This window comes from Podarcis pityusensis (genome assembly GCF_964106645.2).
Source record: "Podarcis pityusensis genome assembly, chromosome: 16".
NCBI lineage: Eukaryota > Metazoa > Chordata > Lepidosauria > Squamata > Lacertidae > Podarcis > Podarcis pityusensis.
Window position 1 is genome coordinate 1,462,810 of NC_138041.1, and position 72,089 is coordinate 1,534,898.

Below are 72,089 nucleotides of genomic sequence, written 5' to 3' on the forward strand. Positions count from 1 at the left end.
TAGTTTCCCTGTTTTTTCTCTCTCTCTTAAGAGACTTATTTCCCTTTTCGTGTGATATTGATGTCTTTTTATTTTCAGGTGTTAGGTACATAAACTAAGGTTACACAGAGCATTTCTGAATCTATACACATCATCAATGAGTTTAGTTTTTATACATGTACACTAGGCAGATCTTCTGAATGTTGGGAATTAGAAAATTAGAAAAAAGAAAGAAAACTCTTCCATTTGATCATGTGATATGAATCTAACAGCCCTTTTATGCACTTGTTGAAGTTCTGTTGAGGCATCCAAGTTTACATCTCCCTTTACAAGTCACTGATGGATTTACCTTTTGTTTTTACCCTGATGAAGCACCTGAACCATAGGCAAACCTCTTGTGTGACTAGCACACAACCATTCAGTTGCATCAAGACACACACACCTCTCCTCTGCTTCATTCCACCCCAATCCCTGAGCAGTGTGCGATTCCAGGGGTTCCAGCTTCCTACCCAGGGTTCAATTTCCTTGGAATGAGGGACAGTGGATACTGTGGAGTTTTCACCCCCCAAAGCTGGCTATCCATCATCTGCATAGAAACTTTTAATGAAGGGGGTTCTACTAGCATGCAAGACCACCTGTCCCCTTATGAAACAACTCACACTATTACAAAGAATTGCTCTCTAAGGTCTCAGAACTTCTCAATTCAGCAGATCTCCCTGATCCCTTCTAGCTGCACCAGCAGGACAGAGAAGGGGAATTTAGGGCAAGCTACAGTGACTCCCAATATCAAATATATGAGGAAGCAGAGCATGCTTGGGATAAAAATGCCAGTGCTACAATTCATCTCCCCCCCCCCCTTAGGACAAAACATTAAATATCAATATGAAAGTAATAATTCTTAGTGATGAATATCCTATGTGAGAAGCCTTTCTTTTTTTTAAAAAAAGAAATGAAAGAATTAATTTTTAATCACTTACAAAAATTAATGCTTTTCCTGCTAATCTAATCTCCTACAAACTGTGCCCCCTGCAGTAATGAATGGACAACCTATGCTATGCACTACTTCTTTGTGGATTTTGGGAACAGGGAGACTATTCCAAACTATGTCCAGATACAGGGAGAGTGGGCTTGTACAGAAGGAGATAACTAGGCTGCTCCTCTACCTGAGGCAATTCCCTAAGCCTGCCTAATAGAAAAGCAAGGCCCCAGCAGAAAAGCATTCAAAACAAAAAGTAGCTGTTTGAAAATGCCAAAACATAACGTGATCCAGCCTAGTAATCAACTTTAGATTTTTCTAGGGAAATATATTCAAATGTTAATTTTTTACCTTCTTTTTAGCTGCTCCTTATTGTTCAGTTCTGGTTTCAAAGATTCTCAGAGTAAGAACCTCAATCTGCCTGGTATCAGGAAAACAAGTAATGAGAGACCCAGATGGTACCAGCAGTGATTTGATGGCTTTTCATGCACTCATCTCTGGCCTTGTTTAGTGTCCTTGTTGAGGACCTAGCAATGGCATCTGAGGCAAGGCGTTAGGGCTGAATAACTGGATCTCAGTTTAAGATGGAAGAGCTGGTATGCCCTGAAGAAAAAGTGTGTGTTGAACAGCTCATGATGGATATATTTCTTGCCTTGGTAGGCAGCAGTCAGGTCGGTATCAAAACTGTAACATTAGTCAACATTTAATAAACAAGCGTATACATTTTGGGATGAAAATTCCAGCCTACTAATCCATTTTAGATTTTGCTAGGGAAATATAATCAAATGTTAAATTTTTACTTTCTTTTTAGCTGCTCCTTATTGTTCAGTTCAGGTCTCAAGATAATTATGTAACATTTAGGGGAAAAGATACAGCTCAGTATCCCAGCACTGGAGGCCAAGATGGAGAAGATCTCCACAGCCACCAGGTTTTCCCCTTTGGTGCTTAGATAGGTTGGAACAAAAGACACCCAAACACTGCAAAACACCAACATGCTGAAAGTGATGAATTTGGCTTCGTTGAAAACGTCCGGCAGCTTCCGAGCAAAGAAAGCCACAATGAAGCTGACAAGAGCCAGCAGCCCCATGTAACCAAGAACATAGTAGAACATGTTGACCGAGCCTTCATTGCATTCCACGATTATTTGGTCCGGCAGAGAGTGCATGTCCCGATCTGGGAAAGGAGGGTCGCTACATAGCCAGACTATACAAATGCTTGTTTGGATAAAGGAGCAGCCAAGAACGATAGAGATGGACAATCTTTTCCCCACCCATTTCCTCATCTTGGATCCTGGCTTGGTGGCCACGAAAGCCAGAACCACAGTGAGGGTTTTGGCCAAGACCGAAGAAACGGCTACTGAGAAGATGATCCCGAAAGCAGTTTGTCTTAGCGTGCAGGTCCATGTCTGAGGCTGGCCAATGAAAAGCAAAGAGCAGAGGAAGCAGAGCAGGAGAGAGACGAGCAGCGTGTAGGTGAGATTCCGGTTGTTGGCTTTGACAATGGGAGTGTTCCGGTTTTTGATGATGATTCCAAGCACCAAGGCTGTGGTTGCAGAAAGAGCCAGAGCCAAAAGACCCAAGCTGATGCCAAAAGTTTCTCCATAAGACAGGAAGTTTTCTCTTTTGGGAAGGCATTGGGTTTTCTCTTTGTTAGGATACAGATGTTCTTGACAGTGGAAGCAATCATTCACATCTTGAAAGGGGTGGGGATGAATAAGAGTAGTTCAGTACTGCAGACAGTGCTTTTTTCTTTTAAAAAAATGTTTAGGGCTACTCTCATTTTCCCACTCATTGAAATACTGCCCCTCAGTGAGACCAGATTCACAAAATGTTTAGGGGTATGCGTACCCCTGCATCCCCCCAGGCCTGGGAGGAATGGAGTAGATGAGAGCATCTGAAGGTGAAAGGAGCCCCAAATGCACTAATAGAGGTGACAGGAAAGTGTTTTTTGTGGACTGGTTAAATTAGCAATTCCCCATCATAAACATGAGTCCAATACACATAGAGAGAATGGAATGCCCAGGATCCTGCCACCATCACCACCCCCAGGACACTGGCCTCGTGAGAGTGTAGGAAAAGTGGCACATTCCTCACAAAAAGAAGCAATTATGAAGGCAGCTAGAGAATCAGCAGATTTGCCATGGAAGGGAAAAGAGACCTAGTTTTTTATTATTTAAGCAGAGACACATTAAAGAAAAGAGGACACCTCTTATTTGTTCATACGCAGACAACTTCATTGTCCAGAAAGTGGGAGAAGCAACAAGAGGAACAGCCATTTTAGATCTGGTCCTAACCAATGTTGATGACCTGGTTAGTGGGGTAGAAGTGGAAGGATCATTAGGCGCGAGTGATCATGCTCTTCTGAAGTTTACTATATAGCGGAAAGGGGCAGCCAAACATACTAGGACTCAATTTCTTGACTTTAAGAAAGCCGACTTCATAAAACTTAGGGAAGTGCTGGGTGAGATCCCATGGACAGTAATACTAAAAGGAAAAGGGGTTCATGATGGCTGGGAGTTTGTTAAGAGGGAGATACTAAAAGCACAACGTCAGGCAATACCAATGAGACGGAAACATGGAAGGTGCCTAAAGAAGCCAGGGTGGCTATCTAAAGAACTTTTAACTGAGTTAAGATTAAAAAAGGATGTGTACAAAAAATGGAAAAGGGGGGAACCACCAAAGAGGAATTCAAACAAATAGCCAGCACATGTAGACACAAAGTCAGAAAAGCTAAAGCACAGAATGAACTCAGGCTTGCTAGAGAGGTTAAAAGCAACAAAAAAGGCTTTTATGGGTATGTTCGTAGCAAAAGGAAGAACAAAGAAACAGTGGGGTCACTCAGAGGAGAAGATGGTGAAATGCAAACAGGGGACACAGAAAGGGCTGAACTCCTCAATGCCTTCTTTGCCTCAGTCTTCTCCGATAAAGAAAACAATGCCCGACCTGAAGAATTTGGAGCAAATGATTCAGCAAAGGAAACACAGCCCAGAATAACTAAGGAGATAGTACAAGAATACTTGGCTAGTTTAGATGTATTCAAGTCTCCAGGGCCAGATGAACTGCATCCAAGAGTATTAAAAGAACTGGCAGATGTGATCTCAGAACCACTGGCAGTCATCTTTGAGAATTCCTGGAGAACAGGCAAAGTCCCGGCAGACTGGAGGAGGGCAAATGTTGTCCCTATTTTCAAAAAGGGGAAAAGAGAGGACCCAAATAATTACCGCCCAGTCAGTCTGACATCAATACCAGGGAAGATTCTGGAGCAGATCATTAAGCAAACAGTCTGTGAGCACCTCGAAAGGAATGCTGTGATCACCAATAGTCAGCATGGATTTCTGAAAAATAAGTCATGTCAGACTGACCTGATCTCGTTTTTTGACAGAATTACAAGCCTGGTAGATGAAGGGAACACAGTGGATGTAGCCTACCTTGATTTCAGCAAGGCATTTGACAAGGTGCCCCATGATATTCTTGTAAAGAAGCTGGTAAAATGCGGTCTTGACTATGCTACCACTCAGTGGATTTGTAACTGGCTGACTGACCGAACCCAAAGGGTGCTCATCAATGGTTCCTCTTCATCCTGGAGAAGAGTGACTAGTGGGGTGCCACAGGGTTCTGTCTTGGGCCCGGTCTTATTCAACATCTTTATCAACGACTTGGATGATGGACTCAAGGGCATCCTGATCAAATCTGCAGATGACACCAAACTGGGAGGGGTGGCTAACACCCCAGAGGACAGGATCACACTTCAAAACGACCTTGACAGATTAGAGAACTGGGCCAAAACAAACAAGATGAACTTTAACAGGGAGAAATGTAAAGTATTGCACTTGGGCAAAAAAAAATGAGAGGCACAAATACAAGATGGGTGACACCTGGCTTGAGAGCAGTACATGTGAAAAGGATCTAGGAGTCTTGGTTGACCACAAACTTGACATGAGCCAACAGTGTGACGCGGCAGCTAAAAAAGCCAATGCAATTCTGGGCCTCATCAATAGGAGTATATCATCTAGATCAAGGGAAGTAATAGTGCCACTGTATTCTGCTCTGGTTAGACCTCACCTGGAGTACTGTGTCCAGTTCTGGGCACCACAGTTCAAGAAGGACACTGACAAACTGGAACGTGTCCAGAGGAGGGCAACCAAAATGGTCAAAGGCCTGGAAACGATGCCTTATGAGGAACGGCTAAGGGAGCTGGTCATGTTTAGCCTGGAGAAGAGGAGGTTAAGGGGTGATATGATAGCCATGTTCAAATATATAAAAGGATGTCACATAGAGGAGGGAGAAAGGTTGTTTTCTGCTGCTCCAGAGAAGCGGACACGGAGCAATGGATCCAAACTACAAGAAAGAAGATTCCACCTAAACATTAGGAAGAACTTCCTGACAGTAAGAGCTGTTCAACAGTGGAAATTGCTGCCAAGGAGTGTGGTGGAGTCTCCTTCTTTGGAGGTCTTTAAGCAGAGGCTTGACAACCATATGTCAGGAGTGCTCTGATGGTGTTTCCTGCTTGGCAGGGGGTTGGACTCGATGGCCCTTGTGGTCTCTTCCAACTCTATGATTCTATGATTCTAGATGCTGAAGTTTAGCCTGTTCTCTCTGTAATGATTTCTGTCAGTTAGATCTGCCTTTCCAAGTGAGACCTTACCTGGAAATGTTGTGGCTCATGACGTCCCCGATATTTTGGAAGCACCATTTCTCCATTTTTTCTTCTGGATACACACATGGCATGCAAAGCATGTGCCACAGCATAGACAGCATTGTAGATGCTGTAGCTTTGGCTGGTCATTTGCATTTCAAAAAAAATCCCAGGAAGACTCTCCAGTTTCTCTTCACCTGTGCAGCTTTGGTCCAAATCCACATCTAGAAACTCACAACCAAATGCTTGTTCCCAGAAGAGCCTGAGAAAGTCATCAGCATCAGAGTGAGGATTGAGGTTCAGGAGAAAATTGTGGAACCCCTCAGCCTCATTGGAATGGATGGCAAAGGATAAGGCACCATGGAAGCTTTGAATATCCAGATCTCTGTGGAATGTTTCTGCAGAGATATCCCAGTCAGCAGTCAAAACCCACACCTTGTTTAAAGGCCTCAAACTGAGCATCACAGTTACCATTAGCAACCACTGCAGACATGTCCTGGTGTGAGTATCCGCACTTACAACAAATACAACCACATTTGTTTCGCTTAGGGACTTGGCCTTATTTTGAAAGTTGTCAATCATCTGAGAAGGATCAAAAAAGCCACTGGGGTTTGGCATTCTTTCAGTGACAGCTACACACACGTCGCTCAGGAACAGCAGGTGGGTCAACTTTTTCACAAAGGTTTCACCTAGCTCATCATCTGTGACAAGGATTCCAACCCACTTCCACTGGAAAAACAGAAGAAGCTGGACAATCCCAGTGTATTGATGTGCTTCACTGGGGGCCATTTGGTATAAGGAATAAATGCGGTCTTTGTCACTCACCACCGGATTAAATGAAGAATAAGTGACCTAGAGAACAAGGAATGGATTTTTAAAATCCTTACCTTTCAAATGAAGTCTCTGTGGTATTCTAGGAGGGTAAGGCGTAAAAGAGAGGTTGTGGGTACTACATTAGCTTGAATCCTGGATTGGCTTTCACTAAAAAATATTTTAAGAACAAGGAAGACCCATCTGTCTTGTTTCTCTTACTGGTCCTTCTCACCCTTTCCTTTTCCCCTACTTAATGCCCCGAGATTATACATTAAGTCTGAATCATGCCATAGTTGTGTAATCTTAATTCCGTCCACACTCTTCTTACCTGGAAAACCTTATAAAGGCCCAAGATGGAGGCCATGTGGAAAGAAGTCTCAGGGTCAAGGCCTCCAATGACAGCAATCAGGTTCTTCTCAACACCACACTTGTAGTTGGGGACAGTCCTCTTCTGGCGAAACAGAAGATTCAAAGTATTCTGATAAGTCATCCTTGCATTGAGGTAGCTGTCATAGATCTGGAACCCCAAAGTGATATTGGGTAAAATCTTGGGGTTCTGATTGACCTCCTTCACAGCAAAGACTAAGGAAAGGACATGCTGGTAGTTTTTGGGTACTGTGCTGAAACAAGAGAAAGATGATGAATGTGATGGACTCACCCGCTGTTGCTGAAGTATCTGGTGCAGCACAATCCGCACTAGACAGGTATACTTAGTCTGGGAGGAGAAAAGTACCCTAAAGGTAGTCAAAAACAAAGAGAACTGAAATTGTTGCAGCAAGACTATGTCAAGGTCGCTATAGGAAACAAATCTCAATTTCCACCAAAAACAGAATGGGAAGCAAAAATGCATAAGGACATAGCTTTATTTATTCCACAAGTTATTTAAGAATGAAGTAAGTCAAGTTTTAGATGGAACTAACGATAGCATATTCCGCATGAAATCCAAAACATTTATGTGAGGCGCAGTTTTCTCAATTTAGTATTTTGTTAACTCTCATTTTGAATAAGTGTGTTGCTTCTTTTATGAAACTCAGTAATATTTCTAACACATATATATGCTTTCCTAAGAAGCCATGCCCCTAAACATTTCAATTGCCACTTTTAAGAATATGCTTCTATTTGAAACTGTGATGAGCATCAGGTAAGAATTCAAAAGTAGAACACAGGATAAATCAAATACATTATTCTCATGGAAAGGTTGGCATTGAAGGTCTTGGAAGGTCTTGAATCTGGCATGGAGAAAGCAGGTGGGGGAATATCCTCTATCTCAACAGACAAGAATTTGGGGACACTTTATGAATCTCAATTTTTGAAGATGTTGGAAATTCAAAAGAAGATGTTTCTTCACACAGCACATACATAAACTATGGAGCTGGTGATGGTAATGGACATGGATGGCTTCAAAAGTGGATTAGAGATATTTATGGCAGGGAAGGTTGTCAGTGGATGCTGAGCACAATGGCATTTCCATTCTCACAAGAAAAATAATAATATGAATTTCAAGGATGCCTGTGTTTCAGAAGGTTTGGATTACATAGGGTTGCCTTTAAAAGGTGATTGAATCCATTTTCTCCCCCTTTCTTCTTACAGCCAGTCCAGGGAGTGGTTCTGCTTGTCATTTACTCTGATTCTATCTACTCCCACCCCCCACTCCCTTCAGCCCCACAAGTCCTATTCGGCACCCTCCACCTCTGTGTAGACAGCTTTCTGAACATCCCGGTTGCCCCTGTTACCTGGTTGTGATGATTATTATAACTTAGGGCTCCCCCTCACTTCAGAGATATATATAAAAAATGTTCTTACACATAATCCTCGACAAACATTTCCCGTGGGTTCTCCTTGAAGTTTAGTGGAGTGAAGGATGGTGCTAGCATTTGTGAAGTGATACAACCGATGATGAAGTGCCCTGGCTGATAATACTGGTGTTGGACGTGAATGGGGTCAGTCAGAGGGAACACTATGAGTAACGGCAACAAGAACAACACTAACATTTTGTGATGAAAATCTTCTTCTCTTAACTCTAAATCACCATGTTCTATCTAGGCTCATTACCATCATCCACTGTCAGATGATTTTAGCACCCATTGCTGCCCCAGCTCTGGTCTCTAGGTAGAACAGTTCTTGTTGGCACTGGGGTTGCATTTAATAAGGATTCTGAATTTTCTTTATGGTCTATGGACTTCAAAATGCCATGTGGATATTGCCAAAGGAAGAGTGAATCACAGTGAACTGAGATAATTGTGTGTTTCACAGTCCCTGGAGCATTGCACTCTTCGTGGCACCATCTGCAGTGAACAAAACATGTTTTCTCACTCTTGACAAGAACCTTCTCTGTTCCATTGTGGATCAGGCAAAACTTTTGGGCTCAGGAAGGTCTGGATGGGTGTAGAAATAGCAATGGGTTAACTGGCCCATAGAGTGGAAGCACTGACCTTCAACAATGTTCCAGAAGAAGCGATTCACTGTACAGAAAAATGTTTTCAATGTGCAAGGGAATGTCATGGAATTCTACTCAACATTGATCCAGAGTAGAACTCCAATGTATAGTTAGCAGAGTAAAAACTTAAACACATTGCAGGATTCCCCAAAAATAGACCAGAGGCAATTAATATTCCATCCAGCAGAGCTTTACTGCTTCTGAAGGCAAATGAGCATAATGGTCACAAATCCAATACATTCAGGATTGGTGCAGTCCATAAGAATTCCAGTTGCAGCAGACTTAATTTAAATTTACAATAAATTATAATAAGACTAAACCTCAACCCTATATACAGAACACTGCACCTGAAGAGATAGAAAGAGAAAGTGTGAAACCCAGGTTCCTTCTGGTCTCTTATTATAGTCAGCATTATGTTGACAGAAGAGATTACTGAACCAGTATCTGAAGAAGTGTGCATGCACACGAAAGCTTATACCTAGAGCAAATGTAGTTGGTCTCTAAGGTGCTACTAGAATATATATGGCTGTATATTTCGACTGCATCAGACCAACACGGCTGAATCTAGAACCAGTCTAAGCCAGCTGTACTCAGCTTCTCTGAAGGAATAACCCAAACATCAGGAACCTTCTGCTTGTTTCTTTCACACGGAGAAGCTCCCAGAAACCTCTTGAATTAATTAGAATAGGAAAGATCTCTACACATCAGATCAATACTTTCTGTACCGAGAAATGCAAACTGACAGTCAGGTCCAGATAAAGTAGTGTCTTGAATAGCAAGGGAGTAAGAGCTCTCTCCCAAATACCTAGGACAGCCAGCCCTAGCACACTACTATCTTAGGGCACAATGCTGAGCATTCTCTTTCCTGCTCCCAAACTCAACTTTGTACACACACAGCCCTCCACCAATTCATAATTAGGAGCAGGTAGGCTACAGCAAAGGTCCGTATAGTAAAAGCTATGGTTTTCCCAGTAGTGATGTATGGAAGTGAAAGCTGGACCATAAAGAAGGCTGATCGCCGAAGAATTGATGCTTTTGAATTATGGTGCTGGAGGAGACTCTCCATTCTGAAGGAAATCAGTCCTGAGTGCTCACTGGAAGGACAGATCCTGAAGCTGAGGCTCCAAGACTTTGGCCACCTCATGAGAAGAGAAGACTCCCTGGAAAAGACCCTGATGTTGGGAAGATGGAGGGCGCAAGGAGAAGGGGACGACAGAGGACAAGATGGTTGGATAGTGTTCTTGATGCTACCAGCATGAGTTTGACCAAACTGTGGGAGGCAGTGGAAGACACGAGTGCCTGGTGTGCTCTGGTCCAGGGGGTCACGAAGAATCGGACACGACTAAACAACTAAACAACAACAACAACAGGCTACTGGAGATAGACAGAAGATGAAAAAAATGAAGTTTTCTTTTTGTATCTTTCTCTAATATTTCTTTTGGTCTTCCCTCTCTCTCTCTCTCTCTCTCTCTCTCTCTCTCTCTCTCTCTCTCTCCCCAAATACCTAGGAGAGCCAGCCCCAGCTAGGGAGCACAATACTGTATTAGGGCACAATGCTGAGAATTCTCTTTCCTACTCCCAAACTCAACTTTGTACATACACAGCCACCCACAAATTCATAATTATTCTCTCTCTCTCTCTCCTATTTACTTATTTTTTCACTCTCTTCTTATTGCCTCTTTCTTTTTCTTTTGTTCTTTCATTGGAGTCCTATGTCTGGTGCCTTTATTAAGGTCCAGAGATTGTAAGCTCATGGAGATGGTAGATGGTTGATGGAGGACCCTGAGAGACAGGGTAATGTTGGTGAAATTTTAAAGGGGGTTCCTAGCCTGGAGGTTACCTTCACAGAAACCCAACAGAAGAGGATGCAGACACCAAGTGAAGATATAGGCCTTTATTGAGCGAGACAGCCTCAAAAATAAGGAGGAGGCTGCAAAGAACCACATCCAAAGCAATGTTTTTTATATACTTTCAAATTACACACATGATTGCTATTCACTAATCGAAGGATCACAGCAATCTTAATAGATGCAACCCAATGTCATCATCCTGAACAAATCAAAACCATTTGGCGCTTCAGATCAACTCTCATCATAATATCATGTGATCACATATAGCCATATTTCCTTACTAAGACTTTGACTAATTTTCCTATTTGTTAAATATCTCCCAATATTCTTTTTTGTCTGGCTACAAAACAATTCAAGGTAAATCGTAATTGCCATAATTGCCATTTTTGCCTTAGTGTTCTGGAATGGACATTTGTTACGTACAGTACCTAAAAGCAGCTAGTACTGTACAGTAAAAGGTGGATAGGTCCAGGTCTTTTCAGTTTAGCTAGGCCATAGATTGAAAAGAAAATGGAACCACAACATGATGCAATATTACATTATTATTTTCTCCATCAGTAATGTTTGTCTCCCAGGGTGAGAGGAGAAAGTAACGGTTCCGGGTGAGAACTCAGGAGAGCTACACTCTGCTGTGGGTGGTAAGGGCTAAGAAGAGTCCACCCACAGAGGACTCTGTATTCTACCCATTCAATTTGTATTTTCTGTAGCCGCTATCACACTGTATTATGCAGAATAATAATAATAATCTCATTCTAAAAATAAGGATTCCTGAGAGTTGAACTCTTTCTGTTGCTCATCTCAACCAAACAAACCTTGAAACATTTAAAAAAGTATCCACATTTGAATATAATGATTTCAGTTGTTAGACTGATACTTATTTTTTTTCCAACTGTTCTTTATTGTTCATTTCATGTCTCAAGATAATTATATAACATTTAGGGGGGAAGATACAGCTCAGCATCCCAACACTGGAGGCCAAGATGGAGAAGATCTCCACAGCCACCAGGTTTTTTCCCCTTTGGTGCTTAGATATGTTGGGACAAAAGATGCCCAAACACTGCAAAACACCAAAACACTTCCTAGCTTCCAAACTGGTCCTTACCGCCTACTGTGAAGGAGGAGCTACCAGGCTTTCAGGTGACATGGTCTGCTGTACTGTTTCTACCACTTCTGACTTCTGTCTCTGTTCAGGATTAGAACATATGCTGGCTTGCTCCTGTTCCTTTCTCCTGTTCCTCCTCCTCCTCCTGTTTGCCATCGCCGCACACCTGGGTCCATGCAATCTTCATCTGCCTCCTGCCTGGAAGCCTCTTGAGATGGAGGCCACCACCATTCCTCCTCCTCATCTGGCCAGTCCCTGACAGATATGCTATATCTGATGTGATATATCTGATGTCAGCTGCGGGACAGATAATGAGTGGCTGGGCTGATGAGGGTTTGTAGATTCCATCAGCTGTCAGGAGCACCTACAAAGCCCTGTGCAAAGTGCTCTACAAGTGCTGGTGATGAGCTGATAGTTCAGGCTTGCAAATCAGCTTTCATGGTGCTATGGAAGCCCCAACAGTCAGCTGATCATGAAGGCTGCCATAGCTCTGTGAGTACCAGCATGCAAGCCCCAATGATCAACTGATTGCAAGGGGTTGCAGAGTGCCATATTTGGAGATTTTCAACCCCAATGATCAGCTGATCATTCATGTGAGATAAATAGGTTATCTGATGTCACTGCGATATCAGATGACTGAGAGATATGCTGCACCTAAAGATCCAGGACACCTTTCAGATCAAGTTCCCCACAAGATCACAAGATCAAACATGTTGTTTACAATATGGTCTCAGGCCTCAGAATTTGGTGGTGGTCAATCTAGTTAGAAAAATACAACCTACAGTTTTTCAGCACCAGAAAATAGAAATAAGAATATTTATGTAGTATTGCCTTACTTCTTTGGACATAACTTGTTCAGAATTGACTGCTATACAGTGGTACCTCAGGTTAAGTACTTAATTCGTTCCAGAGGTCTGTTCTTAACCTGAAACTGTTTTTAACCTGAAGCACCACTTTAGCTAATGGGGCCTCCTGCTGCTGCCGTGCCGCCGGAGCCCAATTTCTGTTCTTATCCTGAAGCAAAGTTCTTAACCTGAAGCACTATTTCTGGGTTAGCAGAGTATGTAACCTGAAGCCTCTGTAACCTGAAGCGTAGGTGACCTGAGGTACCACTGTATTGGAGTCTTGAACATTTTAAACCTCATTGAGAAAGAGCCTAAATCACTGAATTAACAGATTTCTAAATCTAAATTTGATTATTGAATTTTAATTTAAAATTATGGTATGTCCATAATTGTCCATATGGTGTTAGTTAATATAATAGATAATTGATAAGCTTGATAAACTGACTCAATTTAAAGGTTGTGCAAAGTTTTATTCTACCTCTTTAAATTATTGGCTGCAAAGCAGTTATTCTTTTATTATAAATTTTCTTCTTTCACACAGTTTTCTAGGTGACTTTTCTCTCTCATTTTGCTGAATCTCATTAAACTCTTATTCCTCCCTACTGAGGGGGACCAGCTGAGACTTTGGCTATGATGTAATAAACATCTCCCCACTGCACATCACCAAGAAGCAACAACCCAGCAAAGTTGATTAAGTAATTATCAAAGAAATCATGATCATTTCTTTGACTCTTTGGGGAGTTCCAGTAGCTGCATGAAAACGATGAATCAAGACTTGCAGATACTATTAATATCTCCTGTGATGTTCAGAGCTTGGCCTTACACCAAGGGCTCTGTCAGACTGATCATTGATACTTTTTCCTGCAAAAATCTGGCTTTCGTAACCATCCCGGTGAGACTTTGCTGCTCAGTATCACTCAGATGAAAATGGGCAAAGAGATGAATTGTTGCCTAAAAAATTCCTCTTGCTCCTACCATGCTCTGGGCAGGATGGTACTTTCCATGATGTTGGCGTCAGTGCTGCTTCCTCCAGATGAGTGCAAGGCTGCTGTTGCTCCATGTTCCATCAGTGACCCTCTTCCTATTCTTCACAAATATTTCCAGTCTGGAGATGTTGTTATTGCTGGCATTATGTCTCAAATCTATATAACTTCAAGCATAGCCTTCACTGAACTTCCTACACCTGAACTCTTTGATGACATTCTGTAAGGAAATGTGTGTGTGTGTGTGTGTGTGTGTGTGTGTGTGTGTGTGTATCCTTAAAAACCTTATCGTATATCTGTAATGAATATATTTCTGCATTTGACATATGATGAAGGTTATGCTCATTACACTAGTGGCCAAAATTGTGGAAAACTTTAGGAAAAGCTGTATTTCTAAGGTTTGGCAGCTCGTAACAACAGTACTAATGCCATGAAATTAAATATTATTAGAAAGATCGCCTAATGCAGAATATAATGCCACAAACTGTGCTGAATAGCCCTGACCTGAATCCAACTGAAAATCTGTGGAGCTGATTAAGAAACAATTTTAGTCAGAAGCAGCCAAGGAATAAAGCACAACTGATAGACGCAATAATGCAATCTCGGTTTCACATTATAACAACTGACAAACTGAAATCTTTGGTTTACTCCATGGGATGCCATTGTTGGGCTGTAATGGCAGCAAAAGAAATAATGAAAAGCTATGAAATACCTTTTATCATGGTTTTCTGTGTATAACATTTTTATTTGGGTATAACTGTTGATAGAATAAGGATAATTCAACACTGTTGCATTATATTATCATTCTAATGCTATATATATTTATGGTATTGATCTAAAAACTACTGATGTTGTGAGCCAGAGATACAGAAATATTTTCCAAAATGTTTTCATAATATTGGCCACGTGTGTATGAATTCCTACCACCCTTTTCCTTCCACGTAGTTCTGGTGTTTGTGAGACATGGGGGCAGACCTGATAGCTCACACCCAGTTTGTGGTAAACTTTTTCTTCTTATACGGTAGGCTTATACCAATGTTCAGTTTTTTAAAAATAATAATTGCAAGGCAGTAAGAAGATAACATCCCCATTCACTTTGTTAAGGCTTTCTGCTCATTTACCATGGTGAGCTAAGGATTTCTTATTGAATATTTGACTTTAATCCAAGCAAAGTCATAATTCATTCAGACTTAGAAGTGATTTTATTGTAAGCTTTTGGTAACCAGACTTCCTCCTCCTCCTCCTCTGTAGAACAGAACTAGTAGCAATCAGGGGCAGGCTGCCTATGCGGTGGCAGGAGTTAGATATTCAGCGCAGCAAAACATCCAGGTTTCAATATTGTGTTTCAATATATCCACACACTTTCCTTCACTGTGGGAATGAAATCCATTTTTTGTGAATGTGAACTGTTATGCACTATGTCACTCTCCATACAGACCAATGACACAACTCTACCAGCATATCCTGGCTTTGGCATTTGCTGTGAAAGAGATAAATGAAAATCCCCAAATATTGCCCAATATGTCTCTGGGTTTCCACATCTATAACAGCCATTTCAATCCAAGCTGGACCTACCAAGCAGCCATGGAACTTCTCTCTAGCCAAGAAAGACTCCTCCCCAACTACAAGTGTGATGTTCAGGAGACTCCAAAGGTGGTCATTGGGGGGGCAAACTCTGATTTACGTATCCACATGTCAACCATCCTGTCTATGTACAAGATGCCAAGAGTAAGAGTTCTGCATGGAACATGGGTCATCATGAAAGCCATTTACAGTTGCCTTTGACTAAATCTCATTGGGTTGCGTGCTGGTAATTGAATGGCAAAGTGGGCATAGGTTGGTATTTCTCAGCCAAAAATGTAGGTTGTGGAAAATATGTCTGCTTCGGTTCAAGACATCCTTAAAAACTCAGGTGGAATAATTCTTCATTGGACATTTTACTGCTGTTCAGGACTGTAATAAAACATCTGTGGCCTGTGGCACCACAACTGTATGTTTGCTATGCCTGCTGAAAAATCACTTATATCGAAATATTTTCCAAAATAACTTTAACATTTCCAAATCAACAGAGGTAAAGAATACGTGAATCCTTCAGATTAATCAATGTTGATCAAATTGAAATTGAAATCTGGATTTGCATTTAAGTGATATTCGATATCACTTTTTGGTATCACTTTTCCTCTTGTTCAGAAGACATCTGAAGGCAGCCCTGTTTATGGAAGTTTTTTAATGTTTGATGATTTATCGTGTTTTTAATATTCTGTTGGAAGCCGCCCAGAGTGGTTGGGCAACCCAGTCAGATGGATGGCATACAAATAATATTGTTGTTGTTGTTTAAAAAAATATGCATTTAGCTGCTGTATGGGTCTTCCCTTGTAATGAATGAAAGCATCCAAGCTGGTTTTAGCCACCAAATGTTCTCAACTGGTGCTCAGCAACAGCTGCATTTCACATGGATGTGGATTGGCTTGGTTTATCTGATGGGTGATAGTTGAGCATTATTTGTGCAAGGTTTGGGAAATCTGTTTTGATTTTATGGGGGGGGATCCATAAACAAGCTCTTGCTGGTTAGTTCAGTGAAATTGTGGAGAATGGCCCTGAAATAGTTGTGATAGAAAGCACAGCCAAGTGGTGGGAATGTTGAAAATCACACCAGTATGGTAGTGAGAACGTGGCTCAATACTGCAGAAACAGATGATGTACCAATACTAACCATGGCAAAAGTTTGGAATTAGAACAGTCCAGATGGATTTCATATCATAACCTATGCAAAGGTGGTGGGAAATAGCTTTCCTACATGGTTCTCTATCCTTCGCAGTTGACACAAGGAATCATCTAAGGTTCCAGAATTTATTCAGACGAGAAACCTTACATGCAGCAGGGGGAGAAAGCTTTATCAGGCTTTTCTTTGAACAAGCATTTACCAGCTATTTCCTTTACTTTTCTTTAGATGTGAAAAGCAGCCAATTCTTCCATAAACCTAACTGCAAAATTGCTATATTTGATGTGAAGTCATTAATAGCCAAGTATTTCCCAAATCTGTAGATTCTAAATCTATTTCTGTTTAGATTTTTAAACAGAAATAATGAAAAAGGCAAATCCTCCTGGTTAATATACAGTAGTACCTTGGGTTACAAGAACCTTTTAATGAGGGTGAAAGAGGAGAGCGCAAAATATGGTCTGAAGCTCAACATCAAAAAAACGAAGATCATGGCCACTGGTCCCATCACCTCCTGGCAAACAGAAGGGGAAGAAATGGAGGCAGTGAGAGATTTTACTTTCTTGGGCTCCATGATCACTGCAGATGGTGACAGCAGTCACAAAATTAAAAGATGCCTGCTCCTTGGGAGAAAGGCGATGACAAACCTAGACAGCATTTTAAAAAGCAGAGACATCACCTTGCCAACAAAGGTCCATATAGTTAAAACCATGGTTTTCCCAGTAGTGATGTATGGAAATGAGAGCTGGACCATAAAGAAGGCTGGTCGCCGAAGAATTGATGCTTTTGAATTCTGGTGCTGGAGGAGACTCTTGAGAGTCCCATGGACTGCAAGAAGATCAAAGTGATCCATTCTGAAGGAAATCAGCCCTGAGTGCTCACTGGAAAGACAGATCGTGAAGCTGAGGCTCCAATACTTTGGCCACCTCATGAGAAGAGAAGACTCCCTGGAAAAGACCCTGATGTTGGGAAGGATTGAGGGCACAAGAAGAAGGGGACGACAGAGGATGAGATGGTTGGACAGTGTTCTTGAAGCTACAAACGTGAGTCTGACCAAACTGCGGGAGGCAGTGGAAGACAGGAGTGCCTGGCGTGCTCTGGTCCATGGGGTCACGAAGAGTCGGACACAACTAAACGACTAAACAACAGCAACCTCGGGTTACAGATACTTCACGTTACAGATGCTTCAGGTTACAGACGCCGCTAACCCAGAAATAGTACCTTGGGTTAAGAACTTTGTTTCAGGATGAGAACAGAAATCGTGCTCCGGCGGCGTGGCGGCAGCAGGAGGCCCCATTAGCTAAAGTGGTACCTCAGGTTAAGAACAGTTTCAGGTTAAGAACGGACCTCCGGAACGAATTAAGTTCTTAACCCAGGGTACCACTGTATACCAATTAAATAGAGATTGAAATCTGGTTTTGAGTCTAATTGGTGTTTTGATATCATCATTTGTTATCATCTTTCCTCCCTTTATTTTAACAATGACCCTCTTCAGCTCATCTATGGATCTTCTCCTTTGACGACTAATGACTTTCAAGCCCTTTTCACCCACTGGATATTCCCAGATGGGACTCAGCAATACGAGGGAATCCTCCAGTTACTGCTGCATTTCCGTTGGGTGTGGATCGGTGTGCTTTTTGTCCAAGATGACACTGGAGAGCGATTTGTACAAAATATTCTCCCCATGTTTGCCCAGAAGGGTATCTGCTTTGATTTTATAGAAAATTTCCCTAAGGTTACCTCTTCTGGTGAGTTTGATGAAATGGTGGAAGAAGGTTCGAAAACAATCAGCATTATTGTGGGAAGCACTGCCAATGCTGTGGTTGTGCATGGTGAAATTCAAACAATTATGGTAATGAGAATGATACCCAAACTTGCAGAAACAAATGATGTGCCAATACAAGGAAATACAAAAGTCTGGATTATGACAGCCCAGATGGATTTCACCTCATTTCCCATTCAAAGAGGTTGGGACATCACATTCCTCCATGGGGCTCTATCCTTTGCAGTTCACTCTAAGGATCTTCCAGGGTTCCATAAATTTATTCAGATGAGAAAGCCTACCTTGGAAAAAGAAGATGGCTTTCTCAGTGTTTTCTGGGAAGAGGCATTTAATTGTGGTTTCCCTGACCCTGCTTCAGAGAAGAAAGATGGCAAATTCTGCACTGGGGAGGAGAATATTGAGAGCCTTCCTGGGTCTGTTTTTGAAACGAGCATGACAGCCCACAGCTACAGCATCTACAATGCAATCTATATTTTGGCACATGCTTTGCACACCATGCAGTCCACCAAGTTAAATTGCAGAGCAATGGCAGGTGGAGCGAGAGGGAAACTTACAGATCTTCAGCCATGGCAGGTAATGTTGTCTTCCAGTTAATACAGATGTCTGTAATCAACTCTGGAGCTCAGCCAAAGGGGGCACTTTTCTTGAATACCTCTGTCAGTAGGGGAAACTCACTGCGTGTCAAGGCCCTGAGCCCTCGCCCAGTTGTTGAATAATAAAACACATGGACACCAGTATTTTAGATTTGTGGTCTAAGTTCTATGAAATTTAGGCCAAGACTAACTGTAATTCTTAAAAGAACTACATCTTACCTTCACAATGAACATTGCTACAATTGAAATTAGCCTTCACAAAACATTTAAATGAATATTGTGTTCCACAATGTCGAACTTTTGTATATCCTCATGAGCAGGGCTTTTTTCAGCCATAACTCAGGGGAACTCAGTTCTCTCCCCTCTCCAGGGGGCACCATTGCCATTCCAAGGGAACGAGGGAGGTGTCTGTGGTGAGTTCCAGCACCTCTTTTTCTAGAAAATAAAGGTACCCCTGCCCGTACGGGCCAGTCGTGTCCGACTCTAGGGTTGCGTGCTCATCTCGCTCAAGAGGCCGTGAGCCGGCGCCGTCTGAGGACACTTCCGGGTCACGTGGCCAGCGTGACAAAGCTGCTCTGGCGAGCCAGCACCAGCGCAGTGCATGGAAACGCCGTTTACCTTCCCGCTAGAAAGCGGTACCTATTTATCTACTTGCACTTAGGGGTGATTTCGAACTGCTAGGTGGGCAGGAGCTGGGACCGAACGACGGGCGCTCACCCCACCGTGGGGATTCGAACCGCCGACCATACGATCAGCAAGTCCTAGGCACTGAGGTTTTACCCACAGCGCCACCCGCATCCCTTTTCTAGAAAATAGTACAGCTCATTAATTCGTTTTTCCTTTTTAGCTCCATCCATTTTGGATAAGCTTGATAAATTGACTCATTAAAAGAGACGCATTAAAAACACAGAGAGAAAGACACTAACATACATCTTTTAAGGAGACCATGAACTATACCTCTTAAATGTTAAAGATAAACGCTCTGTTTGTACAAATATTATTTATATTTAATTATTTTTGGCATCTTCATTTATTGCTTTTTTTCCTCTTCAAACTTAGGTCCACCACTTTCTGGGAAGAGTTTCATTTAATAATAGTGCCGGGGAAGAAGTTTCCTTTGACCAAAATGGGAAATTAATAGCTGGATTTGATATAGTAAATTGGGTCACATTCCCAAATCAGTCATTTCTGAGAGCCAAAGTTGGAACAATGGACCCACAAGCTCCCCCAGAAAAGAGGTTAACCATTCATGATGATGGTATCATGTGGCCCAACTGGTTCAACCAGGTACGAAGTTGTTCTGGATTTTCTCTAGTTTTTTGCTCAGTCCAAAATCTGCCTCACTGCAACACATTGAATCACCATCAATTATCAGACTAGATATATTAGAGAAAACACCTGTCTGTTCGAAAGAAAGCTATTGTGTTTCCAAGTCTCTTTGCAGAGGTATCTGAGCTGCAGAGTGTCACTAGTCCATTAAATTCAAAGTAGCCCAGTATGTCTTTTAATTAGAATATCCTTCCTTCCTTCCTCCTTTCTTTTTTCTTTCCTTCCTAGTATTTTGCATGCGCGCACACCACCAATCCATTCTGGAGTTATTTGGCCCCAAATCAAGTGGGGATAAGGCAATGTTTGATTAGGGTTCTTAAAACTCCAATTGAACATACTGTCAGAAATGCTCTCCACCTTTCTTTAGACCATACTTCAGACCCCTGCAGTCAGGATTGGACCATTTACTCAGAAGTTGGTGAGCAGAGGGCTCAATCCTCCTCAATTTGATGGCACCCCAGGTCCAGGAGCGGCAGCAAGATTGTGCGCAACCTCGCTGCTGCTCCCGGAGCTTGCGGGGCTGGGTGCTGGGGGCGGGGAAGCCCGAGCTTCCCCCGACCCCAGCCTCCAGAACAGGCAGCTATCCGCAAGCCTGCCGAGCACAGCAGGAACTCCCGCCGCACTCCGAAGGCTTGCGGATGGCTGCCTGAAGCCTGCATTCATTCCATAGGACGCACACACATTTCCCCTTCATTTTTGGAGGGGGAAAAGTGCGTCCTATAGAGTGAAAAATACGGTAAATTGTAGGGCACATGCAGGTGATGAAGAAGGTAACTCTAGAAACAAACGGCACTGAAAGATTGCATCAAGAGCCAATGTTTATGTCAAAAATGCTTGAGCAATTTCTATAATGAGATATTGACCCAATAAGCTTTCACCTGAACATTTTCTAATTTGATAGAGATTAGCACTGCCATGCTAATATCAGTAGAAATTTAAATACTTACTAATATGGCTTTCATAAAGGGAAATGTACTGGAGTTCCAATGCTATAATTAGTGCTGGATTAAAGGTCATCTTTAGAAAAAAGCACAAACCTCTAGCAAGCTATTGCTTTACTGTCGTTTTTATTATTTGACGATAGGTCAATGAGATGCAAACTCCTAAACAATTTCCTTCTTTCATTTATGAACAGGTACAACCCACTTCTCTGTGTAATGAGAATTGTCATGTAGGTTATAGAAAGAACAAGAAGGAAGGAAAGCCATTCTGCTGCTATGATTGTCTTCCGTGTCCAGAAGGGAAGATCTCAAACAAGGAGGGTAAGGAATCCATCACACACTTTAATTTTACCTGTGCATCAGAAGCTCCTTTCTCTAGTGGGAAAACAGTGTGGAAGTAGCAAATATACATTCTGGCATCTCTTAGATGCACTGTGCCAATTTGGGGAAAGAAGACCTTTTAAAAAAATAAGATTTGTTTCTTCCTTTTTCATTTTCAGACATGAATGATTGTTTAGAATGCCCTGGAGATCAATATGCAAACAATGAACAGGATGGCTGTCTCCCCAAAGACAAAACATTCTTGTCTTATGGAGAACCGTTGGGGATCAGTTTGGCCACGTTTGCCCTCTTCTTTTCCTTCATCACAGCTTTGGCACTTCAAATATTCACAAAGCACAGAGATACTCCCATAGTTAAAGCCAACAACCGCAACCTCACTTATATTCTCCTCCTTTTCCTCCTGCTCTCCTTCCTTTGTGCTCTGCTCTTCATTGGCCAGCCTGAGGAAGTGACCTGCCTCCTTCGACAAACTGCTTTTGGCATGATCTTCTCAGTGGCAGTTTCTTGCATATTGGCCAAAACTGCCATTGTGGTTCTAGCTTTCATGGCCACCAAGCCAGGGTCCCGAATGAGGAAGTGGGTAGGGAAGCCACTGGCCAGCTCCATTGTTCTTTCCTGCTCCCTTATTCAAGCCACAATCTGTAGCATATGGCTGGCAACTTCTCCTCCTTTCCCAGACATTGACATGGACTCAATGACTGAAGAAATAATACTAGAATGTAATGAAGGCTCCACTATCATGTTTTATTGTGTCCTGGGATTCATGGGTTGGCTGGCCATGGTGAGCTTCACGGTGGCTTTCCTAGCTAGAAAGTTGCCTGACAGTTTCAATGAAGCCAAATTCATCACCTTCAGCATGTTGGTCTTTTGCAGTGTGTGGTTGTCCTTTGTTCCAACCTACTTGAGCACCAAGGGCAAAGACATGGTGGCTGTGGAGATCTTCTCCATCTTGGCCTCCAGTTGTGGGTTACTGGGCTGCATCTTTACCCCCAAATGCTATGTTATTTTACTGAGGCCTGAGCTGAACAGCAGGGAGCAGCTAATAAGAAGACAGTTTTAAATAATCCAGAAGTCTGAATCATGCTCGTAATTCTGGATGTCTGTTCTTGCTATTTTATTTACATGTATGTCATTAGAAATTAGGAATACCCTTGTCCCTAGAAATTAAAGAATCAACAAAAAAAGAATTAACAGGTAAACAATAGTAAACAATAAAAAGATCTGGAGAAACCCCAAAGAGCTCCTTTAGGAGAAATTATGAGGACACAATCAGGGCAGTAGTGAATTGCTTGATTATTTCCATTACTGCCACTGACGAGGATCAGTACAGTGATGCCTCTGGTTACGTACTTAATTCGTTCCGGAGGTCTGTTCTTAACCTGAAACTGTTCTTAACCTGAAGCATCACTTTAGCTAATGGGGCCTCCCACTGCTGTCGTGCCGCCAGAGCACGATTTCTGTTCTCATCCTGAAGCAAAGTTCTTAACCCAAGGTACTATTTCTGGGATAGCAGAGTCTGTAACCTGAACCGTATGTAACCTGAAGCATATGTAACCCGAGGTACCACTGTACTGATTCTGCGGCAATGCCTTTGAGCACAACTGGCCTGGAACATTACTCTGTTTGCAGCAAAATGGGCAGCAAGACAGGGCATGGTCCTCCCTTGTGATTTGTCCCTTCTCCTATTTCTTTTTCATGCCCCTTTTAAATCTCAGCTCATTGGAAAGTGCCTTATGCAGCCACCTTGGTTTTCTTTTGATGCAGCCCCTTTCCTTTTTTTTTGTTTGAATTGTTTGCACTTGTGTTTTCAACATCTCACCTTTAACAAACCCTCATCAACCTCTCTCTCTCTCTCTCTCTCTCAGTTTTCTGGCCAAGTAATCTTATACAGTGGTTCCTTCAGCTTTTTGAAATCAGCTATGTGTGTCTGACTATGCTCAGATTTTCCTTTCTTCTGTATAATGAATCTCCAGAGGATGTGGTCTCTTCCTCCCAGAGTTCTCACTACTCTCACCTCAGTGACCAGTTCTTCCTTACTGATGAGGAGCAGGCCTGAGATAGTCAATCCCCTTGTTGCTTTTTTCACCTTCTGGGAAATGAAATTGTCAGCAAGGCAACTGAGGAAATTGTTGGCTTTACATTTTTGGCAGTTTTATTTCCAACAGATAACAGAATAGCTGAAGTCTCCCATGACTATTATATCTCTACTTTTTAATGTTTGTCTACTCTAGGAATGGTAATCTGTTCTAGAAAGGCAATCAATCAATCAATCTTTATTATGGTTAAAGACTAGACAACAGAAATAACAATAATGGTGTCAGGGGCACTTTTGCTCTGAGAGACAGCGAAGAATCAGAAGAGGAAGAGGGGCAAGCTGAGGGGAGTAGAAACTTGAGTCCTTCGCACAATCAGGAAGAGATAATCTACCCTCACTCTGGAATGCTGCCTGTGGAATCTGAAAACAATACAGAGCAAGCTGGAGGAGAGTGAGAGGGGTTTGACTCCACTCCAGATGAGGAGGGGTTAACAGAACCAGAATCCCCTAAAACCAGAATGAAGAGTTGGGTGTTAGAACAGTGCAAGACCGGAAAGAGGTGGAATAGATGGGATATTTCTTGCCTTGGCAGGAAACGGAAGCCAGTCGCAGCAGCTGACTCCAACAGTGATTGATGTGTTAAGGATTTGTGAGCAAAGAGACAATGGGGAGGCTCCCCATTTCCTTCGACCTTGCAGAGAAATATTTGAGGTCATTTGGGAGAGACAAAATGGTTTCAGGACTTTTTTCTGTGGAGTTTCAGACATGTGCTTTATACATTTATGTATGTCAGCGGTTCTCAACCTGTGGGTCCCCAGGAATGGCTGCATTTGGTGAAGCAGACAAAGCTGCTTTATTGATCCTGATCCAGTCCCCAACTGCATCAAGACACTGAAGAGCTCAATTGGCTAGACCGTGGGGCTGATAATGCAAAGTCTGCAGGTTCAAGCCCCATAAGTAACGGCTGCACATTCCCACATTGCAGGGGGTTCAACTAGGTAATCCTCAGGGGCCCTTCCAACTCTATGATTCTACCACCGGGGATGAAAAAGTTACGGTGTCCACCCCCCAGGCTATGAACTCACCGGTTGCCCTTATGTGCCCTGTAAGTTAGTGACCATGCAGATCAGAAGAGGCAATGGGGCATCAGACACACAGAGTAAGGAAACAAATATTGGTGTGCATTGCAAATAAATGCATTGAACGGAAAACTGGCTATGATTGGATCCTTCCATTCTTTATTTCTGTAGTCATCTACATTTGAGCTTGCAGAATAAGGTCTTTTCAAGGTGGTTTTTGAGGGCTGATACCAGAGAGTCCCAAAATGTAGGTGGCAGAGTGTGGATTGTGCATTAAAACAGCGGGGTGGGTGATCTCTTGGTTTTGTTTTTGTGTAGTGATCATGGGATCCAGTTACGTTCATCTTAAGGTGTCTTCTTAGAGCCAAGTATCCTTAGGCACCTTCTTACAAACATAGTTTATTGGTAGATCACATTTTACTGCCATCCAGCATTTGTTGTAGTAGCAATCAAAGGACATTGCAATACAGTCGTGGTTTGGTTCTCTATTTGGCTCATAGTAATTCCAGTAGCTGAAAAGAAAAGAAACAGCAGCACTGATCGATCAAGATTGGATGTCTACTTCCTCACTCACTCCCCATGCCTTCTACTATTACTTGGAAACGTATCTTTTAAGAAGCATATCTTCTGGGATTAATAACAAATGACATCCCCATAAATAAGAAAAGGATATTCTTCTATGCATCCGCTGCCACAAGAGTTCTTATAACAAAGAACTGGAAGGGAGACAAAATACCCACAATAATAGACAGGCAAATCAAACTTATTGAATTTGTTGAATTGGCCAAAATGACGGCAGCTATCAGAGGTCAAACAAATCAAAATTTAATAAAAGAATGGAGTTTCATGAATGAATATACGAAAAAACACTGCTCTGGTACAGAAATATTGATATGTAAAGAACAAAGTTTGTAAAGGGGAAAGATTACAAATGCAAGTAAAATCAGAATATTTGTCAAATACAATATAACAACACAACTGTAAAGATAAGTTATAGAATTAAGGTCAAGCAACGGTGGAAGGAAGTCAGATTTTAACTCACATTTCGAGTTATGTCGAACCAATGGTGGGGGTGTGAGGTGGGGGGATGCTTTGTGTTACTAACATGTACATATGTGTAAACCTTTCTTTCTGTTATTTTGTAGAGATAAAAACTTCAATAAAATTAATAATAATAACAATAATAAACTGTAGAAATATTTTCCTAAAGAGAGTGTTGCTCAGCTTTAGGTTCATACAAGTCCCTTTGAAGCTGAGCTAAGCAGCACAAACCATTTAAAAGCATGTTTTCACCCTTTTCTGAATCAGCACATTCACTTGTCTAGAGAAGCAGGAAGAGTAGCCTTCCTGCCTCTGCAACCTAGGGAGAAGAAGCAGTCACTCACCTGGATAATGATGTGGAGGAGTACATATGTAGATCTTTGGTAGTAGAGAAAAGTGCATGGCAAAATATATTTGGAGTGCAAATGGATCAATTATGTAATCAGAATCTGAAACTTTTTGGAACGTATGTCATTAACAAATATTTCTTCAAAAACCTACGTTTCTGAAGCTATCTTCCCTGACAGCCATTTTCATGTCCCTCCCTTGTCTTTAAAGACTCCAATCCAAAAAACCTTTTTAAGATTTTGTACTTCAGTGCTCACAAAAAGCTAGGGAAGGGGTGGAGAAAGAACAAATAAAATATTTTAAGACAATGACCCTTTCTCTGGGAGACTACAGCCCTTTACAGAAATTCAACAGGCATAAAACAAACACATTTTAAAAGGAACAGGTGTCACCTTTGAAGACCCTACCCACATTTTTTTTGGAAGCAGTGATCAAAACTATACATAGTATTCCCATCACCGATAATAATTTCATACAGTGGATGTGGTATAGTCCCCCTGATCAACATTATGATGATAATGAATGATGATGATGGAATCAAGGAAGCATTCCAAAGAGGAAATATTGTAGTGAAGGGTAGCTTCACCTGCCCTCACCAAGACTGGCTACATATGTATTCCAGTCATGGCACAGAGTTAAAATTTCCAAATACTGTTAATGACTGTGCCATAGAACAGTTGGTCTTGGAGCCATCTAGTGGGACAGTGACCTGTGTGGCAAATACTCCAGTTTCTGCATCCATGTTTGTTGGTTGGTTCCAGAGACACTGGAATCAGTCTGGTTGTGGTATGCTTAATGGCATGATGATGGGGTCTCACCCATGTCTATGCCCTGTAGCACCCCAGTAGCCCTTCTGCCAGGGCTAAGGCTCTGGGAGAGGGATCTAGAAGAAGAAGAAGAGTTTGGATTTGATATCCCACCTTTCACTCCCTTTAAGGAGTCTCAAAGCGGCTAACATTCTCCTTTCCCTTCCTCCCCCACAACAAAGACTCTGTGAGGTGAGTGGGGCTGAGAGACTTCAAAGAAGTGTGACTGGCCCAAGGTCACCCAGCAGCTGCATGTGGAGGAGCGGAGACGTGAACCCAGTGTTGGTTTCTGCTTTCCTTCACTGTGCAGCGAAAGGGCTTGTCACGAGACAGGTGTTTACATTCCACAGTCTGTACTGTTGGAGTTTCTCACGGGAAAGGGAGACTGGATGTGACGTACACTGGTTTCCTGTTTTTCACTGTACTTTGCAGTTTCACTTTGTGATTCTCTCCGAGCTGTCGAGGAGAGAGGATGCATTTTCTGCTCCGGCAGAGGCAAGATGTCTTTCTGTAATATACCAGCTTTGAACTGTAAATAAAGCAATATAGAGTATGCAGCACGTACTCCTCATCCTTCCGCTGGGCACGGGACTCTGCTTTAAATCAACACGTGGTTATGGGCCCAGAAGTCGAATCGGAGTGCCGGCAAAGGATCGGAATGCAGAGGGACAGATCGGAACAGAATCTGCTCTGCGCGTAAAAGTGATTGATGAGGTATGTGCTACTGCTCCGGGCAGCCTGCCAGCTTCTAGTTAATGGCTTTATGGCTTTATGGCTGGACTTTGAACCTTCAAAGCCGGTTTTGCCGGGAATAGGCAAAAGGCTCCCAGGCACAAGTTACTATGCTGGGGAAATCGAAAGTAACTTTTAAGTGCGCTTTTGGAATAAAGCAGCTGCAGCAGTGACGCAGCAAGATTTAAAGCAGCATATATGACGCTGAAGGCTAATGCCAGAGTCATGATGGCCCTTCAGGATGCTTGTGGGATTCCTAAGCTCAACAAGAAAAATTACGCGGACTGGGTTCTGTATGCAGAGGCAATTCTGCGGAAAGAGGGTTTGTTTGAGGTGATTACAGAAACCCCCCCAGTTCCAGTTACAGATGCATGGGAAGCTAAGGATTCCAAAGCAAGGGGAACTCTTACATTGATAGTATCCCCAGAAGAGCTCTGTCTATTGCGTGATAAGACCTCAGCCAGAGAAATTTGGGACGCTTTAAGAGAAGCTCACTTAAGGACAGAAGCTGGGTCCACTATGTTTTACTTTAACAAGCTGCATAATATGGCTCTTGCTGAAGGTGGAGATGTGCGTTTACATCTGATGGAGATGCAAAATCTGAGACATGAGCTGCAACAGAGAGGACTCAACTTTCCAGAGGCTGTGTATTCTTTCATGATACTACAATCTTTGGGTTCAGGTTGGGAGTCTGTTGCAACCCAGATTGCTGTGCAACCAACTGCTCAGCTGACAGTGGATTATGTTACTGCCGTGATTTTAAATGAAGCAGATCGCCGGGGTGCTAGCTGCATGGGCAAGGGGGAGTCTTCACAGACGTCATCCCATAGTGCAGTGGAACCACCAGATGGCGCCAAAGCTTTGAAGGCAGTGAAATGCTACTCGTGTGGACGTCTAGGCCATATGAAGAGGGAATGCAGATATCCCAGGGCCAAGACAGAGCAGCGCAGTGAAAGCTCATCGCGCGGAAAAGGCCGAGGCAAAGGCAAAGGTCCGGTGTCTAGGACAACGCAGCACAAGGCTATGGTTTCACGCTTCACTCCAAAGGTTGCAGAGGTCCAGAAGACGTCTAGATCTTTCTTCGTTGTTGATTCAGCGGCGACCCACCACATGTGCAACGATAAGAGACTGTTTGTGTCTTTTACACCGCAGGAAGGTGCGATTCACCAGGCGGATGACCACACTATTCCCAGTAAAGGCTACGGAACTGTTGTTCTTCACAGTTTGGACTTATCGATACAGAATGTGCTTTACGTGCCAGACGCCAAGCATAATCTGCTCAGCGTTGGACAGCTGAATGAGCGGAACATTGACGTTTCCTTCAAGAACAAGAAGTGCATCATCACAAAGAAAAATGATTATGTATTGCATGCTGAATATGTTGATCGTTTGTTTGTTTTGTATTATGATGATGTTGAAAAGGATGACACTTGTTGCATTGCAGGTTCTAACAAAAGTTTGCATGCAGAATGTATTCATGATTTTCACCGAAAATTTGGTCATTTGCATTTTGAGGCAGTATCTAAAATGCCTGCCTTGGTTGAAGGTATGACTATTAAACCCTGCAGGTACCACATGAAGTGCAAAGCATGCGCAGCAAACAAGGTGAAAATGGCTGCGAAAGGTAAGGTGTCTAGTAGGCAAGCTACAGAACCATACCAGGTTGTTCATGCAGATTTGGTTGGACCACTAGCGCCCTCTTTGGGTGGAAATAGATACTTCATGGTTCTCATTGATGCATTTTCTAGATATATTTTTGTGTACAATCTCAAGCACAAATCAGAGGCTTTTCCTAGGTTCAAGGAATTCTGTGCTTGGTTGGAAAATGTGCACGGTAAGAAGATAAAGACTCTTTTCAGTGATCGCGGGGGGGAATTCACTTCTCAGCAGTTTGAAGCTTTTCTGACTGAGAAAGGAATTCAACACGATTTGTCTAGTCCTCGCTCGCCATGGCAGAATGGACTTGCGGAAAGGGCAAATCAGACATTGCTTCAAGGGTTAAAAACCTTGCTGCATGATGCCAATCTTCCAGAGAGTTATTGGGCCGAATCTCTCTCGTGTTTTGTTTACAGTTACAATCGCAGGTTATCTTCAGCGATTGGTTGTACCCCCTATGAGAAGATGTTTGGCAAGAAGCCATACATCAAACACATGAAGATTTTTGGTTCTGACATGTGGGTTCACTCACCACAAAATTCCAAGTTAGACAAGCGTGGATTGCATGGTATCTTTCTAGGTTATCAGAAAGGGTCTTACAGAATAATGATGACTGACTCTAAGACAATTAAGCTCACGAGAAGTGTTGAGTACAATGCAAAGTGGGGGGAGAATGTGGGAATTTTCCAATGTTATCCTGATGACGGTGATGAGACTGAGGATAGTCAAAAGCAACCACAACAACCCACACCCACTGATGTAGGTTCTGAGTCTGAATCTGAAACTGAATCGGGTGATTCAGAGGATTTCAAGAGTGCGAAAGCCTCTATGCGACCCTCTGAAAGCTCTGATCAAGAATTGGAGGAACCATTGTTCACAGTAGGTCGTTTTTCTCCTAAGAAGGAAGAGGAGAGTGTTGAAGACTTAAGGCTAATTCGCAGGTCACAGAGAGCCACAAAAGGCAGACCTCCAAAGAGATTTGCTGATGAGTTTGCTACGATAGCAGTAACAGCTGTTAAAAGCTCCAAGAAGGTATTTGAACCTTCAAGTTTCCAAGAAATCCAGGGTTTAGATTCAAAGGAAGCTGAGCCATGGTTAAATGCCATGAAGGCTGAGCTTGATTCCTTAGAAAGGAACAAAACATGGGAGCTAGTTCCAGTAGTTCCAGGAATGAAACTGCTTGGAAGCAAATGGGTCTTCAAAGCGAAGACAGATCAAAATGGCAAGATAGTCAGACACAAAGCCAGATTGGTAGCCAGAGGTTTTGCACAGGTACCAGGTGAAGACTATCACGAGACCTACTCACCGACAGTGAGATATGAAAGCATTAGGCTTATGCTCAAGCTAGCTGCAGAGGAAAATCTACACATTAGTCACCATGATATTAACACAGCTTTTCTGTACGGATCTCTGGATGAATCACTTTATATGCTTCCACCTGATGGCGTACAGGTAAAACAGGGATTTGTTTGTGCTCTGAAGAAATCCCTTTATGGTCTCAAACAAAGTGCACGGTGTTGGCACACAAAACTCACTGAAGTATTGTTTTCTCTAGGTTTTCAGCAAGGAAAAGCTGATCCATGTGTATTTGTCAAAGAGGAGGGGCAAAAGAAACTGTACTGTTTGTTTTATGTTGATGATTTATTATTCTTTTGGAAAGATGTCGCAATGTACAATAACGCCCTAGCTCAACTGAAAGAGCACTTTGACATGAAAGATCTTGGTGAGGTAAACAACTACCTATCTCTGGAAATAGAGAGAGATCAAGATGGTAACATTCTAGTACACCAGTCACGGAAAATTGCTGATGTGTTAAGCAAACTAAATCTGATGGATGCTAACCCTGTAGACACACCGATGACAACAGGTTATCAGGTAGATGACACTGAAGAAGCATTTTCTGACACTACACTGTACAGAAGTGTGCTAGGCAAGCTAAACTTCATTGCCAGATGTTCAAGACCAGACATTGCTGTTAGCTGTAATTTGCTAAGCAGACAAGTCAACAATCCTAGTGTCAAGGATTGGAAAGCTCTGAAACGCATAGCGCGGTATTTGAAAGGCACTATGCATTACAGACTGAGATTTAACAATCAGAAGTCTGGTGGTCTTGAGATATTTGCAGATGCAAGTTTTGGAAGTGACACTACAGACAGGAAAAGTACGTCTGGAGTTTGCTACATGTACAATCAGAGTCTGTTTGATTGGTCATGCAAGAAGCAAACAACAGTTAGCTTAAGTACTTGTGAAGCCGAACTGAATGCACTATCGTATTCACTTAAGGATTGTGAATGGTTAATACAATTGTGCAAAGATATGAAAATTCCTGTCAAATGTCCAATCCAGGTTTACCAGGACAACAAAGCATGTTTGGCTTTGCTGAAGTCTGAAGGTTGTAAGCAAAGCACAAAGCACTTGCAATTAAAGTTGCAGCATGCTAGGGAATGTATTCAGAAGGGACTCGTAACGGTGTCCTATATGCCAGGTAATGAAATTCCTGCTGATGTATTGTCCAAGATTGTATCAAGGGATCAACACTGTACCTATGTGCAGAAGTTGGGTTTGTACTGATATTGTACGAACACGCTGCCCAGTGATGTTCACAGAAAGGGGGAGGATGTTGGTTTCTGCTTTCCTTCACTGTGCAGCGAAAGGGCTTGTCACGAGACAGGTGTTTACATTCCACAGTCTGTACTGTTGGAGTTTCTCACGGGAAAGGGAGACTGGATGTGACGTACACTGGTTTCCTGTTTTTCACTGTACTTTGCAGTTTCACTTTGTGATTCTCTCCGAGCTGTCGAGGAGAGAGGATGCATTTTCTGCTCCGGCAGAGGCAAGATGTCTTTCTGTAATATACCAGCTTTGAACTGTAAATAAAGCAATATAGAGTATGCAGCACGTACTCCTCATCCTTCCGCTGGGCACGGGACTCTGCTTTAAATCAACACCCAGTTCCCCAGATTACAAGACTACCGCTCTTAACCACTACACCACACTGGCTCTCTTAACCACTACACCACACTGGATCTACCCTGCAAGCTCCTCTGGAGTCATCTCCATGATACTGTCATGCCAGAGGGTTAGGGTGGTGAGCAAAGCCTTCTTTCTAAGCACTCAGTACATCTCACAGAGTAGAGGAAGAATTTACCGGCAAGCCAAGGGATAGATGCCCCTCAAGTATCTCCTCCTTCGCTCCCTTCAAAACCTCCTTCCTGAATGCCAGCTTCATTCTATTAGAGCTCAGCAGCTCCAAGAAACCTTAGTTAGTCCCAGATGGTAGCAGCTGCTCCCTGCCTCACCCACCCCTTGGCTTGACTGATGGAGTTGCTGTCTTGGCTGCATACAGGTAAATGTAACCTTCTTAAATGGATAGTGATGGTAGGAGCCCATTAGCTCAAGAAGATCCCCTACCTTTCCTATACTCAGCTTTGATGCTCACCTGTTCTTCCACTGATTCCGCAGAAATGAGGTTGGCGCCTTCCAGCTCACAATTTTTCTGGGCATCCATCCATGAGGCTACCTCACTAGAAAACCAATATAAGGTCCTTTCATATATAACCCAGCCATCGTTCAAGTTTTCAGTAAGGATATCTTTGAGTCAAGCCATGTATGGAGGAAGTAGAGAGAGAAAAATAGGGAATTTAATGGGAACCACCTTGTATGTCTGTGCAGATTTCAATTATTTTTGTTAAGTTCATTTCTGTGGCCATGTGATAACATATATTCATTTTGGAGAAATAAATCTTTGGGTCCAGGCAGCGCTTCCTCGGCGTAGGCTCTGCTCTCACCCTGACCTGGCCAAAGAAATTGCAGAGTAGCAGCGGTCCTGCTTCTGTGTGAGAAAAAGGGACAAATCAGTCCAGAGACAGTCCGTCCTTATCTCTAGTAGCTTTATTTACAGAGCAATAAATTCCATCAGACACCATCGGAGCATTCCGGCATCTTTGTGCTTTCCAAAAGCACTCTCACAGCAGCCTCTAAGTTGAGCTGCTTCTCTGTCCGTTGCAGAGACAGATCTGAAGAGCGTCAGAACAACATCCTGTGACGCACTTCTCTGCATGGAGCTCCTCCCAGCTCCTCCCAGATCCAGATACAGGACACCAGTGAGTTTTAACCCTGTCAGTTCCAAACTCCACACCCCCTCTTGTCCTGCATCTGGAGACAACAGTCAACAATGCTTTCCCCATACACAGACCTTCACAGAACTCCTCGTGCTTCTGGAAGGTTAATGGTTTTGTGAAACCATCAGCGAGGTTCTTTGTTGAGGGACAGTATTTCAGAGCAACTAGCCCCTCATGAACGCTCTGACATACATTCCGGAAACGTATGTCCAAATGTTTGGTCCTCGCCTTGAATTGCCCCGTCTCAGCCAATTTGAGGCAAGGTTGATTGTCCTCATGCACCACAACGGGCAGACAATTCTCTCCACAGATTTCCTTGACCAAACACACATAGAACTCCAGCTCTCTGCAAGCATCTGATAGCGCACTGAACTCGGCTTCAGTAGATGAAAGCGCTATGAGACTTTGCTTCCGGGACCTCCACCCAACTACTGAGTCCCCAAACTTCACCACTAGGCCTGACACTGATTTGCGGTCTTCAGAGTTAGCCCAATCCGAATCCACAAAGCAAGTCAGCTTTACTTCTCCTTGAGCTGGCAACCTAAGACAAAAGTCTTTGGTTTCCTGCAAATACCTCAGAACTCTCTTGATGCCATTCCAGGCTTGTACACTGGGGTTTGATGCTTCCCTGCTGAGCAGATTGACAGCAAACGCAATGTCTGGTCTGCTCCACTGAGACAAGTACAACAAACTCCCTAGGGCTGACTGAAACACTTCAGTATTTTCGAACACAACGTGTTCTGCTTGCTGACATTCTTTCGCGTATCCAGCTTCCATGGGTGACCTGGCACCTACACAATCAGACATTCTGAACTTTTCAAGCAACTGTTCAATCTTACCTTTCTGGCAAAGCAAAAAGCTACCATCCTCAGTCTTCGCTATTTGAACACCTAAGTAGGATTTGACATCCCCAAGCTGCTTCAACTTGAACCGCTTTCCAAGCTCCCTAGCAAACTTCTGCACCTGTTCACTAGTCTGTGACATCATTAAGATATCATCAACAAAAACAAGAATCACTTCCTGTGTCTCTCCTGACCCCTTCAGGTACAGGCAACTGTCTGCAACAGACCTCTTAAAACCTAGCTCTTCTAAGGCTTCATGTAGGCACATATTCCAATTCCTGGGAGATTGGCGTAACCCATAGATGGATTTGTGCAACCGCCACACGCTGCCTTGCTCACTGACTTCAAACCCTGGAGGAGGAAGCATGTATAACTCCTCCTGGAGATCTGAATTCAGGTAGGCAACATCTACATCAAAATGACTCACCTTCCAACCTCTCTGTGCTGCTATCGCTAAAAGCATTCTCAAAGTCTCCGCTCTTGAGGTCGGCGAATAGACCTCTGTGAAGTGGACACCCTTTTTCTGTGTGAATCCACGTGCCACTAATCTCGCTTTGTACTGTGGTTCTCCCGTTTCTGTGGGTTTCAAGCGGTAAATCCACCTACAACTAACAGCTCGCTGGTTAGCCGGCAGTTGAGTGAGTGAGAACACACCAAGAGACTCCATTGAGTTCATCTCCTTCTGCATCGCCTCACGCCATTTGCTAGCTTCTTCCTGAGGCAACTTCTGAACATCCTCAAAGGATTCAGGCTCACACCTAGCCACACCAACCCAAACACTAGTGGCTTCATACCTTTCAGGAGGCTTTCCTTTCGTTGACCTAGCTGACCTCCTCAGCGCGAATTCTGGACCTGCGCCTGATTCACCTGGATCAGCCCTACCATCTCCTGTGTCAGAAACCTCCCCCTCTGACCTGCTGCGCCGTTTGTGGCGTACAGCTGGTTCTGCTGGTGAGGATGGCTCACTCCTCAGCTCAGACTTGACAGAGACCTGTGGAGGGGTCTTGGGACTCCCTTTTGGAGAGGTTTGGGGCCTCTGCCTTGGAGATCCCTGCTCTGGACTCTGTGGCTGTGGACCGTGCACCTCAGCAACAGGTTCAGCTTCGCCCTCCTCCTCCTCATCACCTGAGTCTAACAGAACATCTGGGTTCCCGTGAAGACGTTTCCACCCACTCTGCTCGCAAAACTCAGCACTGCCGCTAATAAGCAGCTTAGACTGGTTGCCAGTAGGGTATGCGAAACGCCACGCCTTTGAACTCGGCTCATAGCCTACAAAGATCATCTTCCTAGACCTTGGCTCACCCTTTCTGCGCATGGCCTTTGGAACCAAAACCCAAGCCTGCGAACCGAAAATGTGGAAAAAATCCACCTTCGGTTTCTTCCCATGAAGCAGAAAATACGGTGTGTCTCCTACACTTGAATTGAACACCCTGTTCTGCACAAAGCATGCTGTCTTATAACTTTCAGCCCAAAAGCGCTGTGGCAAACCCGAGTCTGCCAACATAGCATTCGCTGATTCCTGTAAGGTCCGAAACTTCCTCTCCGCCACCCCGTTCTGTTGCGGAGTAGGGGGCAGTCAATCGATGAGTGATACCTTTCTGCCTGAAAAACGATTGCAGCGCAGAACCTGTGAATTCCCCCCCGCGATCAGATTGAAAGGAAACCACCCTGGTAGAGAAACGCAGCTCTACCGCTGTGATCCAATCTCTGATCAATGCAGCTGCTTCTGACTTGCATCTAAGCGTAAACAGCCAAGTGTGTTTCGAAAAATCATCAATCAGAATCAGAACCCATTTAGACCCAGCTAAAGAAGGTGTTGGCATGGGACCTGACAAATCTGCATGCACAAGTTCAAAAGGTTTACTGGTCCTCCTCTCTGACCTGTGACCTTTGATTGCTTACAGGCTTGACAATCTAGGTATTTGTCACATGCCTTGAACCTACACCCAATTGTGTTCATTGCTGCTTTCCGCACAAGTGACCACCCAGCGTGCCCAAATTTCCTGTGCCATAAGTGAATACAATCATGGTGTGGTGGGACATTAGCACACTGCACTTGGGCATCATCAATGGACTCTCCACAAGCCCCATTTTCCACCAGCCCCATTCTCCCACCAGCCCCATTTTCAATGGGCATCTCCACCAGAAAGAGCCTGTCTTTCCTCTCAACACTGTAGATCTTCTTCCCATCCCTGTAAAAAGAGCACAAATTGTTAGAGAACAAAACATCAATTCCAATAGCCATTAATGCTGACACACTCAAAAGAGAATGGGCAAGTTCTGGGACAAAATAAGCTGGCACTTCACAACCTAGAAAAGAGCAAAACAAAGACCCAGATTCAGTCTGCGGTCTTTTCGACCCATCTGCTAAGATAACAGAGCGTGCAGTTTTAACTGTCTTGCAGTTCCTCAGGAGCTCTCTGGAGTTAACGAGGCAATGCGACGCTCCACTGTCGACAACAAAAGAAAAAGTGTCTCTTTGGCTGTTTTCCAAAGATGCCATGGCGTTGGTTGCACCCCCACTGTCAGTGTCCTTCCTGGTTGCCATGGCCACAGCCTCCCCCCGACTAGGGCTTTCGCTGCTTCCCAGACAGACCAACGCAGCTGTGAGGTGATAAGACGCCTTGTCTTTGTTTTGGCCTGCTGCTTTCCCACGTCTCTGGTGAGAACCGGCCTTGGGAACCTGCTTTGTTGACATTCCACGCCAGCTGGTGTCCTTGGCAGCCTGGGCCTCTAGCGGATGCTTCCCAGCGCTGTTGGACGTCGCCTCAAAGCACAAACAACTCTTGGAGACTTTGGCTTTCGCAGAGCTCTTGGAACGGCTTGCCTGGCCTGCACCCCCACTCTTGGGTGCTCTGCTGCCTAAGGAACAGCCTGCAACTGCCTTCCTCTTCCCAGCTCTCAGCTTCTCTCCAGCACACAGTCCATCACACAGATGTGGTGAAGCATGGACACAGCTTCCCAAAACAGCTCCAGCCCCCTCTGGACATAGGGCATTCTCTGGGCAACTCTCAGCCCCCTCTGGTGTGGCTCCCACTGAGGCTTGACATGCCATCTTCAGTGCCTGCCACGCGACCCAGGGCTTCCTCCCTTGGAGCTTTGGCAACAGCCAAGTATCAACGCTGGCCCTTAAAATGGCTAGCACCCTTTGCTCTCTCTCCAGAGCAGCCACGTCTGCTTCAGAAGCTTTTGCAGACCTCTCACTGGACTGGGCAAAGACTGGATCGGCCTGGGTGCAGTCCCACAGCTTCCTTTCTGCCAGCCAGCGGTGCATGCTCTTACTCCAGGCCTCCCAATTGGCCCCATGCAGCCTTTCACCGGGGTAGCTCTCATGGCCTTGCTGTGCCTGAGCAGCCATCTCCTCCCCCCTGGGCTTCAAGCGTACTCACAAGATGCCAGCAAAACTGGTCGTCCGAAGCAGCAGCCGTTACCTCTTGGCTCTTGGCTCCGATCACCAGCATTCCTCACTGCCCTTCCTGGCAGGAGATCACAGCAACTCAAAGCTGGCAGCCTTCCTCCCTTCTCACACTTGTCAGGAAACACGTAACTTCCATAACCTTTGGAGAAATAAATCTTTGGGTCCAGGCAGCGCTTCCTCGGCGTAGGCTCTGCTCTCACCCTGACCTGGCCAAAGAAATTGCAGAGTAGCAGCGGTCCTGCTTCCGTGTGAGAAAAAGGGATAAATCAGTCCAGAGACAGTCCGTCCTTATCTCTAGTAGCTTTATTTACAGAGCAATAAATTTCATCAGACACCATCAGAGCATTCCGGCATCTTTGTGCTTTCCAAAAGCACTCTCACAGCAGCCTCTAAGTTGAGCTGCTTCTCTGTCCGTTGCAGAGACAGATCTGAAGAGCGTCAGAACAACATCCTGTGACGCACTTCTCTGCATGGAGCTCCTCCCAGCTCCTCCCAGATCCAGATACAGGACACCAGTGAGTTTTAACCCTGTCAGTTCCAAACTCCACATTCATCTAGGAAGCTCAGGAAGATTAAAACAAGAACAACATTAACTCTTCAGCCCATGCTGATGCTGCAGTAAATACCTGGGTGGGCATAGCTGGGAGTGCAGTCAAGAACCTTTTATTTGAGGGAATAGACAAAAGATGTATGTCCCCTAACAGGCCTTATCTGAACCTCAGGGGCCTCACCTATTTGTTTCCACCTGGATACTCAGGACAACATCAGGGCAGACTTGAAGATTGGGGAGGGGAAGTAGCTGTGGCTTATCAAAATTCTCTTTCTCTCTCTAGGCTCTCTCTCCCCTCTGTAGGCTGGGAGGGGAACCCTAGATTGAAGGTAAAAGGTAAAGGTAAAGGTACCCCTGCCTGTACGGGCCAGTCTTGACAGACTCTAGGGTTGTGCGCTCATCTCACTCTAGAGGCCGGGAGCCAGCGCTGTCTGCAGACACTTCCGGGTCACGTGGCCAGCGTGACAAGCTGCATCTGGCGAGCCAGCGCAGCACACGGGACGCCGTTTACCTTCCCGCTGGTAAGCGGTCCCTATTCATCTACTTGCACCCGGGGGTGCTTTCGAACTGCTAGGTTGGCAGGCACTGGGACCGAGTGACGGGAGCGCACCCCGCCGCGGGGATTCGAACCGCCGACCTTTCGATCGGAAAGTCCTAGGCGCTGAGGCTTTAACCCACAGTGCCACCCGCGTCCCAGATCCAGATTGAAGGAGGCAGCGGTAAAACCACTCCTTAAGAAATCTTCCCTGGGCTCAGAAAATTTACGTAACTGACTGTCAGTTGCTAATCTCCCCTTCCTGGTCAAGGTTCTTGAGCGGGTGGTTGCGGACCAGATCCAGGTGCTCTTGGAGGAAACTGATTTTCTAGATCCATTTCAATCAGGATTTTCTGGATCCTTTTCAGTTTAGGCCTGGTTTTGGCATATGTCTTTAAAGGCAATGATATTTCCCAATGACAAAGTGAAAGAGGGGAAATGGCATTATACAACTCTCACAAAATGTGTGTTTTGCTGCTAACCATCTTTAGCTTGCTTCTATGTACAAGATCACTGCAGATGGTGACAGCAGTCACAAAATTAAAAGACGCCTGCTCCTTGGGAGAAAGGTGATGGCAAACCTAGACAGCATCTTAAAAAGCAGAGACATCACCTTGCCAACAAAGGTCCGTATAGTTAAAGCCATAGTTTTCCCAGTAGTGATGTATGGATGTGAGAGCTGGACCATAAAGAAGGCTGATTGCCGAAGAATTGATGCTTTTGAATTATGGTGCCGGAGGAGACTCTTGAGAGTCCCATGGACTGCAAGAAGATCAAACCTATCCATTCTTAAGGAAATTAGCCCTGAGCGTTCACTGGAAGGACAGATCGTGAAGCTGAGGCTCCAATACTTTGGCCACCTCATGAGAAGAGAAGACTCCCTGGAAAAGACCCTGATGTTGGGAAAGATGGAGGGCACAAGGCGAAGGGGACGACAGAGAACGAGAAGGTTGGACAGTGTTCTCGAAGCTACAAACATGAGTCTGACCAAACTGCGGGAGGCAGTGGAAGACAGGAGTGCCTGGCGTGCACTGGTCCATGGGGTCACGAAGAGTCGGACACGACTAAACGACTAAACAACAAATGTACAAGTAAGGTAATAGGCATTCATTCCCATTCTTTGCTTTTACATCTAAAGACAATTTTATAATCGCTTTACCAATTATGTATTCAGTGGCCAAGGGGTCAATTCACTGTGTGAGTGGGCATGAGGGCTTCTTTCTGATGACGGGCTTGTCTTTCCTCGCAATAGAAGCTAAATCTCAACAGTTCAGGAGAGCTGATCTGAATATCTCTGCTGTTTCCCTAGGGTGGCTCTAAGAGTTTTCAGCTAGAGGAGGGGCTTTCAGCTGGTGCAGACTCAGGTCAGGTTCCCACTGCGCTACAATTCTTCAGCATCGTAGGATAGCTTACCAATTTCTTTTTGCAGTTCATCATTTTTATTGGCAAAATACCGCATTTCCTCTGATATGTTTTGAGCTGCAGCAAGTATTTCTAAGTCTAAAAGATTTGAAACAGTTTAAGGCAGGAGTATCTGAAATAGCAATCTGCAAATATCAGGAAACCATTTCCAAACACTTAAAAACACTCAAGTCTGAAACAAGAAGCAGAGCTCCAGGATGGGGTTCTTGTGAATATGAGGGCAGACTTGATTCTCTGTGGCTGAGATCACCAATGAAAAGCCTCAGAAGAATCCTGCAGCTTGATCAGACCAAAGACCCATGCAACCCACTATTCCTATCCTATTCCCACATGCTCTACGTGGGGCTACCTTTGAAGGTGACCCGGAAACTGCAATTAATCCAGAATGCAGCAGCTAGACTGGTGACTGGGAGTGGCCACTGGGACCACATAACATCAGTTCTGAGAGATCTGCATTGGCTCCCAGTACGTTTCCGAGCACAATTCAAAGTGTTGGTGCTGACCTCTAAAGCCCTAAACGGCCTCAGTCCTGTATACCTGAAGGAGCGTCTCCACCCCCATCGTTCTACCCAGACACTGAGGTCTAGCACTGAGGGCCTTCTGGCGGTTCCCTCCCTGCGAGAAGTGAGGTTACAGGGAACCAGGCAGAGGGCCTTCTTGGTAGTGGTGCCCACCCTGTGAAAAACCCTCCCTTCAGATGTGAAGGAAATAAGCATCTATCCTATCTTTAAAAGACATCTGAAGGCAGCCCTGTTCAGGGAAGTTTTTAATATTTAATGCTGTACTGTTTCTAACACCTGATTGGGAGCCGCCCAGAGTGGCTGGGGAAACTCAGCCAGATGGGCGGGGTATAAATAATAAATTACTATATTATTATTATTATTATTATTATTATTATTATTATTATTTTAAAAGTGGCTCATGAAGTATCTCTAATGTTCCCCTCCTATGTCCTCCTTTTCTGCTGGGAATCACAGGGTTACAAACCAATTCCTGCCTTGAGTCCCACAGAAAAGCCAAATATACAAAGAATACTTCGCAGTTTCAATTATGCTTTGTGAGATCTAAGAAAATAGAGGCACCGAAACTCTTTTTCTGCTGAATTCTGGGTTGCATTCCACATAATTCTAAGGAGGACATTGTGTCAACGCAAGGATTTTTCCTTGTGCAATGCAATCTTCAGCCCCCTTCCCTCCAATTTGTTCTGAAGTCCCGTTCACCCCAGGAGAGCAGCTTTGGTGATGGCATGAAGGAGAATTGGGGGAACGTTCCCTTCTGCTAGTGCTAAAATCTTGCACTAGCACAAACATTGTGAATTACAGTTTGATGGGGGAGGACAGCATTTCTAGTGGGGAGATGTGAAAATCACAACCATCTGCTTTTCTTCCTGCTGAGCAATGAAAAAGTGCTAAACTCTGTGGGGTGATGAGTTTCATTGAATATATGTTTTGCTCACACAATTTGAATCCCAAAGTGAACTACATGAATTGAACTCTGTTTAATTTAAACATGTTACAGCAAAAGTGTGGGTGTTCATATAAAATGCTTACCCTCCTTGTCTATATAGACTGGATCAATCCCAACCAGAACAGTTCGAATCATATCCACTGCCATTTGAAACTCCTGCCTTTTTTGCAGTTCCTTCTGATCTAAGAAGGAAGTAGGTAGAAAAGAAATGAAGAAATTGTGTTCTAGCACGCTAGTCTGATAAACTGGGGAAGGGGATACTTGGTTTCAAACTGCTATTAATATTGAATTTAAATTGCTGACTTGTACAACAAACGTGCCCCGGGACCTTATGGAGAAGGACAAATAAAAAAATCAAATCAATAAAAACATGAAAATGAGTTCAATTAATATTTTCTGCTCTCAGCCCTTAGACTGAGGGTTCCCATGCCTTGATTTAAGCTGCCCTGGTGGTCAGAAGTCCTGTTTCCATTTGGCCTGCTACTTCTGTCACCAGATGGTTGGCCTTCCTTAGAGAGCTTTAGATTTTGGGGTGTCTAGATACACCTGCCCTCTTTGTCCTACAGACTTGCGTTTGCCAGGCTGCCTCATGCTTAAAATATGCAAATTCTTGGTCATTTGGTTCCCTCCCCCTGAGCTTTGCTTACTTTGGAGTCCCCTTTTAAAACGAATTATCTAGGCAAGTAGGCCGTGTGTTCATCTATCCAGTGCTATGTTACTAGAAAAAGAGACACCGGAACACACCATGAATGCCTCCCTTGTTCTCTTAGAATGACAGGGGCACCCACCTGAGAGGGGCCAGAACTGAGTCCTGATTAATTCTAGCTGAAAAAAGCCCTGCATATATCTCGATATTTAGGTAGGCTCTGGACCCACCCACATTGGCCATGGCCTTAGCCTCCCCAGCCTGTTTCCCCCAAGCACTTTCCTTCATGGGACTGGAGCTCTAGCAGAGGGCATGTAATGATCAGGTGGGATTGCTATGAGGAATTATAAAAAATATGGAGCAAGCCATTTGTGTCAGCAATGAAAGCATTGCGTTGACTGGCTTTGAGCCATTTTGATATGATTTCTGATCTGTGTCTCTGATATTTCTCTGCCTGACAGGCACGTATCAGCATTCTAAACACAGGCCAGTTGTTCATCAGGCATCCTGGGTCATGAAGCTAGAAGGTAGCTTTGATGTAGTTTGTTAATCTTTCACAAGGAGATGGTAAATACTACCTATCCTTCCTCTCCTGTTTACTCCTGTTTATGACCTCCGGGGTTTCCTAAAAGCATTCCTTGTTGCTTCCTCTTTTATTTACTCTGGACTACTATGCATGCTCAAATTAGCTCTTTGTAGTTTTAACTTTTAACTTTGTCCCCACGTGGGGGTTTTGAAATGCTCAGAGGAAATCTGATTGGTTCTTACGAACACTGTGTAAAAAGTTCTTTTGTGAATAAAACGACCTGGGCCAAGGGGTGGAGAGAATTATTATTATTATACACACTCCTCCCAGAGTCTTGCTGGTCAAGCCTCGTGTGCATTTTATTAATCAGAGTCCAATTCTTCCTTGCTTTGGGAACTCTACAGGGCAGGGTGGCGAGATCAGGAAGGAGAGAATTGCAAACTGGAAAAGGAAATTGTCCAGGGTGTCCCAGGGACTTGTGTTAGCCTATGCCTCTCTTCCAAGTGCTGGAACTCACTTTTTCAGGGAGAAGAAAACATTGTCATTGCTCTCAATGGGTGACAGCTGTAACTTACCCCTGGAAATCAAAGAGAGATGAAAGGGGTAAAGGGAAGGTGGATCCTGCCATCTTTTTTTGCAAATGCTATTGGCATTGAAGCAAAGCCCACAACAGTAGTATCAACATACACCAATTATGTACTTACATAGCGTGTAAATCAGCAGTGTCATGACAGTAAAGATGAAAATCTCAAGTACGATCAATCTTTCACCCGTTGGAGATTTGAAGAAAGTAACCAACTCGTGAAAAGCTGATGCTTGAAGAAAGAAAATTCTGCTTTAGCCATCAATAGTCAACATACCATTCCCACCCCAGGGAAAAGGGTTTCCATGTGCTGTGGCAGCCATCAGCCAGAGACACTCAACTGTTCAAGGAGTGGGCACTTGGAAGAATAAGCAGGTGGAGGAAGCAAGCTGAGATGCCTTGCTGCTTGAGGAAACTTTTCTGACCAATGTCAGAAGACAGTAGCCTTTGATACTACTTTCTGCCCCACAGGCAAATGACAAGATGCTCCCTCCATTCACACAATTCCACATACACAAGCTGAGCTGGGCTGGTCATTGGCTCCTATTTCTATGCTGCTGATGGGGCAGCAGACTAGCTGAGGAGGTGCAGTGCAGTTTGTGTGGTCTACACCAGGGGTCAGCAAACTACGGTCTGCGGGCCGAGTCAGGCCTGACAGGGTTGTAAATCCTGGCCGCAAGGCCATTTAAGGACCCTCCGAGAGTCTGAGGGTGAAACGCAGTGCCGGGATGAGGGCTGAGGGCTGACCCCAGCATTGTGTTTCATTGGTAGAACCAACACAGTGACAGGGTCATCCCTCACCCCAGCGCTGTGTTTCATTGGTAGAGCTGAAGTAACAGGGGGAGGGGAGGACTTGGATGTGTTGGGGGAGGACCCCGGTTTCGAGCACTCATACACTGAACTGGAAGCAGAGGAGATCGACGTCGACGAACTGTATCCAGCATCTACCCCCGCTACAACGGAGCTCCCGGAACCTGCGCCCGAGCAGCGGGAGGGGGGAAGGGGGGGCTTCGAGGGGGGGATGGATGTCAGGGGTTCAGGGACAGAGGCACAGGGTAGGCAGGAGATGGAGAGCGATGGGGATGAGTCCCAGGACAGCGAGGAAGAGGATGACAATGACTCAAGAGATTCCATGAGTCTTTCCAGCGAATCAGAGGATTCCCAGAAGGGGGCGCCGGTGGCCAAGGCCAGGGGAGCCCCAGGGGGAACGTGTCAGGAGCAGGGGGCCAGCGGGGGATCCCAAAGTGGCAGCTGGGCGTCAGGACCAGCCTCCCCGCCAGAGTGCAGCGAAGGGGGTGGAGGTTCCAGTGTATCAGGGGAAGCAGCTCCGGCAGCAGAGAAGGGAGGGAGGTCGGAGCAAGCCACCCTCCCGGAAGGGGAGGGGAGTAGTGAAGGGAGAAGTGTAGCTGTCAAAAGGAAGGTTAGAGGTTGGGCGCGCGCGCCAAGTTCAAATGTGGAGGCGCGCGGAAGTACAGGGAGCCCGGAGGAGGGGCCAGGTCCCAAAGCCCGCAGGAGGGGGCAAGAGCAATCTGGGGATTCCGCGTCAGAGGAATCCAGGAGGGGCGAAACCCCAGCGGGCAGGAAGACCCTGCGGAAAAGGAAAGAGAGAAAGAGGTGGAGCAGCGCAAGCCTCTTAAACTGGTGCAGGGGAGGGACTGACTCAGAGGGGACTTCAGCGGTCTAAGCGTAACAGACGTAGGGCTGCGCGCCTCGGATGTGAAGCAAACAATGAACTGCAATAAACACTTTTGTATATAAGAAGAGATTGGCATTGGTCTTTTGTGAGCTGAGACTTGAGGCAGCCCTGACAGTAACTATAAACAGAGTCTGTTCGTAGTGAGCAAACACACAATTGTGAGTAGCTCTTTTAAACTATTTCTGTTTTGAAATCAACAGCTTTTAGTACTTTCCACATTATTTGTGTAGAGACTCCCCCCCCCCCCCGCCATATTTCCCATTTTCAGTTTTGGATTCATTTATTGTTTATCAGTCACCTATGCTGAAAGGAATGGTTCTTTTTTCAATAAATATCATTTAAAATAATAATAATAATAATACAGGTCTACCTGTTGGACATGCCTGCCATAAGCTAACTCACAAATTTCTTACCTGGCACATTTCTGCAACTTGTGTTTTCCTTTCAGATTCCAAATATTATCTATATACTTTAACTTCTACCGTTCACTAACACACTTTGGTACCCCAGATCTATGTCAATACACTGGGCACACCCTGTCTTGCAATGCTGAAGGGGGCTCTCTTCCCATGATATTGTGACTGAAATCGATTGATTGAGTTCCAAATCACAAAGAGGAAGCTACAAGCAAATGCACGCAGATTTCTTTATTTTATATATCCAAGGAGACAAGGTGGCAAAAACTCATGTAAGTGAAAAAATATATACTTCAAGCTAAAATAAAACACAGTTTAAAAATATATATCGAAAACAATAGAACACCTAAAACAAATTTAGAACTGGGTGTAACCAAATTGATTGTAGAATCCCCACTCATTCATTCCCCATTCAACATGGAAAAAACCATAAACTTGGGTATTTTGAGCTGGCAGCTGTGACCACATACCTCCTAAATGGGCTCATATTTAATGATCAAGCATAATACCTAATCAGGCTTACATTCATTCTAATGATGGGAATAAATATAAAACCTGAAAAACACAGCTCCTCATGCAGCTATAATTATCTATGATTGAATACTTCTTCCCAGAGCAAGAAACTGTTCATGCCTGTAATGATGACAATGATGAGATATTCTGTTCCTTAAAATGGAACAGAATGACAGCTAATCATAGCTATAGTTGGAAAATAGGAATTAAGAATTTTAATCATTTATCCTTATTAGCTGTCCCCTAGTGTTCAACTCAGGTCTAACCACAACGATAAAGCATTTTGGTAAAAATATACACAGCAGTAACCCCGCACTGGAAGCTAAGATGGAGAAGATCTCCACGGCCACCATGTATTTTCCCTTGGTGCTCTGGTAGGTGGGAACAAAGGACAACCAAACACTGCAAAACAGAAGCATACTGAAGGTGATAAACTTGGTTTCATTAAAACTGTCAGGTAATTTCCTGGCTAGGAAAGCCACAGTGAAGCTGACAATGGCTAGGAAGCCCATAAAGCCCAAAACACAGTAGAACATAATAACTGAACCTTCATTACATTCCAGAACAGTTTCTTCAGTCACTGAGTGCATGTCAAAATACAAGAATGGGGGAGAGGTTGCCAGCCACACAGCACAAATAGTGGTTTGAATAAGGGAGCACGATAGAACAATGGAAAAGGCCAGTCTTTTCCCGATCCATTTCCTCATTCTGGACCCAGGCTTGGTCACCGTGAAAGCCATGATGACAGTGATGGTTTTGGCCAAGACACAAGAAACTGCCATTGAGAAGATAATGCCAAAAGCAGGTTGTCGAAAGAGGCATGGTATCTTCTCAGGCTGACCAATGAATAGGAATACACAAAGGAAGCAGAGCAGTAGGGAGATGAGGAGACCGTAGGTGAGGCTCCGGTTGTTGGCTTTGACTATGGGAGTGTCTTTGTGCTTAATGAAGACTCCAAGTACCAGAGCTGCGAGGAAAGAGAAGGAAAGAGCAAAAATGGACAAACTGGTCCCCAAAGGTTCGTCATAAGACAAGAAGCTTATCTTTTTTGGAATGCATAAATCCTGGCCATGGTTTGGATATTGATCTTCTTGACATTGAATGCAGTCATCCATGTCTGTAAAAAAAAAATAGCTTTTTATATATGGTAACCCCGTATATGGGGCAATACATTAATAATTCCTTAAAATTCCTTAAAAGTGCTCTATGAGGGCTGATCATTGAAAGCTAATTTCATGACCTAAAAAATGTAATGATGTTGGGATGATCCAGAGAAACCTTGTACTTGGAACATCTCCTATTAAGCTTCGGACAAAATCTTTCTTAATCCTAAAACTGAAGTTGCCTTCTCTCTTTGCACAGCACAACCTCAAAGACAGTACCACCTCAGCTTTTATTGGGATATAGTGTTATATGTTTTGCCTTTTCTCAGATGAGGTGCTACACACAATCAGTCATCATATTGTTCTTTTTCTTGGCAATATTATGGATACCAACCATATATTTATTTTTTAAAGCTTTTGTACATGATATTTCTTACCTGTCTTATTTGAGATCTTCCCTTCTGGACAAGGCAAACAATCATAGCAACAAAATGGTCTCCCTTCCTTCTTAGCCCTCCTATAACCCAGATGACAGTTGTCATTACACAATGAACGGGGCGGTGTTTGTGCATGATTGAAAGACATAATGCATTTTAACACCCAGAAAGTACAAATTTGGAGTTTGGATATCATAGGTCATTATACATTAAGAATTTGCTTGATTCTGAAAAGACAGGAACCCTTTGGGTACATTCTATACTCATGTGTAAAACCAACGGAATACTGCACTAAACTTCCTCTGCCCCAGCTTCAGCTTTTATTCCTGTTGCTCTTCAAGAGTTTTACCAGCATTCAAAATCACTCAGGGAGCCTCCATTAATATGATTAAAAAAAAAAATGTAAAGCATTGTAGTTTCACAGCATGGCCAGAGGAGAACCATGAGTGGGGGGCTACTAAATAAATCCTAACTATAGAAAGCCAGTGTAAGTTACACCAACTCTTTTTTGTGGGCTAAGTTCTGCTGGGTTGCAGATCACATGACCAAGTTGAAAGGGATTTGAAATAGGTGTAAGTCTCTCATTGCCCCATCCCACCTTTGTCATACACCTTCCATGCTACAGGAATTCCACCTGGGGGGGGGGGCGCTTACACCAGCTTATGTTGCACTGATCTAAACCTCATTGTCTGAGATGGTGTTCCTTTGGCTCAGCTAGGGTGAGGTATTTACACCAGTGTAGCTTCCACTGAGCCTTTGCTCAGCTAGGAAAGCCTAAGATCTGCTGAATCCAAACTCTCTCATCCTGATGAATCTTGGATTTAGATTGGACTATGGAGTCTGTTTTTCCGAACAAACACAGACCTCCTATCAATCATGGGGCCTGATAAATCAGGATTAACGGCTGACAACACACAGTATATAAACAGTATTTCAGTTTTTTAGCATTGCTGAAATGAGTTGAATCTGTCCCCAGTTCCAGACACCACAGAGAGGCAGCTTAAGGTCCAAAACAGTTTACTGCTGCAGAAGATAAGGCTTCAGTAATACAGTTCCAGGCACACGCAGTCTGTGCAGATACAGATACAGATATAATAGTTCAAAGCAAATTTCAGTTGTTCAACTAATTCAAGATGTAACACAGACTCTGACTCACTTTTCAAGACTAACCCTAACACACAGCACCCACCCCAACATTAATGGGCTGACATGCCTTAATAACTTATATAGTCAGCACTGGTTGACTTATCACGTACAAAGGGTGATTTTTGATCGTGAAGGAAATAAACCCCTTCGTCCATGTCCAGTTCATCCAGTGGCTGATATATCTGGAAATGAACACAGACCCTACCTGGTTGAATTTGCTGGGCCATATAATGTCATCTGCAGAAATGGTGAGCACTTTGCCAGTATGAGCTTGTGGGTCTATTTTTCCAACTCTCACTCTAAGAAAAGATTGGTTTGGGAATGTGATCCAATTTATAATATCAAATCCAGCAACTAATGACCCATTTTCATCAAAGGATACCTTTCCCCCAGAACTGTTGTTGAACGCAACATGTCTCAGGTAGTGGTGGAGCTAAAGTAGGATAGAAAAGACACAGAGAACAAAGCATTGCAGAGGATATTAAAAAATAACATTCCATGGTGGTGGTAATTTTTCACAGCTGAGTACCATGATTAATGCATGTTTTAGAAGCTTTGTGCAGACTGACCATATAGAAAAGTCTAAATTTTAAAGGACATATGTTGTTTTAACAACAACAAATTCAATCCATGAGCATGATATTTGAGAGTGCCTTTAAAAAACCCAAACCAGAACTAGGGATAAAGTAAACAAAACAAAACAAACAACTTCCCTCTAAACTGTTGTTTTATTGCAGGAGTATTCTGCAACATGTTCTTGACTGAATAAGAGTGCATTTGTGGTGAATTTATTTGGTGTTAGTTTGTTCTGTGATGCTTCCCCAATCCTAGCCCATTACTGATGTCTGGAGGGGCTAACAGCACAACAAAAGTGGGACAAAAAAGAACCAAAATGTTTGTGGTGTAAAAAGTTACAGGAAGTTACAGGATAAGTGTGGAAACGAAGCAACGTGATTGTCCCAAAACTTTTGCAGCCATAGACAGTACTGAAAGGGGGGTTGCATATGAAAGCCTTGAAAGAACCACAAGAGTAAATCATCTTGTATGTGCAATACAAAAACGTGATCTGGAGGTGCCAAAACAGCAGCCTGTAAAGGGAGGTGTAAATCGAACCCCAGGTAAGGAGGGGGCAGGGATGTCAGTGCGCTTCTTTACACATTGCAACATTATGATTGGGATGGATGAATGCTGAATGCCTTTATATGCAGAAGTAAGTCCCATTAGCTACCAGCATGAGTTTGACCAAACTGCGGGAGGCAGTGGAAGACAGGAGTGCGTGGAGTGCTCTGGTCCATGGGGTCACGAAGAGGCGGACACGACTAAACGACTAAACAACAACAAGTCCCATTAAGTCATGTGGGGCTAAATTATTGGTAACTGGATATAAGGCATTCTGAGGGTAGGAGTAGGGCAAAACCAACAATGGATACAAAATTTGTTGGACTTCCTGGTGAAGGTTCCAATATGGGCCTCTCTTTTGCAGAGCTGGAACTGGCACAGCAAAAACAGCGAGAAGGACCACCCCACTTTCTGCCCTGGAGGACACTGGCAGCAGGACTACACATACAAAGCTTCTCTTTCATTTTGCCCCACTGGTTGCTAACCAGGAATGTACCGTATTTTTCGCACCATAGGACGCACCGGACAATAGGACGCACTTTGTTTTAGAGGGGGGAGAACAAGAAAAAAAATTTCTCCCCCTCTCTGCCCAGCGCCCCTTCAGCGAAGTGGCAGGAGGCGCTGCGCAGAGAGGGGGAGAACTTTCCCCCTCTTGTTTTCCCGCTCTAAAACAAGGTGCCGTTTAAGGTGCGTTCAGGCAGCTACCTTGGAAGCCTGGAGAGCGAGAGGGGGCGGTGTGCACTGACCCCTCTCGCTCTCCAGGCTTCAGGTTCATTTCGACCTGCTCTTTGGGGCTGGCGGGGGGAAGCCCACCACCAGCCCCAAAGAGCAGGTCAGGGAGCAGCGGAAAGGCGCAGCAGAGAGGCTCTTGCCATAGCCGCCCGTCACCTCTCCAGCCGGGAGAGCGCGCGCGGGGCTAAAGCAGCCCCCTGCGACCCTCTCCTGGCTGGAGAGGTGACGGGCGGCTATGGCAGGAGCTTCTATAGCCGCCGGTCACCTCTCCAGCAGCCCCGCGCGCGCTCTCCCGGCTGGAGAGGTGACGGGCGGCTATAGAAGCTCGTGCCATAGCCGCCCGTCACCTCTCCAGCCGGGAGAGCGCGCGCGGGGCTAAAGCAGCCCCCCGCGACCCTCTCCTGGCTGGAGAGGTGACGGGTGGCTATTGAGGCTCTTGCCATAGCCGCCCGTCACCTCTCCCGCCGGGAGAGCGTGCGCGGGGCTAAAGCAGCCCCCCACGACCCTCTCCCGGCTGGAGAGGTGACGGGCGGCTATGGCAGGAGCTTCTATAGCCGCCCATCACCTCTCCAGCAGCCCTGCGACCCTCTCCCGGCTGGAGAGGTGACGGGCGGCTATAGAGGCTCCTGCCATAGCCGCCCGTCACCTCTCCAGCCGGGAGAGGGTCGCGGGGCTATGGCGTCTTCGCTCCATAGGACGCACACACATTTTCCCTTCATTTTTGAAGGGAAAAAAGTGCGTCCTATAGAGCGAAAAATACGGTATATATTCCCACCTTGATGCAGAAGAACAATGCTGTGTGACTAGTAGCAGTGACTGGTGCATTTCCTGTGAAATAGAAGCTATAGGAGACCTTCCTAAAATTGAGTTTCCTACACATTCTGATTAGTTTTGCACCTACAGATGTGGATAATAATGCATTGATCTGCTGAGGATGTTACCTGCCATGGTTGTGTCCATCCCCCTCTGTTTGAAATTGCTCTCTGCTTGGATTTGAGTAATTCAATGCTGTGCAGAACATGCGCCACAGCATAGACAGCATTGTATATGCTATAGCTGTGGCCAGTCATGCTCATTTCAAAAACTGTTGCAGGTAGAGTCTCCAGCTTCTCCTCTCCAGTGCAGATTTTGCTGTCCACATTGTCTACTACGGATCTTAAGAATGAACATTTAAAAGCATGTTCCCAAAAGTCTCTGATAAAGTCATCTCCTTTTGTCGAGGTAGGATTTCTTACTTGAAGGAGTTTCTGGAATCCTAGCAACTCACTGGAATGTATTGCAAAGGATATGGCTCCATGGATTAACTCTATGCCACAACTTATTGGAAAGGAAGGTGATGTGAAATCCATCTGGGCTGTCATAATCCAGACCTTTGTTTTCACTGGTATATCAAAAAATGCTGAGGAGCAGACTGATGCTCTCACATAAGCCATGGTCTGAATTTCACCATGTACAACCAAAGCAGTGGCAGTGCTACCCATGATAACCTTTACAATTTGAATCCCATAGTCCACCATTACATCGGCATTGCTGGCAAATGTTGGTTCTGGGATTTTGTCTATGAAATCAAAGCAGATGCCACTCTGAGAGAACTTGGGAAGTACATTCTGTACAAATCTCTTACCATTGCTGTCATCCAAATAAAGTATGCCAATCCAGGTCCACCTGAAATGAAGGAGTAACTGGAGCATGCCCTTATACTGATGGTCCACATTCGGGAACATCTGGTGGAAGAAAACTCCTTGCATTTTGTTGTCCGTTATTAGGGCAGAGCCATAGGAGAGCTAAACAACATTTCAAACGAGGAGATGGAAAAGTTATTTCTAAGGCAATGTTTTCCAAAGTAAAACCAATTTTGTGTTGGGGTGTGTGATGCAAAATGATTATGCATCTCCCCAAATATCTACTGAGATCCCCCCATCCCATCCAGATTTCATCTTGTTGCTTAAGTGAATATCCATGATGATTCAAAATCTTCTCAGTTCCTACAGGTGTTATAGACTGGAAAAGGCATAGACACGGGGTTTGATCCAGTGCTTACGGTCCATCAGCTGTATTGGAAATGAGATCGTTTTTGGTGATCTCTTTCCCCATTGCAGTATTCCACACAAACCAAGCATTGCTAATGAGAGCCCCCCTCCCATTTGTAGAAGTGGGCACGGGGAACTCCAGGGTGGAAGAGGGATAGTAAAAAATGGCCCTTGCTCCCAGTTGCACTGATAGATTCTTCTCCATCTGCAAATAATCACCATATGATACTATTGTTATTTAATGCATCCACACAGAAGATTTGCTGCCAAGCTGCGGTAGATATTCCACAAGGGTTGCAGACAGGAGCACTGAGGTATAAACAGGGCAAGAGCTGGGAGGTCAGTGGACCAGGTTAGGGCAGCAAACTGTGCTTCCACCCTATTTATCTTCCCAACATACTGGAGATGAAAAGCACATCAAGAGATGAAGAGCTAAAGATGTTTATATTATGTTATGCTTTGAAACTGGATCATGGCACACTGGTTCGAAACACTGGTCAGCAGCTTTAGTTTAGGAACATTACATTCCCCATAACTTTGTCTATATCCCTTCTTGGGTTTTTTTTTGTTTTTGTTTTTGTTTTTTTTAGAATTTACTGTGACATGGAGTTGGCAGCCAAAATATGTCCTGAAATTTCATTATTAGAGCTACCTCTTACTTACCTACAACAGAAATGTGCCTGGTTCCAAACAACTATTTTAAATGATCCCAAGCACAATTTATTTAGCAGTTCAAGGCTAAATATTATGGAACACACAATATGCTGGAATTTTTCATTTTTTTAATATTAACTAATATGTTGCATAAAAACATTGTACTTTAAGATTTAAGTTATTGTATTAATGTTTAATTGTTGTTGTTGTTTTAGTATGTTTTTAGCCATTTGTGTTTTTTATCTGTAAGCCACATTGAGTCCCTATCTGGGAATAATGTGGGGGATGGATGGATGAATAAATAAATGAATTTTTTTTAAAAAAATGTCCCTCTCTCCATCCCTCAGATGCTCATATCCAACAAATATATTGCTCCACCAATTGTTTCTGAAAGTCCCCTCAGATCTAAAAACTGAAAGAAAACAAAAAATAATATTTGGCCTATCAGAAACTGGTTGCCCTTTGGATCCTAGCCAATATTTGCAGTAACAAAAACCTTCAAGAATGTAGAAAATTTCTTTATTTCTCTGTAAGTGGTTATGCGCATGAATACCAGAATAGCCAACTCTGAATCAACTGTAAATACTCTTTTTCTTGGACAGAATGTTATGCCTAAAGTGAGTAAAAGGTGTTCCGATTTATCTCAAGCCCTCTTTATAATCTCCACAAGAAAAACTTCACTTTGAAGAAAGCAGGATAGACAACAGCTCTCTAAATTCCTGTACTTTATGTGAACAATTTACCTGTGGGATCTTGTAGTTATACAGCATGTCTGCCATGTTGAGATCAACATCAGAATTAGGTCCCCCAATGACTGCTACCAGATTTTCCTGGGTATCACACTTGTAGTTAGGAAAAAACTGGCCCTTTGTGGAGAGAAGTTCCATGGAGGCAAGATATATGGATCTTGCACTGAATTCACTGTTACAGACATGGGCACCCAGGCTGATGTTGGCTAAGATCTGGGGATTTTCATTTATTTCTTTTAAAGCAAAAACCAAGGCTAGGATGTGCTGGTAGTGCTGCGTCAGAACTCTAAAATGAAAGAAATTGCCACCTTAAAATGAGTGTGCTAGAGATTTCAAGTCAATACTCAATTACTAAAAATTATTGCACTATATGGCCAAGGTTGAAGAACACATGAATTGATTTTTACACTCACACCTCAACTTTTGACTTGCATGCATTTTATTCAAACAATAGCCCTCTTTTGGTAGCTTTTAAATAGCACATGCAATATATTTAAATCCAGGTTATCTACTATGTTACTGATACTGGCTATCATTAATTGTTTTTCTTTAAGGAAGCTAGAACTGCCCCCCGCCATCTCTTTTGACCAATGTGGATAAAATTCCCAGGCATTGTAACATTTACAGATTGAATACAACCGACCATATGACAGGCAAATAGGCCCATAGATTTTGAAGACTATAATAGAATCAGACCAGCAACAAATACTATCAGGATAGATATGGTACATTTAAGAAAACCCAACTCCTTACATGAGATCACCAAAAAGTTCAGGAGAGGGACGGTTTTGGAAGCAAATCGTATCTAAAAAACGGAAGATATGAGAAATAATGCCACCAATTATGAGGTCTCCTGACTGATGATACTTGTGATGAATAGGAAGAGGGTGACTAACATTGCATCTAGAAATAGGAACCTTGCACACTGCTTGAGGAAGCAGTACTAATACCAACACCACAAATATCACCATACTGCATGAAAACCTCCTTTCTAGAAACCAAATAACCTGTTCCTACATCGGCAATCTCTGGCTTGAATGTACACTCACTCAGAAGACTGAAGCCAGGGTGATACGATACAAAGTTTTAGCAATCAGACTGATGCAGCCCTGTGTACCTCAAGCCCCAGCTCTGAATGGTGCAGGTGATATTAAATGCAACCCTCTGTCTCGCTTCAATGTTTTGCTACTGGACACTGGAATTCTCTGTAGAACTGGAGAAGTAATCATAGTTATTGTCATAACCGCAAGAGAGATAATAACCTGCACAGCATTGCAGCCTCTGAGACAAGGGGGGGGGGGATGTTTATCACACTTCAGCAACAGTTCCTATTTTATCCTCCTTAATAGGTCATCAAAAGACTAGCAGTAAAAAAGAAAATAAAGACCACAAGGTCTTTGTCGTCTTCAAAAAGAAAAGAAAGAGGCTCTTAAACAATAGCCAGTTTGCAAGATTGTGTGTGTATTCCAAATTGGGCTAGGATTTCATAATGCAAATGGAAATATCCATTGTTATGTTATGAATTAAGGTTTCACAATTCCAGTAGAGTTTTGTTTAATTCCAGTAAAGGAAAACAAAGTAGGTGATACCCTTGATGGCAGCACTGGGGGGGGGGGGTGGATGGGAAATTTCCATCAGAATTGGGAGATGGAAGGTTCAAAAGCTCCTCTTCCAGCAATGCCCCTTGTGCTGCTCAGCTGACTGGAAAACAGCTGATAGTAATGAAAAGTGGTCTGCAGAAAAAAATGTGAAAATTATCTGGAGCCCAACCTTCTTCATGCTGTTTGACCCATCACAGGTTATGTTGTGGGCCATGTAAGATTAGGCAGTGGGCAAGAAGCAGCCTGGTGAACACAGATTGCACACTTCTGAACAAGAAATAGCGTGGGGAACCATGTTTGTTCCAGACTATGCATATCAACTGGATAATGGACAGGTTTTCTCAAAGGTCTGTTGGGGGCTATGTATATTGACGGGAAAATGTAGAAATTCCCTCTTCATGGAAGAATTATATGCATATAGGAGCTGAAAAACACACACAGTGACTAGTTGATGTGCCCAGTAACCACACAACTTACATCAGCATTGTTATAAGAATCCTAAGGTGTCATAAGTAAAATGAACGTTCATAAGTGCACAAGGTTAAACACACATACATCAGGTGGTTCGGAACACTTTCAGGTGGTTCGTGATTTAGCCGAAGCACCTGCTCCATCGGGGCCCAGTACGGGCCACATGATCTCCTGCAAAGTTTTTTGCAGATAAAGTCGCTCAGATTCGGGAAGAGGTAGACTCCACCGTGGGAGCAGAGCCGGGGCGGGGAGAGTGCTAGAGTCAAGTTGAGTGGGATCAGTTCCAATCTGTTACCTCCAAGGATGTGGACAGGCTGCTTGGACGAGTGAAACCAACCACCTGTCTCCTTGATCTTTGCCCATCCTGGCTTATAAAAGCTAGCTGGGAAGGGCTGGTGAATGCTTCTCGCTGTGAGGGAGCCTTTCCAGACCTGCTGAAAGAGGCGGTCATTAAACCGCTTCTTAAAAACAACAACTCTAGACCCGGCCAACATGGCCAACTATCGTCCAGTCTCAAATCTACCATTCTTGGGCAAGATGATTGAGCAAGTGGTTGCTGAACAACTCCAGGCACGCCTGGAAGAAGCGGACCATTTGGATCCCTTCCAGTTGGGATTCAGGCCTCATCATAGGACTGAAACTGCTTTGGTTGTGCTGGTCAATGATCTCCGGCGGATTAGGGACAAAAGTGAGAGTTGTTTCCTAGTTCTGCTGGATCTCTCAGCGGCTTTTGATACAATCGACCATAACATCCTTCTGGACTGTCTAGAGGGACTGGGAGCTGGGGGCACTGTTATACAATGGTTCCGCTCCTTCCTCCTGGGCCATGTTCAGAAAGTGGTGGTAGGGGATGAGTGTTCAGACCCCTGGGCTCTCACTTGTGGGGTGCCTCAGGGTTATGTCCTCTCCCCTATGCTTTTTATTTTTTTTTAAAGCAATTTATTGGGTTTTACAATAAAAATAAACATAATAAACAATATAACATTTATCTTAACATATTTTCACATTTTCTTTGGACTTCCTCACATCTCCCGCTCCCACTTTCATCGTTGTAACATTTTGTCAGCAATTTATCATCTTATTTAAATTCTTATATCCCTTCTATATTTCATAATCTTATAATTCTCGGAAGGAGCTAAATTTTCACAGTCTTACTTATTTTCTTAAAAACTTCTAAATTTAGTGGTGCTCAGTTATTTTAATCTAGCATCTTATTTAGCATTCACTCAAATTACAATACTTTTGTAAATAGTTCTTAAATTTCTTCCAGTCCTCCTCAATCCTCTCTTCTCCCAGGTCACGGATTCTGCCGGTCATTTCAGCCAGTTCCATGTAGTCTATCAGTTGTATCTGCCATTCTTCCAGTGTGGGTAAATCTTGAGTTTTCCAATGTTTGGCGAGAAGTATCCTTGCTGCTGTTGTTGCATACATAAAAAATGTCTGGTCCTTCTTTGCCACCCCTTGGCCGACAATACCCAAAAGGAAAGCCTCTGGTTTCTTAGTGAAGGTATATTTAAATACCTTTTTCAATTCATTATAAATCATTTCCCAGAACGCCTTCACTTTAGGGCAAGTCCACCAGAGGTGGAAGAACGTTCCCTCACACTCTCTACATTTCCAACACTTATTATCAGACAGGTGGTAAATTTTGGCAAGTTTGACTGGGGTCATATACCATCTATAAATCATTTTCATTACATTTTCTTTCAGAGCGTTACATGCAGTAAATTTCAATCCATTACTCCACAACCTCTCCCAGTCCTCAAACATGATATTATGCCCAATGTCCTGTGCCCACCTTATCATAGCCGATTTAACCATTTCATCTTGTGTATTCCATTTCAACAGCAAGTTATACATCCTTGAGAGTACCTTAATCTTTGGTTCTAGCAATTCTGTTTCCAATTTCGACTTCTCCACCTGGAACCCTAGTTTCTTATCATTTTTAAAAACTTCTTTAATCTGAGCGTAATGTAACCAATCTCGCACTTTGTCTTTCATTTTCTCCAAACTCTGCAATTTCCAATTGTCTCCATCCTTTTCTAGTATTTCCCAATATTTTGGCCATTTAGCCTCCATATTGGGTCTTTTTCGGGCCTTGGCTTCCAAAGGTGAAAGCCACCTTGGTGTTTTATTTTCCAGCAAGTCTTTATATTTTGTCCAGACATTAAACAATGATTTTCTGACAATATGGTTCTTAAAGGCCTTATTTGCTTTAACCTTGTCATACCATAAATATGCATGCCATCCAAAGGCATTGTTAAACCCTTCCAAATCTAACACATCAGTGTCTTCAAGAAGTAGCCAGTCTTTTAGCCAGCAAAACGCTGCGGCTTCATAATACAACTTTAAGTCTGGCAGGGCGAAGCCCCCTCTTTGTTTTGCATCGGTTAATATCTTAAACTTAATTCTGGGCTTTTTGCCCTGCCAGACAAACTTAGAAATGTCTCTCTGCCACTTCTGAAAGCACTCCGTTTTGTCCAAAACCTGAAGTGTTTGAAATAAAAACAACATCCTTGGCAATACATTCATCTTGATTGCAGCAATTCGGCCTAACAAAGAAAGTTTCAATTTTGACCAACTATCTAAGTCTCTCTTGATTTCTGTCCAGCATTTTTCATATTTGTCCTTAAATAGACTTAGATTTTTTACTGTTATGTTTACCCCTAGGTATTTTACTTTTTTAACCACATTAAGTTCCGTCTCATTCTGAAACCGTTCTGACTCTGTATCAGTCAAATTTTTCCCCAAAACCTTAGTTTTCTGTTTATTTAGTTTAAATCCAGCCACCCGACCAAAATCATTAATCAATTGTAATACTCTTTTCGTACTAGGCTCTGGCTTCTGCAAGGTCAAAACCAGGTCATCTGCGAAAGCTTTTAATTTATATTGTTTCTGACCGACCTGAATTCCTTCCACCAACCGATCCCCTCTAATCATGTTCAATAGCACTTCCAGAACCGAAATAAATAACAAAGGGGAAATAGGGCAACCTTGTCGTGTTCCTTTTTCAATTTTAAACTCTTCTGTAACCACATTATTAACTATCAGTTTAGCTTTCTGTTCTGAATATATCGCCTCAATCCCATTCTCAAAACCCCGTCCCACTCCCATCTCTTTTAAATTTCCCATCATAAATTTCCAGGAGATATTGTCAAAGGCCTTCTCCGCGTCTATAAAAATTAAAACTGCTTTTGTATTTATATCTGTTTGCAAAAGTTCCAAAATGTCAATAATGTTCCTTGTATTAGCAAACAGATGTCTACCTGGGAGAAAGCCGGCCTGGTCCTTGTGAATTACTTCATTTAAAACTTTTTTAAATCTATTTGCCAAAATGTCTGCAAATATTTTGTAATCCACATTTAAAAGAGAGATGGGACGGTAGTTCTTAAGTTGTGTCTTTTCAGCTTCCGACTTTGGTATTAATGTGATGAACGCTTCCTTCCACGACTCCGGTGCCCTCTTCCCCTCCATAATTTCATTGCTGACCTCCATCAAAGGTTGTATCAAATAGTCTTTTAATGTCTTATAGTACTTGGAGGTCAGCCCATCTGGTCCTGGGGATTTGCCAAGTTGCATGTTCTGGATGGCTTGTTCGATCTCCTGTCGTGTTATTTTAGAATTCAGGATTGTCCTGTTTTCTTGTGACAATTTAGATAGTCCGTTTTTTGCCAAAAATTGTTTAATCCCTACATCGTCTTGCGGCCCTTGGGTGTATAATTTTTTGAAGTATCTCTGGAAACACTTTCTGATATCCATTGGATTCTGGATGTTTTTTCCGTCAACCTCTAAGTTTGTAACAGTATTTAATCTTTGTCTTCTCTTCAACTGCCAAGCTAGCAGTTTTCCACATTTATTCGCCGACTCAAACGTTTTTTGTTTCATTAATTTAACCTTCCATTCAATTTCCTGATTTATCAATTTAGAATATTGTGTTTGATAAAGTTTAATTTCTCTCAGAGTTGGCTGTGACTTCGGATTCACTCTTAATTTCTTCTCTAATTCTTTTATTTTATCCAAGATCTTATCTTTTTTCTCACTTTGTATTCTTTTCTTTACTGCATTCTGTTGTATCAAGAATCCCCTCATTACAGCTTTGCTTGCGTCCCAGATTATTCTTTTTTCCACCATATTATTCATGTTTATCTCAAAGTAATCCTTCAAAACTTTTTGGGCCTTCTTGGTAATTTCCTGATCTCTAAACAAATTGTCATTCATCTTCCATCTAAAGGATCCAGTTGGTAATAGTATCATATCCATCTTTACTGCATTATGGTCGGAACAGGTCTTTGGGCAGATTTCCACTTTTCTGACCTTAGGTGCCAGGCCTCTAGAAATCCATATTTGGTCGATTCTTGTCCAGGTCAGTTGGGCTTCAGAAAAGAATGTTCCCTCTCTTCCTAGTGGGTTCTTTGTCCTCCAGATGTCAATCAAATCCATATTGTCTGTCATTTCAAAAAAGGTTTTAGGTAGTCTGCCGTCTTTTGTAACATTTTGACTTTGTGATTTGTCCATGTTAGTTGATACGACCCCATTCATATCTCCCATCATTATGATGTTGTTGTAGTCCAGATAATCCAGCATTGTGTCCTGCAGCTTCTTGTAAAATTCTGATTTCCCTTCGTTAGGTGCATAGATTCCTAATATCAGCAATTTCTCTCCTTGATGTTGTATCTCAATTGCCAAAATTCTTCCATGTTCATCTTTAAATAAGAATTTAGGTGACAGGCTCTCTTTCGCATATATCACCACGCCTCTCTTCTTAACTTTGTCCTACGATATAAATTCCTGGCCCAATCTTTTATTTATTAACACTTTTCTGTGGAGCCTTGTCACATGTGTTTCCTGTAGGCAAATAATGTCCAATTGTTCTTTTTTTAATATATGAAATATTTTCTTCCTTTTTTCCGGAATGTTACAACCATTAATATTCCAGCTCAACAGTTGCAGAGACATCCTGAATTATCTGGTTATTTTTCAAGGGGTGGTATCTTGTTCTCAGGATCTTCAGGTTCCACAGGTGCTGGTGTTGGTACTGGCGTTGCCTCAGGCCCAGAAGGTAGTTCAATTCCTTTTTGAAGGTCCTCTCCGTATGTAGACAGGAATTTGTCTCTCTCTTCCAGTGTACTTACTTTAACCTTTCTCCCTCTAAAGGTAAAAGATATTCCTTGGGGAAATTCCCACCTGAATGGAATTGCGTTGCTCCTTAGTAGTTTAGCAAGTTCAGAATAGGCGGCTCTAAGATCCAGCAGTAGTCTTGGGATATCTTTATAGATTTCAATTCTTCTATCCAAAACCTCCAGTGACTTTACGAAATGTAGGCCCAAGATCTTATCCCTTTCCTCCTTTGATCTCAATGTTATCAAGCAGTCTCTGGGCCTCTCCTTCTTTATGAATCTTCCAAGTCTGAAAGCTGACACGATTTTAAAGTCCTTTTCTTCCAAATTCCAGAACTTGGAGAATTCTTTGGTCAAAAACTCAGTTAGATGTCCTTCTTCTGCCTCTTGTAATGATCTAATCCTCAAGTTATTCTCACGATTTCGCAGTTCTATCATAGAAAGATAAATCTGATGTTCCCCAACTTGTTTAGTGAGTGGTCTTACCTCTTGCTCTAAATTTTCTAATTTTTGTCTGGTGTCCTCAGCCAATTTCCGATTTTCTGCTGAGGCCTCCGTTAACTGTCCAATTGCTTGTGCATTCTGTACCACTTGTGTAGTTAGTTTATTTAGACATTCTGTATTTTTGTCAATCTTTGCTGATTGCGCATCTACTTTCTTGTCCAAAGCTTCCAATTTTTCAAAAATTTTGTCTAGAACAGAAACAGATACTCCTGAGGCCATATCTTCCAATTGTAACTGCTCTGCTTCACCCTCTCCCTCTACTTCTGAGGGCAAAGTAGGTACAGATGATCTACGTGTCTGCGAGGCTGAGGTTAGAGTTGTTAAAGTTGTTTGTTTGGCTCTCCCTCTTTTTCTTGTGCCACTCATTCCAACGTTATCTGTCAGTCAAGGTCACACTGAGTTATTCCCATGGGAATGGAAAGGTCCAGAGCAAGCAAACAACAAGGGAATCGAAAGTAAAATGTGCATGTAAAGTCACTGTTTTAATCCAATCCTCTAGAGGGAGCTTAAAATGTCTTTCAGAGTCTAATTTAATGTCCAAGAACCTTCAAATACAAATGTTTAGCAGAGTTTATAAATGGTCACTTTGTTACAGACAGTGCTTATTTATCTCCAAAAAGAGTGTTTCAAATTTAAAAGGTCTCAATACCCTCAGATTGTTGCAAGTTCCAATATACAGTATCCAAATCTGCAGTACTGACAGCTCCCTTAGTGCTCAGGCAGCTCCTGACTCTGGGTTTCACCTTCTAATTTGTAATCCAATAAAAGGAGGAAAGTCAAGTGCAAGTAATAATCCCAAATCTTTAGCTTAAAGTCTTTACTTTAAGATGCAAGTTCAATAGATGCTTAGATCTGTAAAGCTTAGAATCTCTTTCTTTCAGCCTCCACTCCTCCAGCTGATTGCTTTTTTCAAGTTCAATGGCTGCGGAAGACGGACTTCCTGTTTCCACGTCTCTCCGCTTTCAGCCAAGTTCAAGCCAATTTAGATTTTTCCTTTAAAGTCTCTAATTTCAAGTGACTCAGTCTTTTACTCACAAGTTAGTTGCTTTTCGTCCGAATCCGTAATTTAGCAGGAAAAGGGATCAGCGCTCACCGGCAGCAGCAGCGCGGCTTCGCTCCACAGGCTGTGAAGCAGCTCTCAGCGCCGCAACCCCCCTCCACGCTCCGGAGCCCCTTACGGGGTTCCTTTAGCGCTTGGAGGGTCGCTCAAGGCGCCCACCGAGCCTCAAGACCCCAGGCTCTTGCTGCCTGGGGTTTTCCAAAATGGGTCTCCGCTTCGCCGTAGCGGACGACCCGTTGCCTGCGGAGCCTCCTCTCCCATTCAGAAGAGGACCGCCATTGCCGTTCGCGCCGCCCCCGGAAGTCCCCTATGCTTTTTAACATCTACATGCAGCTGTTGGGAGAGATCATCAGGGGATATGGGTTCATCAATATGTCGATGATACCCAGCTCTCCCTTACTTTCAAATCAGAACCAGTGAAGGCAGTGAAGATCCTGTGTGAGTGTCTGGAGGCAGTTGGAGGATGAAAGATGGCTAACAGATTGAGGTTGAATCCTGACAAGACAGAAGTACTGTTCTTGGGGGGCAGGAGGCGGGCGGCTGTGGAGGACTCCCTGGTCCTGAATGGGGTAACTGTGCCCCTGAAGGACCAGGTGTGCAGCCTGGGAGTCATTTTGGACTCACAGCTGTCCATGGAGGCTCAGGTCAATTCTGTGTCCAGGGCAGCTGTTTACCAGCTCCATCTGGTACACAGGCTGAGACCCTATCTGCCTGCGGACTGTCTTGCCAGAGTGGTGCATGCTCTGGTTATCTCCTGCTTGGACTACTGCAATGCGCTCTACATGGGACTACCTTTGAAGGTGACCCGGAAACTGCAACCAATCCAGAATGCGGCAGCTAGACTGGTGACTGGGAGTGGCCGCCGGGACCACATAACACCGGTCTTGAAAGACCTACATTGGCTCCCAGTACGTTTCCAAGCACAATTCAAAGTGTTGGTGCTGACTTTGAAAGCCCTAAATGGCCTCGGTCCAGTATACCTGAAGGAGCATCTCCACCCCCATCATTCTGCCCGGACACTGAGGTCCAGCGCCGAGGGCCTTCTGGCGGTTCCCTCACTACGAGAAGCCAAGTTACAGGGAACCAGGCAGAGAGCCTTCTCGGTAGTGACGCCTGCCCTGTGGTACGCCCTCCCACCAGATGTCAAAGAGAGGGATAACTACCAGATTTTTAGAAGACATCTGAAGGCAGCCCTGTTTAGGGAAGCTTTTAATGTTTAATGTTGTTGTTGTTTAGTCGTGTCCGACTCTTCGTGACCCCATGGACCAAATACAGTAGTTTAATAGACTACTGTATTTTAATACTTAGTACAGGAGAGCAATCCTGAAGCCATCTTGACTCTTAATGACCCCAAATATTTCCTCTGCAGAAAGAAAACCCTCTCCCAATAGTTGTTTTCACTTACAGATTCTTTAAATCCTGTCCAAAGGGCATATTTTGTGTATGAATAATGTAAGTGTGAACTGGATTAAAGAACTAAGGTATTACTAAGGTATTTACTATTTCAAAAGCATAGCCCAGGCTGGCCAAGGTGAGGGCAACCAGCAAACCTTACCAGATTATCTTGACAAATGGGAGAAAAGCTGCACTCTTGAATTTCTGTTGTAGACCACCTCTTTCTGTGATGCTTTTGGGTGATCTTTGGCTAAGGGACCGGGCAATTTCGAATGTATTTAAAAGCTGACACACCTTTGTTCTGAGTCCTCACCTCCTTGAGGGGGGTGGGGGTACTCTGTTGCAAGACAAATAAAGGTCTTCCTTGCTTTCTTTCTCCTGGTTCCTGCCTCCACTCACTTTTCTCTGACAGATAACCCCAATTTTTTCTACAACAGTATATAAGTGCTCAACTTACATTGGTATTGGGGGTGCCGCATGAAGAACCGGTTTATGTGGGAACAGGAGGCTAGACTAGATGGACTCCCAGTCTGATCCAGCAAGGCTTGTTGGGTAATATAACTGGGTAACAGGTAGTTTCTCATCCAGCTGGATAGTTCAGTTGGCTAGAGTGTGGTGCTGATAAAATCTGGGTCACAGGTTCGATCTCTGCATGGGACAGTTGCATCTTCCTGCATATTCCCTCCCAACCCTACTGTGATGGCCTGGGATTCAGACTCGGAGGCTGAACCTGAGGAATCCCAGCCTGCAGAGGAGTCCCAGGCTCCAGGGCCAGCTGAGCTGGGGCTGGGGCTTGAGCCTGAAGGGCCCTCACCTGTGCCGGATCCTCAGGAGCAGACACCAGCTGAATCCGCTCTGACTCCGGAGGTGATCAAGGACCCATTGCCTGCAGGTGCTCCTCTCCCAGCCCTGTCAGGGGAAGGTGAGGCTGCCTCTGGGTCCAGTAACCCTCCAGCCTCTCCTGAGCTGCAGAGGCTCAGGGCAGAGAGGCGGAGGGAACTTAGTTCTCTCAGCAGGAGTGCTCGCCTTAAGGCCAGGAGAGGCGAGTCACCTGTGGGCCAGGACCGCCCTAGGCCTCAGAGGAGATAAAGGCCAGTCAGCCCAGACCCAGGTTGCGGGAGCAACATCGTTGGGAACCTGTTCCTGCCAGCACGCTGACCTGCTCTTCTGGCGTTCTTGACCATGCCCGGCTCCTTGCCTTGGACCTCGCTTCACCCTTGACGGACAGCCTCCAGACCCTTGACCCAGGACCGGACTCAGAGCACGGAGTACGGTAACCCCCCTGGGACCAGCACACCTACGATTATCTGATTCTAAGGAAACTTCAATGCTACCGATACATTTCTGCTCTGAAAAAACCACACAGAATATAGGCAAGAGCAACATTTTTGTAATTAAATGTCCACCTCAGAAAACAATGTGACTATCTAGCCTTTGTAAAATAATTCACCCAGGTAAGGAGCTCAACCTGTAAATCACACCTGCAAGTTTCGCTCGCCTTTGGTGTTTTCATCATAAGGGAAACTTGGTAAAAATGTTTCATTTTGGCAGACATAGTGATCACACATATGAAATAACATGAGTTTGGGGAGGTGTATGCCCCCTTTTAGATGATAACAGAAGGGAGACTGCTTTATGTTGGACAACTGCTTTTTAAAAAAAGTTTTAAAACATCTCTACATATAAGTATATTGCACAATGATATTTATTTGAAAGACTCTTTTCTGAATACCTCATTTTTCTTGTGGACAAGAAAATTATGCTGAGTTAAACATGTTTTATTTCTCATGTCTCAGAGAACCCAGAAGTCTGAGTAGTGATTATTTCCCCTCTGATTACCAGGTTAACTGTGATTACATTTTCTCCAATTCCCTGTTGACCTGTAGTGGGCACTAGCAAAATTACAAACCAACAGTGAAATATAGGTTTGTATTATTTCCTGTGCCACTTAGAACTAAGGCTGGGAGGAGACACAACTTGATCAATCTGTTTGCCTCAACTTGACAATGCATAATATTTGCTTGAATCAATTCCATACCAAGTGAGTTGAAATTAGGTCCCACGGAAATCAAGGTGACAAACTAGTAATAATTTAAGTCCCTTTCAATTTAGTAGGCACTATATTCAATTAGGCATGATCAACTGAACATTTTCATGGAGAAGCTGCAGTTCTGAATAAGTTTATTATCTCCTCTGTAATTATCAAATTAACTATGATTATTTCTGCTTCTTTTCAAAGTTCCTGGGGAGTGCCCATGGCCACAAGCAAAACAATCGGTTGGCACTGAATAAACCATCCATATCCCTTTGCCCCATTCAGAAAAGAGAAAGAGACAGGCAGAAATCTGTCATTCTGAAATGCAGATCATCACATCTGCTGAATAAGTAGCCATTTGACTCTAATTCCAGGATTCACAGCTCCTTGAACAGCAATGCTGGAATAGGTGAAATTCTTTCTAGAAATCAGATTTTAATAGAAAATGATGGTGTTAGTTGTGTTAGTATTTGTGCTATTGCCTCAAGCAGTGTGCAAGCTTCCAAATGCTAAATGTAGTATCAGGGACCCTCTTCCTATTCTCCACAAGTATTATCAGCCTGGAGATCTCAATATCGCTGGCATTTCTTCGCAAAACTTTGTGTTTTCAAGTCCAATGACATTTGAAAAACCTCCCTCTACTGAGCTCTTTGGTGATATCATGTAAGGAGTTGATAAAATATACCTGTTCTGATAATATTATTGCAAGAATGGTTTTGTGGATAAGCATTTACATTCACCATAATCTTCTTTCGAATTATCTGCTGTGGGGGTAATCTATTTCCTTATCTTCTGCAATAGTTCTATATCATAAAAGGTTCAATAACTGTCCTACTCAAGAATTGGGTCAGTCCTATATTTGCACTTCTGAACTAACTGCCTGGAACAGCCTATTAAATTGTAGGGGAATGATATTTTGAACTGCATTGTCTATTAGATATTCTGGATTGGATAACAATTTACAGGCAATTATTACCATCCTGGATTATCATCCTGGTACTTTCAGTATATCTTCTTTTGTTAAATATATGGTACCTGATAATTTCAAAAATCGGAATAGACCTGATTTAAGCAATACAAAGCCTCCCAAATTTCTATTCTAACTTGGCCTTCTTTAGCCTCTACTAAGTGTCGTTATTAGATGCATATTGAGAAGAGTAAAGGGGATAAAATGCCAGTGGATGCATGACCACAGTCAACTGACTCTTTCCTGTATATGAGCTGTAATACATAGCTTGATGAAATGCCACATTGTATTGAAATGTGGCCCATATAATCTGCAGCAGGTGCACCATTTTGTGGCATGTAACTCTCCTTACAGGGTACTGACCCAGCTCTACCAGCACATCGTGGCCTTGGCATTTGCTGTAAGGGAAATCAATTTAAACCCTCAGCTCTTACCCAACATCACTCTGGGCTTCCAGATCTATAATAGCCAGTTCAGTGCAAGCGCAACCTATCAAGCTTCAATGGAACTTCTCTCGACTCAGGAAAGATTAATCCCAAACTACAAGTGTGACACCTGGAGCAATCCAGTAGCAGTCATCGGGGGACCTAATTCCAACGTCTGCCTCCAAATGGCAACCATCTTGAGCAACTACAAGATGCCACAGGTAAGCTTTGCTCATGAGCAGGATGTATGAGCAAACCACGGAGGGCTTCTCTTACTTTATAGATGTGGTTTGGAGGTTAAAATGGATGTGGCAGAAATCACACTGGAAGCCTTCCAGGAAAACTTGACAATGGGGGGAATGTCTACATTATCTCAGGTCCATTCGGCATAAAGAGGTTTGCTGCTCATGCAACAGGACTTTGTGTTTCTCTTGTGCTCTGTGTAGCCTTCAGCATGCCCCTTGGGTTGTGGCAAAAAAGGCCCTCCCACAATCCACCTCAGTGTGCTTCAGAAATAAAAGGGGATCCACCAGCCTTGCATCTAAGACATGTTTATGATCAGACCTGACACCTCTTGGAACATACACAGCTGTGTCACCAACGTATGGTGGGGGGAAGTGCTATTGTTTGTAGTGACCCAAAGGTAAAAACCCTCAGCGCCGTCGGAAGACTGGGATTATTTTTTAATAAATTTTAAAGATAAAGGTACAGTGTATATAGGCTCTGAAATGGAAATCTCTATTTGGCATTAATCAATGCTACCATCAGGGACGCGGGTGGTGCTGTGGGTTAAACCACAGAGCCTAGGACTTGCCGACCAGAAGGTCGGTGGTTCGAATCCCTGTGATGGGGTGAGCTCCCATTCCTCAGTCCCAGCTCCTGCCAACCTAGCAGTTCGAAAGCACATCAAAGTGCAAGTAGATCAATAGGTACCACTCTGGCGGGAGGGTAAATGGCATTTCCGTGAGCTGCTCTGGTTCGCCAGAAGCGACTTAGTCATGCTGGCCACATGACCCGGAAGCTGTATGCCGGCTCTTTGGCCAATAAAGTGAGATGAGCGCCGCAACCCCAGAGTCGGTCATGACTGGACCTAATGGTCAGGGATCCCTTTACCTTTACCTTTTAATGCTATTACATATCAGAGTTTAAGATGAGGTTAGATTGGCAGAAGGTTCAAAAGAAAATGTTGATGCTTCTTAGGTGATATGTTGTGGGAAGCATTATGATTTGGTAGTACAGTGGCTGTATTGCCAGAGATACACACATCAACCTATAAGAACATGATAATATGAGAACGTACTGTTTTATTTTATTGTTTCTTCAGCTTGCATATGGTTCCGCACCAGTCCTGGATACTGAAAACCAAGGTGCTTTCATCCAACAGATGTTCCCAAATGGGACTCACCAATATATGGGGATTCTCCAGCTACTTCTTCATTTCAGGTGGACATGGATTGGCGTGGTTTATCTGGATGATGACAATGGAGAGAGGTTTGTGCAGAATGTGCTTCCCATCTTCTCCCAAAAAGGCATCTGCTTTGCCTTCATAGAAAGTTTACCAAAACAAGGATCCTCCAGTGCTTATGGTGAAATTGTGGGCAAGGGGATCAACATGACTGTGGGAATCATGACGAGCACTGCCAGTGTGGTGGTTGTGCATGGTGAAATTCAGACCATGCTTGTCTTGAGGACATTGATCCAGTTTTGGGAATTTAGTCATGGCCTAAAGAATGCAAAACTTCTGGTTATGACAGCTCAAATGGATTTCACATCGTTTCATTTGCAAAGACAGTGGGATATAGACTTCATCCATGGTGGGCTGTCTTTTGCAGTTCACTCTAAAGGGGTGTTAGGATTCCATAAATTTATTCAGAACAGGAACCCGATTTCAGAAAAAGAAGACAAATTTCTTCGAGTATTCTGGGAACATACATTTACCTGTCTTCTCCCTGACACCAAAGTAGACATGGCAAATGAGGAATTCTGCACAGGAAACGAGAGGCTAGACACTCTTCCAGCATCAGTTTTTGAAATGAGTGCAACTGCTCACAGTTACAACATCTACCTGGCTGTTTTTGCTATAGTTCATGCCCTGCAATCCATGGATTTGTCCAATTTCAGAAAGAAAGCAAGTGCAGGAGGACAGAGAAAGAAGTTTCTCATCAAACTGCAATGGCAGGTAAAATGAACAAAAGAAGTGTGGTCCCCCTCTCTGCCAAGTCTGGGTTTGGGGCAGCTGCAAACTTGGTTTCTCACTAATCCATTTTTCAACATGTTTTCTGGTGTTTCTTGCTCACAATAAACACATTAAACACTGGTTAGTTTGGAAATACCTAATACTTGAGGACCTGCCTTTCAGAGCCAGCCTTCTTTCTTTCAGGACCAAGAAGTGCAGTGGCCTCTAATTTGAATGCACAGTATCTCCCTTTTACTATATATTTGGTCATCCAAGTTTCTTGGAGCATGATAAAGTCAAATGCTTAAGAATAATAATAATAATAATAAATTTATTATTTATACCCCACCCATCTGGCTGGGTTTCCCTAGCCACTCTGGGCGGCTTCCAACAAAACACTAAAATACAATAACCTATTAAACATTACAAGCTTCTCTAAACAGGCCTGCCTTCAGATGTCTTCTAAAAGTTTGGTAGTTATTTTTCTCTTTGACGTCTGGTGGGACGGCATTCCACAGGATGGGTGCCACTACCAAGAAGGCCCTCTGCCTGGTTCCCTGTAACTTGGCTTCTCACAGCGAGGGAACTGCCAGAAGGCCCTCGGCGGTAGACCTCAGTGTCCGAATTGAACGATGGGGGTGGAGACGCTCCTTCAGGTATACTGGACCGAGGCCGTTTAGGGCTTTAAAGGTCAGCACAAACAATCTGAATTGTGCTCGGAAACGTACTGGGAGCCAGTGTATGTCTTTCAACACCGGTGTTATATGGTCTTGGCGGCCACTCCCTGTCACCAGTCTAGCTGCCGCATTCTGGATTAGTTCTAGTTTCCGGATCACCTTCAAAGGTAGCCCCACGTAGAACGCATTGCCATAGTCCAAGCGGGAGATAATTAGAGCATGCACCACTCTGGTGAGGCAGTGTGCGAGCAGTTCGGGTCTCAGCCTGCGTACCAGATGGAGCTGGTAGACAGCTGTCCTGGACACAGAATTGACCTGCACCTCCATGGACAGCTGTGAGTCCAAAATGACTCCCAGGCTGCGCACCTGGTCCTTCAGGGGCACAGTTACCCCATTCAGGACCAGGGAGTCCCCCACACCCGCCCGCCCCCTGTCCCCCAAGAACAGTACTTCTGTCTTGTCAGGATTCAACCTCAATCTGTTAGCCGCCATCCACCATCCAACTGATGAAATAGTTATTAAGACTCCTGTGCAGGTAGGTGTACCAGCCTGCCGTATTCCAGGAGGCAATTTTGAGGGTCATAAGCCCTCAAAGAGCAAGCTGGTCTTTGCACCTTCATACTGTTTGGTTAATGTCACTGTGGCTAAAGTTTCTTTTTCATGTTGGTGAACTCCACAATAAGCAGAAAAAAGACGTATTTCTAATAGTATAAGAAAGCAACCCCCCACACACTGAAGCATGCTCAGTAGCCTCCAGAAGACAAGGAACATGGGGGAACAAGGGGGTTTGCCCTGCTTGAGCCCATAGTACCCTAGAGGAGAACATCAGGGGCTTCCTGCTAGGAACAATGAACTGCCACATCCTGCACTGATCACTGAAAGAGCCCAGTGATCCTAGTTGGAAGTGTGTTGTATTATTGCCTTGCTTCTCTCTTAAGATCTCTCTCTCTCTCTCTCTCTCTCTCTCTCTCTCTCTTTAACTCTTCCCTTTAGCTCCAACGTTTTCTCCGAAATGTTTCATTTAACAACAGTGCTGGGGAAACGGTTTCATTTGATCAACATGGGGCCTTACTATCTGGATTTGATATTATAAATTGGGTCACATTCCCAAATCAATCTTTTCTTAGAGTCAGAGTTGGAAGCATAGACCCAGATGCTCCCCAAACATTCACTATTGATGAGGATGCCATTGTATGGCCTAATATCTTTTACCAGGTAAGGATCTATGAAACTTTTCAGATGGTTCCCATTATTTCCCCAAAGTTTAAAAAGTACAGTGGTACCCCGCAAGACGAACGCCTCGCAAGATGGAAAACCCGCTAGACGAAAGGGTTTTCCGTTTTGGAGGCGCTTCGCAAAACGAATTTCCCTATGGGCTTGCTTCGCAAGACGAAAGCCCATAGGGAAATCTCCGGGACAGCGGGGAAGCGCAGCGCGTCTTCCCCACTGTCCTCGGACCTCCTCCCGCCGCCCGGCATCGGAACGAAGCTCCGATGCCGGGCGGGGGGGGAACGCCTCCTCCCCCCCGCCCGGCATCGGAACGAAGCTCCGATGCCGGGCGGGGGGGGAAATGCCTCCTCCCGCCGCCCGGCATCGGAACGAAGCTCCGATGCCGGGCGGGGGGGGGGAATGCCTCCTCCCGCCGCCCGGCATCGGAACGAAGCTCCGATGCCGGGCGGGGGGGGGGAATGCCTCCTCCCCCCGCCCGGCATCGGAACGAAGCTCCGATGCCGGGCGGGGGGGGGGGGAAATGCCTCCTCCCGCCGCCCGGCATCGGAACGAAGCTCCGATGCCGGGCGGGGGGGGAACGCCTCCTCCCCCCCGCCCGGCATCGGAACTAAGCTCCGATGCCGGGGGGGGAAATGCCTCCTCCCGCCGCCCGGCATCGGAACGAAGCTCCGATGCCGGGCGGGGGGGGAACGCCTCCTCCCC

At 44.0% G+C, this 72,089-nt stretch overlaps 1 long non-coding RNA gene across 1 annotated transcript; it reads right to left on the reverse strand.

Moving 5' to 3' along the window:
• Nucleotides 1-24,578: 24,578 nt before the first annotated feature.
• On the reverse strand, nucleotides 24,579-43,959 carry LOC308465838. Its single transcript, XR_013980574.1, has 6 exons — nucleotides 43,256-43,959; nucleotides 41,463-41,561; nucleotides 39,904-39,990; nucleotides 32,464-32,615; nucleotides 25,984-26,093; nucleotides 24,579-24,953 (listed from the first exon to the last, which is right to left on the reverse strand). It is a non-coding gene; the product is annotated as an uncharacterized lncRNA (long non-coding RNA).
• Between the last annotated feature and the right edge of the window lie 28,130 nt (nucleotides 43,960-72,089).